Below are 72,089 nucleotides of genomic sequence, written 5' to 3'. Positions count from 1 at the left end.
CAAAAGAGAAGCCTGTCAAAATCTGAAAGACAGTCTCTGGGAAAGTAAGTGGCGCCCTCCAGAAGAGGAGCCCGTATAAATCCCAAGCGTTATTGTGGTGCCAGGAAAGGTTGCCAGGTCAACAACAGAAAGGCTGAACAATGGAAAACAACACATTTATCAGAGTCCTAGTTAGGTCACTCTGGGTCCCAGAGATAGTTCTGAAAACAGCATAAACAGAAGCCGGCAGTCGGTGGAACGCAGGCTGCCTGGAGGCCAGCAGTGCTTCACTGTCTCCGTGACATCAGGAGCGTTCTACTCTGCAAGTTCTGCTCCTTGCTGTGTTTTTAATCTCTGTCTCTGATGCATCTCTGGCTTCAGTCTGAGTCCTCCCATCCACTTATAATTGACAGCGATGGCCACGAAGTGCCACCAGGTCCTCAATATAGCCTCCCTACCCTACAGATGAGCTTGACATGGGAGCCAAGTGCGTTTGATCTGGATTCTGTGTGTTTGGCACATTTGCCTCACATGACACACTGCCGGTTTCTCCCCAGTAGAGAGCCTCAGAGATGATAACAATCTGCTGAGAGACAGTTTATCTGTGCTGCACAGACCAACAGAAGCTTTGTCAATTTCCCTGGGATGGTTTAATCAGATGTCTTTGAATATGTGAGCGAGAATCAAGCCCGCTTAATAAACACGTCTTGCTTAAAAACTCTTTGTAATAGCCCAATATTTATTTCCCTTTCTTCTCTTCACTTTTTTTTTAATGCCTTTGAAAAGCCACCATTTGAAGCTCATGATGTCTGAACTTTCCTTGCTCTGCGTGCATGCACAGATGAGAAGAAAAGCCAGCTCTTGTGATCCCCTCTCTTCCTTTTGGCGTGAGAGATAAGGCTCGGCAGAATGCTGTTCACGGTCCTGAAATTTAAGAAGATATGCAACCCAGAAGCGCCCGGTGCTAGGCTTTTAGGAATGCTCTTATATTATTTATATGAAGAGACAAAGATACAAAAAAAACTCCTCTTTAGATGGTGGAAAAATAGGACGCATCAACACTGTGAACAAACTCGTCAGCCACCACAAGAGCACGAAAGCAAAGCAGACGTGAGATTTTTCTAAGGGATGAAACTTTCTGGGCACTGGATATTTTGAGACCCAGAAAATAATAATTTCTATGGTTTGCTTTTGTCCGATTTGAAAAACTGTAACTCCACCTCCTTTAAAAAGAAGGTTACTGTTTTAAGAGTCATGGATTGCTTACAGCTTCCCCCCCACCCACAAAAATAATGAACATTACCCTTCAAAACTTCTAGCATCCTCGTTATTCACACTCACATCCAAAGACACACATCATCCATCTAGAAGACTCGATGACAGGCGTATGGCCACCACACAGCGAGCGGCCAGGTGTTTGTGGAGGTCACTACACAAATATTTCTTGCACAGACAAGCACTGTCAGTCAAGAGTGTGGGCTAGTGGTCCACCCACCTTGAAGGAATCTGAGCTAGCACCTGCAGCCTCAGCCCACTGACTAATTCCTCTGCACTCAGGCCCCTCCTCTGCAGACTGAGACCCCTCCCAGGGCATTGGGGAGGAGTACATGAAACACTGGGTGTAAACTCCAGGAAAATACACCATTCTGAATACAGACTGCACATGCTTGTGGGATTTTTGCCTTTAACATCCTTCCAGGTCAAAATGATTCCCAAGTCTCTAACATCTGGCCTGAAATGATTTCTAAACAGACTGGCTCACATGATCTGAATAACTTCCTTTGCCACTGTCAGTTCCTCTTGGATTTACAATGCCTTCTGACACATTTTTGCATCAATTCACAAATCACATTCTAAAACAATATTCCCTGGGAAGTGACAAATTTACGAGACACTGTCCTAGGCCAAAATGACTCAAGCCAATCACTTGAACTTAATCGACCTCCGAGCATCTTTATAAGGCCACACCTTTGCTTACATGTGCATCTTTGCTCTGTAAAATTGAAACTGGAAATCACCCAACTAAGTAGGAATGAGCTATGATAAGTCCTCCCTTCGTCTGTCCTGGCCAATTTAAAAATAGGAGCGCTTTTGCCTAAAACAGTGGAACCCTGGGGCCTGAGGAGGCACTCGGTATCTCAACACCAGGCCTCACTCATCCCACAGAGACCCTGAAATCTGACGCCACTGCCCAGCATCCCTTACACTAGAAGTGCCTTGGGACATGATGAGACATAGCTGAGGTCACCAGGGGATCTGTGACAATTAATCGTGTGTGTCGACTTGGCGGAGCTAAGGGATGCTCTGATAGCTGGCAGAACAGTATTTCTGGGTGTGTCTGTGAGGACTTCTGTGGAGGAGATTAGCATTTCAATCAGTTGACTGAGTAAAGAAGGTCACCCTCGCCAATGTTGATGGGCATCAATCCATCCATTGAGCCCAAATAGAACAAAATGGCAGGGGAAGGGTGAATTCACTCTCCTGGGACGTCCATCCTCTTCTGCCCTCAGACAGTGGAGCTCCTGGTTCTCCAGCCTCTCAACTCAGACTGAACTACACCACTGGCTGCCTGGCTCTCCAGTTTGCAGATGGCAGATTGTGGGACTTCTCAGTCTCCATAACCGCATGAGCCAACTCCTATAATAAGGCTCCTCTGATATGTATCTATATCCATTCATCTAGCTATCTATATATCTATCCATCTATCTATTCATCTGTGTCTCTACCTATCTATCTATCCTGTTGGTTCTGTTTCTCTGGAGCCCTGACTAATTCAGGATTCTAGGAAATTTTTCTTTTCTGACAGTAGTCAGTTTGGGGCATTAGCCCTCCCACTTCTGCCTTGAGCACGGATGGGCAGCCTGGAGTGTGTTGGCATATGGCAGCCGCAAAGCCCCAAGAAAATCACTAAGTTGGGAGAGGCAAGGGATAGGAGGTCTTCCTTAGAGCCAGCATGGCACAGTCCTGTCTCCATACGGCATCCTCCACACTTCCTGTAACACATGCCATTGCTGAAGTTTCTGCAGGTATTTTTTTACCTACAGCCGAATGCACTCCTAATTCGAGCAGCCACAGGCAGTTATTCAGGACACGAGCCACCATGGGACAGCCGATTCTCCTTCTCGTCTTATACGGCCAGATTGACTAGGAAAGATTTGCATCAGTGGACACTCACTTCCTTGCTCTTTATTTGCAAACCGTGAAGTCCAGTCTCGGGGTAGTTTGAATTCTGGTTGTTAATGATTTTTATAAACATGGAGACTGACCTAATGACTGGAAATGCCTAATTTAGGATCACATCCCGTCACCCTGACAAGAAAGGGAATTGGCAACTAAGACCAAGATATTTTTCCTTCCCTACACCTGCGATTACAAAACAGGGCAGAGAAGACCAGGGAAAGGATGGAGAATGAAGGGACAGGTGTCCTGCAGACCAGGCAGAGGGAGCCACCGGGCTAGCAGCAACACAACCCAGAAGGAGCCACAGGCCTGGGATGGATGGGTAGAAAGGGAGGGAAAATACAGACTGGGCAGTAGAACACGTCCCACCACCCCGGAGAGCAAAGCTGGCCAGGACTAAGGGGAACCAGAAAGAGAGGGCGTGTCCTCCTTCAGGGCTTCAGTAGCATCCCCACTGGGCTAGGAGCCCCTTACAGTGATGACTGAGCTTGCAAACATTCTCAACCACGGCAGGGGCGCAAGGGCAAGTCCGAACGTTCCAGCCCCTTCACTGCCTCCTACAGCTGCCTGCAGACTCTAGTCTTTTTGCTGGAGAAAACACAGCTCTTAGTGAGGAACATAGAGCAGAGAGAAGGGCTTCCTTAGAGTCCCTCAGACCACGAACATGCCGTTCTCAATAGTCAATGTGTGGTGAGGAATTCCGAAACGGGCAGAATGATAGTTCACCAAGGATGGGAAATGTATGTCAGCGGTGTATCTCTCCATTATCTTCTGTGGCTCCCTTTAAACTCAGAAAAATGTTCCACACTTTAGTCCAATCAATAATGACAAAAACAGAGAACTAAAACTCTGGAGAAGAAATAAATATTAGCCGTTAGTAATATGTGGGCATTCATGTCGTAATTTCTTCATGGAAAGACATTTATGATACATAAGTAATAAAGAAAAATGTTAACCATTTTAGAGAAAAAATGATCATATTTCAATAAAATCCAAGATCCTGATGCATAAGTTATGGTTATACAAAGTCTAGAGAATCATGTCCATTGAAAGTGTTAATTTAATAAATTGTATTTTCTAATATATGTTTTTCTAAACAAAGAACGAAGTCATAACTAATCCTCTTTCCTCTGAGTGAGAAGGTTAACCACCCAGCCATGAGGTAAAATTCTGAGAGGCAGGAAAGGCGGGAAGTAACTTAGTCATTCTGAGGTGAATGGAGTGACGGGGATCCAGATAATGAGCGAGGTCTTCATCCTGCTGACACTGTTGCTGAAATTATCTGTGGCTTGTTTACAGGGATGGACCAGTGTGGAGAAATTGTTCTTATTTAAAAGTCAGGATAGAGGGGAAAATAATCAGGCTAGAAGTCACCCGTTCTGTGTTTCACTGCTTGTTGTATGCTGTCACTCATGTAAATATGGCAATTCTCTTACTGATTTCAGAAGTCAAGTAAGACTCCATTCATCTGGAAGTCACTAATTTGGCTCCTTTCAAAGCTACACTGAGTTTTGCCTCTCTTAGCAAGAACTTTGTTTTATACAGAGTCTAAGTGAATGATGAAATTACATCAAAGTTCAGGTTTAAATAATTGAAGAGGAAAAACCTTACAAGTATCATCAAGTATTACAGAGGGATTCATTCATACAGAGGCTGTGACATCCTTATCCAAATCAGTCTCATAGACTTATCAAAGCAGATCCCTGCATTCCTCCTTTACTGGTGGAAGCTTCCTTTAAGTCATCACATACACTCGAAAATAATAAACCAGTTCAATAAATAAATACAGTTTACTAGCTCGTCTTCCCTCACGTTACTTCAGACTAATAAAATCCTGCAGTGTGAGTTGTTTGAGAAGAAAATCATTTTCTGCACTCCATATTAACAGCCTTTATGGGATGCCCATGTGCTAGCGCTGTGGAAAGAACGTGGAGCTGGTGTCCCCAGATGGTAATTAGAGACTGCTCTGTTGAGTGAAGAACTTAACTGTTTGTTTGTCAGCAACATGAGAATAACAATGAAAATAGCTGTCTTCTTACCTAAATTAGCTGTTTTTAAGGATCAAATGAAATGTGTGAGAAAGCACATTTTAATTACGGTAGAAGATACCAATGCTGGTCCCTCTGGATCTGGAGCTCGGTCCATCCCAGCCTCGAGCACGTTGGAGAAGCTCTCAAGACGCCAGGCAGGGATGGCTCTTCAGGAAACTGGAAAGAGTTGCTAACATCGCTCCCTTCCTGTGCTTCCTCACCAACCCAGCTTTGCTTTCCTAAAGAACAGGAGGAAGTTGGATTTCCTTGAAGAGGTGGAGAAGAAGCACCGAGTCTAGCTAGTCTAGCTGCTGATGTTCTGAGCTGAAAGCACGTTCTCCTGAAAAAGATGAGCTCGGGCAGACAGGTTGCACTGCCTCTCCTCGCTTCCCCTCCCATGGTTTGTGTGTCAGCCCTGCTGACATAACAAGGTCACCTGGTTGCTTGGAAGTTTGGTGACAAGGCCAACCTATTGGTTAAGGTGGCAGGTAATGGAGCCCTAGTGACCCAGGCATAAACCTGGGACATGCACGTGCAGGTGCACAGCCTTGGGCGTTTACTTACTGATCCAAAGTCATCATGAGGCTTCTTGCTGCCTCTCTACCTCTTGTCAAGCCCTTTCCCTCTCATTCTCAGGGCTCTGGAAGTTTCCTAAGGCCACGCTCCTTCCCCATGGCCCTCATCCCTTCTTTCAACAGTCTGCCCATTGAGAACTTACTATTGACTTCACTGTAGGAAGAGACAGTGAGCAAACAGGCATGCTGCCTACCCTCCCGGCTCAGTGGTCTTTGGGCATGCGGTCCCCTGCCTGGTTGGTAAACGCCCATCCTTCATATCTTAGTTCAAACATCATTTGCCCAAGGAAGCCTTCCATGGCTGTTTGCTGGGACAGACTCCCTCACCTCCACTTCTCGTGATTCATCCATTTCATGAATTGATTCACGTCAGCCTCCAAAGTAGACCCCAGGCTCCAGGACATATTTTAGGTATCTAAGAACAGTGTGGTGTGTGGGGGTGGTAGGGTGCCGTAATACTTGTGGAATTATTGAAGCCTAGAATGTACGGATTCTGTCTTCCCCAAGTGCACAGTCTCCTCTGAAATGGGTAACTTACACTCATCTGTTGCTATTAATTAACGAAGGTATTCTTTTTTAACAAAAGTAAGGATATCCATGTTTGCATTTCAAACAATCTTAGTGTCACAAGAGTTTCTTGGTGCCCTTGAGAGAGACTTTTGGGAACAGCCAGGCCATTTGCTCTTCCTTTGTTTTTGTTATTTTATTAGCATTCAATTTTTGAGTTAGCAAATACAAAAACATCATTCCTTAAATTCTTAGATTTAAGTTATCTTATTTTATATATAAATGTAGTAAGTTTTAGCAGTTACTATTACGGGGGATTTCAAAAATCAATTCATTAAATGCTTTTAAATATTTCAAACTGTGTTTATGAATTTAATTTACTATGGTTTCCTCATACTCACTTCAATGGTCTCGCTTATAAACAAAAACTTCCCATATATGTAACAACTCAAGTAAATGTAATAAACTGAATTTATAAATATAGTGAATCTCAAGTTCTCTTAAACCTTCCAGTCCTGTACACAAATGTTACTAAATTATCTGATGCCTTTCCATTTAAAATAACAAGTCTAAATTTAACTAAGCAATTACATATTTTAATTCAGAATCTTGAGTCTAATCTCTTAGATACTCATGTGTCAAATTCTCCTAAATATTACAATTACTTAAAACACTCAATATAAACAGGCTGTGCCTAACAACCAAAAAGTGTGGATGCTCTGGGTCTGACTTATTTTACGCTCTCTAGTCTTCATTCGAAGCCTTCCCAAGGTTAAAGACACATGCCCATTAAGAAAGAAATCACAACAGCCCATGCATGTCCGGGGTCCCTCAGACAGCAGAGGCAGGAAGGGAACCCCAGGACGCTGGCACAGTGAGATTTTTATCTCTAACCATCATAGGAGCCTTCTTTTTTGTTTTTAATTTTTGTTATGCCAAAAGGAACTCAGATTGGGTGATTTCCCAGCCTCTTCCTTTTGGTTCGATTGCTTCTGGCCTAATTCTTCTAAAACCCGTTTCAACATTCCCGCCTGGTCTTGGTGTCTGAAATCCTGTGACCATCTCCTGTCAATGCAAGAGTGTGCTGGGCTCATCTAACCTGGTTTAGTCTGACTTTGAAGAATCTGGCCACCAGTCACCCCCTTAGGTCTCCTTAATGACAGAAACGTGATGAGTTAACGAGTTTTTCTTCTTTTGGAGCCCTGGGTTGACTTCACCCTCAGCTGCCTCTTCCTGGTAATTCCCAGAATGAAAAGGAAAGCTGGGCTGAGCATTTCCCCTCTGCATTCCCAAATGATTTCTCCACTGGGAGTTAATTAATTTCAAAAGAGAAAACATTCTTTCTTCATTTACAAAAGAATTCACGAGAGCCAAACGCTGGATAACCCTGCCACTAATCTCTAGGGGCCCCCAAGTACTCAGTGACTTTCACAAGTTCCCTGGAGTGACCTTGGTTTAAATGTTGTGAACATAACACATAATTCTCCGAAAGCCTACACCGGTTTTAAAATGTATCATGTTGGTATTTTGAAAACATATCTGGCTGTATGCCTTCTAACATCCCCCTCAATCTGAAAGGAGTAACTCCTGTTCTGACTAGTAAAAGAAAATTAAAATTAACAAAATTTAACTGAGGGTTTAGATGTCCCAAATTAAAAGTTTTATCCTGCTGCCATGTAGCCAAGTGACACTTAATTTCTTTGGGCCTCAGTTTCCTCATCTGTAAAAAGATGGGACTGAGGGACCTCTAAGGTTCTTTCCTTCTGAAAAATCACAAGTTGATGAGTTGACCAGAGGGAACACAAAGAACCCAGTGCCGGTTATTTTTTATCAGGACCATTGCAAGTGGAAGGCCGAAGAGGTTGGAATTTTCTCTTCCAAATCATTTCCTTTACTGTAGCAATATTTTCATAAACGGACCTGAACTTCCCGAGATAAGAAAAAAACGCGAACTTTCAGATGAGCAAAATGGAATATTGCAAGGGAAATATGCTGTGAAAGTTACGCTGAGATTGTTATCCTGATGGAAATTTGGTCAAGTTCTCCTTATCCTTGGGAAGCCACTTAAGGTCAGACAAGAACATGAAGAGGAGGATTTTTAAAAAAGATGCACTACTTCGTTTCCTAGGCTTGCTTACATAGCCAAAGGCTTAAGAGGTTTAAGAGTAATCCTTGCGTTATCCTGGTCCCACAATGCGCATTCCAATAAGACCCATTCTTCATGGGGTCATGAGAAAGGAAACTTGGTTTCTTGGTAACAATTGAAAATACGTGTGTCTATGCTCTAAGCATGTTCTAAGCACTTTACAGACAATATATCATAATTCTTACATCATTGTTCCCATATGGAAGACAAGGAAACTGAGTCCAGAGGTAAAGTCTCTTGCCCAGACACGAGGCTGGTAACTGATGGATTCAGGATTTGAACCTAAGCACTCAGAGGAAAGCCCACCTTCGTAAACAACATGCTCTGCTGTCTGCCTTCCTCTCAGGGAAGGTTCGTGAGCCTCTACTGGAGCATTCTTCAAAACGATCCTTTTACATCACACTGTCTCCCTTTTCACAAAATGCAAGTGATTTCTTGAAAGTGTGTGCTATTTATAATATCATGAGAACAGTTTAATTCTAGGAAGCCATCTACATTTCTGTTACAAAGATTCTGTTTCACCCTGGGCTTATTTGGAGAAAAATGCTTCAAATTTTTGACCAGCTATCTAGAGCAAAAGAGGAAAGGGGACGCGTGGAAGGGAGGTTCACAAAATGAACAAATAAAGAAATAGCCTCTAACATATCAACCAGCAGTAAATAAACTAGGAGAAAAAAATATAAATAAAATAAAATTCTTAAACGTCATTAACGGAAAGTGCTCCTTCATCTGATCCTACCATCAGAGAAAGCTTCCGAAGGCCTATCCCCAAATTTCCCAGACTCAATTCTTGGTCAAAGGTCCATACCTTTCCCTTACCATTGAGGGTGGGAAGGCTATATTTGGAGGAAAAACAGTGGGTTCACATGTGAAGTAAGAAAGAAAAGATGTCTGCATGACATCACACCCACTCTCCCCAGGGAACTCTCTGAGACAGCTTTGGAAGAACAGGTTGGTGTGTGGTGGGTGGACACATGGCCCTCAGTTCAGTGTTTAGGGCTCTGTGACTCTGTGGACAGCACCATCTCTCACAGCTGTCACCGAATTAAGCTGTTTCTATTTTGATTTATAATACAAGACTCTGACCTCATGTTGTTAGGAAAAAATAAGAGCAAAATAGCTTTAAAATATTTTTTTTAAAGCTGATTTAAAGTGATTGACCATCCCAGTACTTTTCACTCAGAAATTGTGAATATTTTCTGATTTTCCAAGGAAGGTCTATTTGTTTTTTTAAGATGGGGAGAAGAGAGTTTGCATAATGCCCATGGCTTCCATTCTGCAAACCTGGCTTTCTCAAAATTTACATAATCATCTTATACTACCCAAGGGTCTGGGGAAATATCAAAGGAGTGGGCTAAGGTGTCCCTAACTGTCCTAATTTGCAATCGTCTTGGATGTTCCCACTATGCATTGCCTCCCTTTCCATACCCCACTACTCACCACTTCCCTGACCATAGACACTTGTGAGAATTGGGAACATACCTGTTAGTACTTCCTCAGCAGATGAGAATTGTGCAAATAAGACAGGCAACAGTGTAGACACACTGGATCATGAGCCAGCTGGAGGCCAGGCTCATGGTGACCACGCTGTACTGGGTACCATCATAAACATATAATAAGGGTTCCAACAACTTATTTTTTTCCACTACATTTTAACTCTTATTCTATTCTGGGTAGAAACCGTATTTCCCAGAAGGAACTCAATGAGGCATTCTTTGACAACCAGGCAGGGCATTTTTACTAGCTTCAGCTAAGCTGTCAGTATCCAAAACATTACTGTGTGCTGTGGAAAAAAAATAACCCAACTCACAGTCCCCCAGTAGTGCTGAAGAAGGGAGAAAGAGCAGATTTTTAGGAGAAATTTTATCTTGCTTGACAACAAAATCATCCAGTAGAGCAATGGGACACCACTCTGGAGCAAGAGCTATAGATTCATCAGGGTGAATGTCTTCTGAAGACAGACAGTGCACAGACGAGCTCCTCGAAAGAATATGAGGACTTGAAATCTACCGACGAAGAGAGAAGCTCCATGCTTAGGGCTGTAGGGAATGGGTGAGGCCAGTGGAGCAAACAATATAAGCTATGCCCATGATACTAGGGGAGTGGGGCCCCTCGTAAAAATGGGGAAATATCACGGGATTTCCCAAAATCCTGACCCCTTCCAGCCCCCACACAGTTTCTGTGCAACCACCACTAGGATGCCCATGGAATAAAGCACTTGACAATAGGCGTGATGGTCAGGGAGTAAATCTTATCTTAATCTTTTCTTGCGGCAACATAGAATAGTGGTTCTCAAAACAGACTGCATGTCTGTATCTATCAAACTTGAACATGTGTGTGTGTGCGTGTGTTCACGTGAGCCGAAACCCCACAACATGCCCATTAAAACAGAACTCCAGGGCGGGACCTGCCATCTGTATCCGTGGAGCTCCACAGACAATTCTGATGCAGGGCTAGGATCAAGACCCCATGCTCCAAACAGCCTTGGAGAGGCAGCCACATGCATGGGAGAGTGGGAAGATGTCTGGCGGTCTAAACGGACAGGAACACAACCACATAAGGGATTAGGAATCCATATGAAGGGTAGGGGAACCTGTGGCATAAACTGGGAAACCAAGAACAAGTGGCAGGTGCTACAGCCTCCCACCACGCTCCTGATGGCTCTGCAGAGGCCAAACCCCACTCCCCGCACGGGTGAGGGCTTGCTTGTGCGTTTCCACTGCCGCGTGTGGATGACTCGGGACTGAATCACGGTCCAAACAAGAAACCCAGAGCTGTGTCAGCTTCTAGTAGACTGTTGAACCGTGCATTTCATGAACAACCACAAAAACATTATCTACCTCCTAAGCAGCCTCCTTTTGTCACAGTACATAAGGGGTGTTATTCTTTTTTTTTAAAGAGGGGAAAATTAAAGGGTGAATTTTAGGTAAGAAGGAGTTTGACCTGGTAGTTAGGAAAGAAAAACAGTTTGGAAGCCTGAAGCTAAATGTGATCTCTGCCAAGATTTCCCGACTCCTGGCTCTCTGAGCTGCAGAATCAGTTCTTGAGTGTGTTCAGAGCATCCTCTTGTGGGAGCTGCGGGTATCGCCTAAGGAAACGTTCAAAACCGGCTTGAGGGTGGCACCGCTCGTCCTGAGCCAGTGCGAGTTGGAACGGGAAGGGAGCCTAGGGCTGGCAAACGGGTTAGCAAAAGAGCGCCGTGAAACAAAGAACCATCTGCTTAGTTGTCCTCAATTAGGCAATTTTGCAAGAAGATTGAGCAAATTATCAATTTGACACTGCAATTACCAAAAATAACCGAATTCTGTCTTCTCTTCTTCCTACCTCAAATCGTTTTAATTTACGAGGGGAAGGAAAGGAGACATTAAAAACTTTTAATTATCAGGACTCTGCTGATTTGTTTGTTCACTGAGAAACTGCAGAACATTGAAACTCAAGATGCAGCACAGGTCGAAACTCCAGCATCTCAAACGGCCCCCTAAATTTGCAAGTTTCTCAGATTAACTTTAATCATCTCCACACTTAAGATTTAAATGCATAGCTGTACGCATTTTCCTTTCCTCCTCGACCCAGGCCACGTGTAGGAATTCAGCCCCAGGAAGCTGAGGTCTCCATAAGAGCGTTTCTGTAAATGGAACATTACTACTATTGCTCTCTTTGCACGTTTTAGAAATTCTACTGCCCCAAGGAAGAGCCCTTGGCTACAAAATCTCACTGGTTCCTTTCAAATTGTTTGATTCTCTGACGTCCTGATGAAGCGAATCATACAATTTAATCCAGGATTCGGGATGCCCCATGGATCCCAAACACAAGGTTTAAAGAACTCCCTCATAGAATCTTAACCCATTTGTGGAAGACATCAGACCAGTGTCTTAGGTGTTACTTAAAATAATTATTGTGCACGTATGTGACACCAGTAGGCCAAGCATTTAGTGTGGATTATCACACGTTACCTTCACTGCAATACAAGCATATTCTACCAGTATCCCTGCTTCGCAGACAACACAGAGGTGAGAACAGTGGAGCATCTCTCCCAAGCGGTCAAGAGGCGCTGACGGATGTAGGCCTGTCTTATTCCACACCCTGCGGTCCTCTGCAATTGTAACCTGCCTCTTCAGAGTGTTCTCAAGGTCACAGTGCTAGCAAACGAGAGAACCACACTTTGAACCTGGATTTGTCTGACTCAAAAGGCTACACTTTTAGGGCCGGCCCCGTGGCTCGGCGGTTAAGTGCATGTGTTCCGCTGCTGGCGGCCTGGGTTCGGATCCCGGGCACACACCGACGCACGGCTTCTCCGGCCATGCTGCGGCCGCGTCCCACATACAGCAACTAGAAGGATGTGCAGCTATGACATACAACAATCTGCTGGGGCTTTGGGGGGAAAAGTAAATAAATAAATAAAATCTTTAAAAAAAAAAAAAAGGCTACACTTTTAGCCAGTGTACTCTACTAGCATACCCTGTGGATTTACTGCACATTCTAGCCACCTGTAGATGCCTCTGTTTTACCCAAGGTTCCTGTGACAGTGAAATGGGAGAGAACAACCCATGAAGTCCTCCACTTTGCTGGTAAACTACAAGCATAAGGAAACATGCGCCCAGGCAGCTTCAATGGCGGAAAGTCAGTCGGGCTATTTCTTGAAATAGAGGAAGCACTGCTGGAGTGTTTGTAAAGCTGCACTTAGCTGTGCTATAGGCTGGCCACACGCATGGCTTTGCTTGGAAGTGAAATTGAATCCCTAAGAGTTCCTCACATGGGTTCCTTCCCGCACTGCCCTCATCTTGAAACTGCAGTGTTACCGGCATTCTGGCTCACAGCTTTGATTAAAAGTAGGGTTTTCAGAGGCAAGTCTTCAATTTTCCCTTGTGTTATTCTGTTCCTGCAGTAATTTGCACGGTCTGTGTTTAAAGTCTTTTCTAATTGAACAGGTGCAAGAAACAAAAGTGGCCAGTGTCTGTATTCACACTCACTGTCACAGCAGAGCCATCGGTTATAAACCGTGGTTGAGTTATAGTTATTCCACCTAATTCTGTGTGTGTGTGGGGGGTGTGTGTGTGTGTGTGTGTGTGTGTGTAAAGCCCATGGGGCCCTGGGAGAAGTCATTGTAAGGATGGGGAAAGAAAGGCCTCTGGAGGAGATACTGTGGTTCTTGCCCTAAAGGTACATGAGAACTCAAGAGATCATGTGAAAAACCAAGAATATACGACCACGCACATGCCTTGAGTTTCTGGATAATAAAATAGTATTTTCTAAGGCTAGAAATATGACTCCCATGTACAAATAAAATAAATGTATGTCAAAGAATGTATTTAATGCATTAATAAATGAACAAACAATAAGATATTAAGACTGGTTCAACAGAAAACGTGAATAGCAGAGATGTACGTAGGCAGTCAGAACGCTGAATGGATTTTCCTATAGATAGAAAATGGCTACATGTCCTATACGCCAATAAAAAATAATGCTGTGGTTATACTTTCTATAGAAAGGAAATCATTTGTCTCTCCACCAGAGGAAATTCATTTGCATTGCTACAGACAAAAATCGTTTACATCACTATCAGTTTTCTGCATTCACTTCTCTTCTTGCAGATCTCTAAAATAGCCTAGTCCATAGAAAATTAATGAAAAGAGTGCCCCCCACAGAAGGGAATACCCTGGAGGGCCCACCCAGCTCTCCGATGAAAGGGCCCCAGCCCACTCCTTCGCCTGCACCCAAGTCTTGGAGGGTATTTCTACAGGAGCAGATATATAGTAGTCATGGACAGAACATCTAAACTACCAAATTCGAGAGTGCAGCTTTCGAGTGAGAGAGTGGGATCACCTGGAATTCAAGACTGTGGCCACCTCAACCTTGAATTTGCAAATTGGAGTTATTAATAAATTCCTATAGAGCAAGTCCCTGGAGGAAAGCATCCAGGCTATAACAACAAAAAAGAATTAGGCAGTGGCTTGGGGAATACAGCATTAAATCAAACATTTGCCTAACAGGAGGGAACCAAGTGCACACCTATTTCCCGGGAGTGAGGAGTTGGGGGACAGGTAGCATTTTTCAGGTATGCGGACTCCAAGGGGCAAACAAAAGCAGGAGCAGCCAGGCTGTGAATACTCACGTCTGATCAGAGCTGATGAGCGCTGAATATGTCTACAAGCCCTTGGACCTGCAAAGTTCTCTGAGGAGGCAGAACAGAAATTTTACTCAGTCACCATGAGGCATTTATCTCAGGTTCGAATCAGCCACCCCCTAGAATTCACATCTAGAAACATAGAGTCAAGGGAAAACATTTCCTCTCTGGACAACTTAAACCCATACGCCCCAAATCTGACTCAGCCACAGATTTCTGGGAATGCTGCTGCCGAGAGCAGGGTCGCTCCTTACACATCCATCCAACATTTAAACGATGATGAAAATGAGGTTCTAAGAAACTGCCTAGCGCCTAGCTCGGCGAAAAATACTTTTTCAGGCAATTACCTGGGCACCTCTTCTTGTTCAAGCATTATTTGGTCCTGATTAGAAAAATAGAGCATGCTCCTTGCAGAAAAAGAGACAGAGAGACAGACAGAGAGAAGGAGGGAGGGAGCGAAGGAGAGAGGGATGAAAGAAAGGAGGGAAGGGAGGGTAAAGGAAGGAAGGAAGGAGGGAGGGAGGAAGCAGGGAGGGAGGGAGGAAGGAAGGAGAAAGGAAGGAAGGAAGGGAGAGATTTCTTTTCTGTCTCCCATGATTCCCAGAGTCCAGCGAGAGAAACCGCTAATAGTTAGGTGTGGGCACCTCTTTAGTTCAGTTTTGCTGAAAGAAACGATGCTCCAAATTAGGAATGTTCATCACACCTGAATTAACGCTAAGATTTCCATCAAATCAAAATCATTTTGCAAGACTGGAATTGTTTCCGCAACGCCTGAAGCTCCAAAATGGAGGCATGGCAGTGAATAAAAACCAGGATATAAAACGCACCGCTGGCAGAACATTGCAGCACTTCAAACTGGGGGCCTGGAGGGGGGTGGGAGGAAATAATCACACACGGACTTGATCTCAAAGATTTTCTACAGGTTGGCTATTCTCAACTGTTTGTTGCTTGGACAGGTGAGTACAGTGTGTGCCGTGCAGTTTTGGGGCAGGAGAGGGAGAGCAGAGGGAGGAGGAGAGAGGACGCTCACAGACCAGCCGCCCAAACCAGGCCAAAGTGCTTCCACCCGCCCACTGGAAGCACAGAGTTAAATTTAAATCACGAGCCCGATGCACTTTCCAAGTGTCTTTAAAACGGCTGAAGCCTAAAGCAATTATGTTGGGGAGACTAACCAGAAGTTTTTTTTTTTTTTTGTGAGGAAGATCAGCCCTGAGCTGACATCCGTTGCCAATCCTCCTCTTTTTTGCTGAGGAAGATGGGCCCTGGGCTAACAGCCGGGCCCATCTTTCTCTACCTTGCATGGCACGCCACCACAGCATGGCTTGACAAGCGGTGCGTCGGTGCACGCCCGGGATCCGAACCTGCGAACCCTGGGCCTCCGAAGTGAAGCGCACGCACTTAACCACTACACCACCGGGCCGGCCCAACCGGGACTTTTTAAGGGCACTCCCGCCTGCCCACTTGGGGAGGTCTTCTCCAGAAAGTGTCCTCCAGATGCGTTTTCAGGGCACTGAACACAGATGGATGGCACTGTAGCTCTGCAGAGGCCGTGCTGAAGGGAGGCCCCAGCCATTCTCAGAGGCAGTCTTCAGCAGTGTAGGGGTCAGAAGGGGTATTCACCAGCATAAATGGGCAGCTGAGCCCGGTTTTCTGGACCCTGCCCTCTTTTTCAGTCCTGAGAGCTTTCTGACCAAAGAGTAGCCTCATGCTTTTGGCCTCCTTGAAATACGAACTACTTCCTAGAGCATCCAGTTTTAAGGGAATCCGTGGAATGCGAGTGAGGAGTGTGTTGGTACATTTCATATGTATTTTGTATATAAGTAAATCTTTTATCTGTCTCTCTCTATATATATATAATATGCATTAGTAGAAATGCACATTTTTAAAATAGGTTAAAGGGATGCTAGATAGAGGGTAAATTTCTCAAAGTTGATAAGCTGTTAAAAAGAATCTTGACTAGACGGGATAAAATGCCTTCCCGTGGAGCATAAATGGAGGTGTCTCAAATCAGCCCATGAAAACCCCCCCTGCTCTGTGTGCTGCCTCCTCAAGGGCTCGGGCTCCATGACTGAGGGCTGCCTGATTATACCGATGCTGCAGGAAGTGGGGAGCAGGAGCCTCCAGCCCAGGAAACAGAAACTAACTGCTCACACCTTTGTGAAACAATGGAAAATTATACTTTCTTGTCCAACAAATTTAGAAAGAAAAAGAAAGAATTCAAATTTTTAAAAGTGAATAAGATGAAAAGAGGTTAATGTGCATTGGAGATAGGAAATAGTAGCTATCTGAAATATTGGAGATAAAAATATTGGATGATCAATTGGAGGAATCTTATTTAACTGTCTTTGACTGTTATTACATTCTTACCCCTTTTCAAGTCATATTTTTCCACTTGTAATCACTAATTTGAAATGAACTGGTATTGACATTGATATAAAAAGAGGAAGAAAACTCCAGAAGTGTATATTGGCTTGTCATTTGCAAAATGCTTTACTGCAGGTGCCATATACCAATGTATGTTTCTGGATGCACCAGATGAATACACAGAATGCATTTGTAAAATTTTTTGTTAAAAAAAAAAAAAGAAAGAAAGAAAGGAAAGGAGAGAGGGATGGAGGAAGGAAAGAAGAAAGGGAGGAAGGAAGAAAGGAAGGAAGGAAGGGAATTTCTGAATACAGAAGAATCTTGCCTGTATTTGAAGAGGGTATAATACATATCTTCATCAAAGCTATGCTATTTCATCTATTTCAGATTGTGTGGGTTCATAGGGAGCCGCAAACTGCGTCCTTAAAACACGTAACCGGAAAGAGCATTAGAATGCGCCTCCCCCGTTCCATTCTTTCTACATTTCCTTTCACTCTTAGGGAACTTGCAAATATCACAACTCAATGAATGACGTTCTGTCAAGTATATCCCTATGTTTCACCTCATTTATATCGGTGTCTACATTCCCTGCTGTATTCCTGTATTTTTATGCTGATTCTGAAAACCGGGTAGGCATGTGGGTACCTTCCACAGTGGATGCTTATCAACATTAATTAATCAGCATTAATTAATTAATCAACACATTGGCCCACATCTCCAACATCTGACGGACTATCTCCCTGAGTCCCTCAACTAGAGATGCCCAAGCTCGTCATCCAGAATGCATCTTTTTCTGTACCCCCACCCCTACTCCCAGCTTTGTTTCTCTCGTGGGCTTCGTCTTCTTCTCAACCGTCCTCACTTGAAAACTACGTGAGCATCCAAGATGGCCCCAATGACCCTCCCACCTCCTAGAGCTCACCCCTGAGGAGCCCCCACACTGCACCATTGCTGGTCTGTGAGTGACAGTGTGTTCTTTCCATCATTGGAAATTGGAAGTGACTCCCTTCCTGGGTGTTCTCACTCATGTGCTCTTTGGTTCTCTCTCTCTCTCTCTCTGTCCCTATCTCTGTATCTATCTCTCTCTGTCTGTATCTCTCTGTCTCTGTGTCTCTCTCTCTGTCTCTCTCTATACCTCCCTGTCTCTGTGTTTCTCTGTCTGTCTCCCTCTATACCTCTCTGTCTCTCTCAGTCTCTTTCTTTCTCTGTTTCAACATCTCCCTCTTCCTCTCTCTCTCTCAGATCACTCACTATGCAGGAAGTCACGTTTTGGGCAGCCCTGTGGAGAGGCCCACATGATGAGGGTCTGAGGCCTCCAGCCCGCAGTCCAAGGGTGAGCTTGGAAGTGGGTCTTTCAGCCCCAGCTAAGGCTTCAGACTCTACAACCCCAGCCAGCAGCTTTCCCACAACCTCCTGAGAGACCAGAGTCAGAATCACCTGCTGACTCGCTCCCTGATCCTCCAAAACAGTGTGAGACAATAAGTGTTTGCTGCATCACACCACTGAATTTGGGGGTCATTTGTTATGCAGCAGTGGTAGTAATCCAGTGAGACAGTCCCATGCTGAAGCTCCGAAATGTTCTCCTCAGCTGTCTCCCATGCTCTCCGTTCACACTGTGGCTGCCCCTCTGGTTCACCACTGCATCCCCTTTCCAGGTAGCCTCCTGGATCCCACCTCCTTCTCCTGCAGCTCAGTCCTGGGCACTGGGGCCACATCAATGACCTTTGCACAGCCTTTCAGACTTTGTATTCTTTCTCCGAAAATCTTACTCGTTCCTCACCAAATTAAATCTAGATCCATCTTCCAGCTTTTTTTATCCATGACCTTTCTACTCTTCCTATAAAACGGTTATGGTTTTTAATTAGTAATAATTAATAATAAAGACCTTTTAAGTAAAGACAACCATTAACATTTGTCATTTACAAAACTGATCTCATATATGCCAGTTCTTTTTGCCCTTTAATTCAACCCAGCATCAAAGACGTTATCTAAAATGTGGAAGATCATCAAGCAGAACCTGACGTATTAAATGGAAGAATTTCTGTTGTCAGTAACACAAATACAAGACAGCTAGTTTAAAAAGGAGTTGGGGTGTGTTTGTGAATCTGTACTTCTGTTTCTCTCCTCATCTCTCTGCCCCCTTGTCCTGTATATATTGATCTAATCACCAAACAGGTGTGCTCCGGAAGATGGGAAGATGGTTGCTGGAGGGCCCAAGCCTACTCTGTAAGGAAGTGAGCATCGAGGCCTCCCAGCGTCCACACAGCAAATGTCCATGGGAATTCAGGTTGCCCTTCCTCGGGGAAAGTCTCTGTGTACAAGGCCATGGGGATCCTGGATTGTGCCGCTGGGTCATCGAGCTCACCACGGTGCTGAGGGATGGTGGGTGACCATGAAGGAAAGACTGACCAGCACCTAAGGAAGTGTGACAGAGGGTCCCCAGAGGAGAGAGAACACCTCTGAGGAGAAACAGGACAAGGGGCTGGGCAAGCAAGACTCATGGTGGGTTACCTCACCAGGGGGAGGGCATTTGACCCAAATCCTAGACCCTTTTCTCTGTCCTACTCTGTCTCACATGTCACCTAACCCACTCTGTTGCCTTTCAACACTTTAGTTTCTCATTTGATTGTCCCTCACTCATGGATTTTCCTCAGATCATCTCTCCTTGTGTTCAAATTCCATTCATCTCTCAAGTTTGCCCCCTTTGTCTTTAATTCTACTCTCACCACCTTGACACTCATTGATCTTGTTTTCCTCTTATATTCTGTAGTGTCAGTAAGTTTTTTTTATTAAGGCAGAAATGGACACTGGAAAGAGAAAATGTAGAAAAGGTGAGAAGCAGAACTTATTTTTTTAATGTCATTTTGTAGGGGACAAAGAACCTAGCAAAGCACACTTTGGTGTTAGAATTATGTTTCTGCATCTGACAAGGAAGAGGCCAAGATATGGGGGTTTAGGAAGAGCAGGTTGGTGGAGCCAGGTCAGAGATGGGGTTTTCATGGGCAGAGCTAAAACTGTACATCCCCAGTCATTAAAGAAAGTGCTGGAGAAATACTCCTGGGTGTGGGCAGGTTGCACTTGCTATTCTGAGTGCAGCAATACAATTGAGGCTACCAAAGCTTTTCCTATTGCAAGCATCTCCTCTGCTTCTTTGGGACCAAGAAGTAGGTCAGACAAAATGTTTCATGAGCCTCTACTATGCACAGGCACTGGTCCACAGGCTGAAGATGTTCCCGGCTGGATCATGGAAAACCACTACTAACATGACTGTAAGAATTTTACCAAAAAAATTTTTTAAATAATATTTCACACTTAGAAGAAAATGACTATCCACCCTGATTTATTCTCCCAAAAGTTGTTTTTAAGGAGGCACAGAAGCAGAGTAATCATGCATTGCACAAGTCAAGCCCCATCTTGACGAATCATCTCCTACTTTGGTACCACCCACCTGAAATGACACCGTGATGGATGTATTTTTAAGAGCTCCTGTCTTTTCTCGATCTTTTAAATGTAAATATTCCTGGGAGGAACAATAAATTCGGGTAATGTGCTCTTTCAGATCTTTCAGATCATAGTCTACAAAGTTTAGGCAAATGACCGGTGGGAGCCCTGGTGGCTTTCAGGCTAACGGACCAAAGTGTAGGGAGGCAGAGCCCCAAAGGAGAGTGGAGCTTAAAACAGAGGAACGTTTCTACCTTCAGGGTCTCCCTGCAGCTCACACCTTCACAAACCGACTGAGTTAGGAGCACTGGACAGCCCGAGGCAGACGTCAGCATAGCTCCAAGAGATGGTCGTCCGCGGCATTGATCTTCAGCCCATCAGCACCCCAGCTGGCCCCTTAGAATACACAGGGTTCTTGCTTGCCCTCCCCACATCAACCCCCACTCTGTCTCCAGGCTGATGGTCTAATTCTGCACCTAGACGTCAGTAGACTGGCCAGCAAAGCTGTGTTGCCTCACACTGCATCCCTGCCCCTCACCTGTCTCAGAAAACGACTCCAGTTGGACTCGTCCCTTCCCCGATGATAGCTCTTGCTACTCTGTTTTCTAGTTAAACCAAGAGGCACCTGCTATAAATATGAAGCCACATTTATTAAAATTCAATACTGGCATCTGAGAATCAGATTCCTTAGAATCTGAAATTTGCACTCTGGCCAACCACTGCTCTACTGGTTGAGTAAATCTTAGGGATTTATTGTTAACTGAAAATTACCCTACAAAAATAGAAACAGTCTGAAGGATTTTGAGAAGGTGTGGACTCAGCTGCAATCTTCCCTCCCAAGGCCATTGGTTAACAACGGCTGCAGCCGCGTGGAAAGAAAGAATCAGTAAAGAGAATGTCAGACAAACAGTCAAGATATTTGTACATTTCTCCCAGAAATCCTAAATGATTTACAAGATCCAGCTAATAATTCATTAAAATGGATTATGTTGAGTACTTCATAACCTATTACACCACTCTCCTATCTGTCTAAATCCATCCCTTTGTAATAAATTTTTAATACTTGGGTCACTTTTTTCTGATTGTTTTTGGTATCTTACTCTCTATGTAAAGAGTAAATTGCGTATTAGCAAGGATTTGATTGGTATAGCTGACACCGAGTCTGTCTATGTTCCTTGACTATTTACTTTCAATAGTGCAATTTAAGTCTTTTACTTCTTTTTCACCTCAATTCAACAAAAGATTCAACATTACTTTGACCAAAGCTTGCTGACTGGTGCTATGGGGGAAATGAGAGTGAATAAAATACTGCTCCTGCCTTCAGACGGCTTAGAATACGGTAGGTATTAAGACAACCCAGGATCAGCCCGTGGCGTTACGGTTAGGTGTGCGCACTTCGCTGCTGGTGGCCGGGTTCAGATCCCAGGCACGCACGGACACACCACTTGTCAGGCCATGCTGAGGCGGCATCCCACATAAAGTGGAGGAAGATGGGCACAGATGTTAGCCCAGGGCCAGTCTTCCTCAGCAAAAAGAGGAGGATTGGCACGGATGTTAGCTCATGTGTGATCTTCCTCACAAAAAAAAAAAAAAAGACAAGCCGTAGAGGGTCAGCTCAGAATGGAATCCTTGCTCTGTCGCTTGCTGACTACAAGACCTTGAGCAAATGAGCCCCATCAGCATGAGGTTCTCCATCAATGAAATGGAAGTAATCATAAGAAAATGTGGTATATATATACAATGGAATACTACTCAGCCATAAAAAAAGACAAAATAGTCCCATTTGCAACAACATGGATGGGCCTGGAGCGTATTATGTTAAGTGAAATAAGCCAGAAAGAGAAAGAAAAACACTGTATGATCTCACTCGTATGTGGAATATAAACCAACACATGGACAGAGAAAACTGGACTGCGGTTACCAGGGGCAGTGAGAGTGGGGGGAGGGGGGTGGGGGGAGGGGGGTGGGGGTGGGCACAAGGGGTGAAGGGAGTCATATATATGGTGATGGACAAACAAAAATGTACAACCCAAAATTTCACAATGTTAGAAACCATTAAAACATCAATAAAAAAAAAATGGAAGTAATCATAGTAACCTTGGCAGATTGTGGTGAGCAGACACAATATGCGTAAATAAGCTTTTAATTCACACTCCCCATGGAAGATATTATGGTTTATCCCACTGAGAGCTGGGATTTATCCACATTCCTCACAAGGTCTCTTGGAAACTGGATTTTATTTGGACGGTGGACTTCCTCCACGTTTCTGTTTTTACAGATCTCTCTTCCCACTTATCTCAGGGTTCCTCCCCTTCCTCCAATCCGTATTAACTAACTATGGCAGCCACATCTGTTACCTGAATTCCCCTAAATCCACTCAGACCACGCATTGAGTCTAGAAGATTGGACAAATGATAATGTCAGAGAGGAAGAAATAGGACGTCCCTGTTCCTAAAGGGACCTCAGCCCCCATACTGGACAAGATCACAGGTCCCCTCTCTCCGCCCATTTCCCACCACCAGTGTGACGGTTCATGTTTATGCAATCCAGTAGTCCTCTCTTTGTACCACTTCTTCTTCCCAACCACACCCTCAGTGCTGTAGTTCTACAACCAGAAGGAGACCCAAGGAGATTTGTTAAACTAAAATTGCTCTTGAACATAGGAGAAGAATCTGCTTCCTTGTTTTTGAGCTGAGTTCTCACCCCTGCTAAACTATAAGGAAGGACATGACAAATACTGTTGGCTGAGAGAAGACTATTCTCCAGCCTGTCATGGGATGGAGATGAAGTGACAGGACCTGGGGAAGATTGTGGAGTCAGTGATGTTTGAGTTGTTCTTTGGAGAATATGTGAAAATTAGATAGACAAATCTTGGAAAAATGATATTTCTAGCAAGAGAACAATGTGACCAAAGACACGGTGTTAGAACAACACGGGTGTTTGGAGAAGAATAAATAATCTGATATGAATGAAGTATTAGGGGTCGTGAGCGAGAAATGGTATAAAGTAATGAGATAAGGATGGAAAAGTACAATTAGGGTCCCAGATAAGAGGGATTGGAACATCCTCATAAGCACTCAGACTATTCTGTAGGCAGTGCAAAGTTTTGAGCTCTGAAATGGAGTTCTCCTAAGGGGTTCATGCTTTCAGTTGAGGATTGATTTGGATAATCTCTAAGATTCTTTGATTCTAAGATCGGATCTGTGCATTTAGACATCAGTTCTGAGCATTACGAGGGAATGATTGCAAGGATTTGAGACTGGAATGAGGAGAACTCTCAGGTGGCCACCTGGAGGGTTAAGCAGGGTAATAAGAACCTGAACTAAAAGGAATGCAGTGTGAACATGAAGGGGGAAGAGATTCTGGGAACATTTTGAAATGAGGATGTACAGAAATGAGCAACTGATTAGAAGTGATAGGTGGAGAAAAAGGAAAAAATGTGATTCCAAGGTTTGAAACATTATTTCTTAAGTTGTGGTCTCATAACTTCCTGCATCAATATGACCTAAGATTCTTTTTATTTTTATTTTGTGTGTGTGTGCGTGAGGAAGATAGCCCTGAGCTAACATCCGTTGCCAATCCTCCTCTTTTTGCTGAGGAAGACTGGCCCTGGGCTAATATCCATGCCCATCTTCCTCTACTTTACATGAGACGCCGCCACAGCATGGCTTGACAAGCGGTGCGTCGGTCCGCACCCGCGATCTCAACCTGCGAACCCTGGGCAGTAGAAGCAGAGCCCACGAACTTAACCGCTACGCCACTGGGCCAACCCCCCTAAGATTCTTTTTAAAATAATAAATTCCGAAGCCTCACTATAGGCCATCAGAATCTCCATGGAGTAAATTTGGGGAAAGGAATAGAAGAGATCAGTTCAGTTTTTATATATGTAAAATTTCATTGCCTGAATGACATCAACTACATGACGGTATCAGGCAGACGTTCATTTTTTTGCATATGAATATTTAATTGTTCCAGCACCATTTATTGTGCTTCCTCTAATGCAAGGCCTTTGAACCTTTATCAAAAATCAATTGCATATATGTGTGAGTCTATTACTGGACTCTCTAGTATGTTCCATTGATCCATTTTTTTATCATAATGTCAATACCACACTTAATAAAAGTCCTCCAAACTTATTCTTCTTTTTCAAAGTTATCTTAGTTCTCCCAGGTCCTCTAAATTTCCAGATAAATTTTAGGATCAGTTTGTCAATTTCTACAAGAAAAAAGGGCCTAGTGAGATTTTGATTAGGATTGCATTAAGTCTATAGATCAATAAGGTAGAAATGACATCTTAACAACATTGGATCTTCTGATTCATGAACACAATATACTGCTCCATTTATTTAGTTCTTGTTTAATTTCTCTCAGCAATGTTTCACAGTTTTCAGTGCACAAATCTGGCACATCTTTTGTCAAATTTATCCTTAAGTATTTTACTTTTTGATGCTGCTGTAAATGCTGCTGCTTTTTAAATTTCAATTTCCAATTATCAGCTGCAAGTGTACAGAAATGCAATTAATTTCTGTGTATTGATCTCATATCATGCAACCTTGCCAAACTCACTTATTAGTGAATAATTATTATTACTATTATTAGTTCTAGTAGCTTTTTGTAGATTTCAAAGGATTTTCTACGTAGATGATCATGTCATCTGCAGATGTGCTGAGAAAACATTTGTCGAATGAATGAATGAATGGTTCTGTCGTTCCAACCAAAGCTAGAAACTCGAGTTTGAAAGAATAAAAATAAATAACATTTCCAAAGTAGACCATGTAGTATGAACAAGGAAGGCAAAGGGAAAGAAGAGGAGTTGAAGGCTGAATGTTAGCACAGGACAAATCTGTGGGGGTTCCAGAAACACGGGATTTCCCAACATTTTTCTTCTACTTCCAGGGGGTTGTTTCTTTCTTTGCTTCTGCGCCTGAGGAAGTGTGGCTCCTTCCAGCTCTCTGTAAGGCCATACTTCTATGTACTGACAGAAACAGGCGGTGCACCGTAACACGCCATTAACCAGCGACGTGCTTTTGGACTTTGCGAGGAACTGCGGAGGAAATAAACTAGAAACGACAATCTCCGTGGAAAAATTCAAGAAAATGAGAATATATGTGAGGAAAAAAATTGATGTTTGAAGACCCTATTCCAACAGGTTTATGGCTCTGTGTGTGAGAAAAATACAGCTAGGATCTAAAAATTCATCAGGACTCTCCACGCGTTCTTGTTATATTTCTGTGTGCATGTGCCTCTGCGTGTGTGTGTGTGTGTGTGTGTGTGTGTATTAGTTCAATGGACATCCACCCAAGAAAACTCTATTGTTGGAACGATGTTGTTCTTGTTGCAGGTATTTTTAAAGGTGTCAGAAGCAGCAACAGCATTGCTTATAGAGAAATATTGAGCAGAAGTAGAATCAAATGCACAATTCAGCCCCCTGGAGTCTCTGAGCCACAGGATAGAAAGAATTGTCTGTGTATTAGCACAGATGGCCAAGCCCCAGACACTCCAAGAGGCTCCCTTCGGTACGTCAGCCTATAAACTCAAGTTTTTTCCCCAGATTTGTCTGTGTTTCTCTTGTGAAAGAAAATGACCCTGTAGCTAAAACGCAGACTTCACGGTGCAAGAAAAACAACACTTGGAGCCTTAGCCGGAAGCAAGGCAGGCGCAGGCGATGGCATGGTGTCCAGAGGGGACCAGCCGCGAGATCCAGCGAGCGGCCCTGCGTGCTACCGCCAACGACATATGTTTGCAAAGTAATGAACACTGGGCTCATTTAGAATAAATTTGCATCCATCAAAGTCAAACAGCGAGCAAATGTTGTGTTGTGTGTAAACGGCCCTTAGGATGCCAGGGGAGCTTGAACTCATTCCCATTCAACTTCCAAGTTCTCGTGGAGGAGAAAATGCAGACAACACGAAAGGCTGAGCTGGAAGCCACGTATGCCTGTGATGCCTGGAGCAGTCTTGTGATTTATGCAGAGTCTTGTTTCTGAGAGTGGTTTTGGACGGTGGGGGAGACCAAGAGGTGGAAGGGGGAGTAGTAGTGAGAGGGACAAGCCCTCCTTGGCAGGAAAAACAGGTGTGCTGTGGGGAATACCTAGACTGGCTCTCGGCTTTGCCATTGCTTATGTAGAGCAAGTACCTTCACTTCTATGAGTCTGTTTCCTCTTCCATAAATGGAAGGTTCCATTAGATGAGCTTTGAGCCACCTGCAGCTGCATAGCTCTGTGGCTCCTGGGCACAGCATCAATGAGAATGAACCATCTCATTTTAATAAGTTATAGATGACCAGCCTTACCGCCTGAATCAGCCAGGGTCCCTCCAGAACACCTTATCTCATTCCAAGGGGTCAATGAAGGGATTGTCTAGAGAAGAGTGGGCAGAAAACTGAGACTGACCAACCACAGGAAAGAGAAGTGGAATTCCCCCTTTTCCAATTGCTAGGCGGCATCCTCTAGGCTCCATCCGTGGCGTCTCCCGAGTCTGCTCTGAGGGGTTGCTGGGCGGTGGATCTCCCTGCCCAGGCTAGGCCCTCAGATCCTGCAGCCTTCCCCGGTCTGAGTGTCCCCTCCCTCTTAGCTGTTGTTTTTCTGCTATCAAAGCATCATAGCCTCCACTGGCCTTCCCTCCCCTCGCCCTAAAGTAACAGATGCAGCCATTCTAAGCATGGACAGGACAGACCCTAGAACTGTGTGTACTCAAGACTGTCAAGGCTGTAAGGAAGATTGGGAGTGATCACTGAGGAAATGGCATGAACTTACGTGACGTGGACTGTGTGACACCATCTGTGATGAGTTGAATTGTGTCCCCAAAATTCACATGTTGAAGCCCCACCCCACCCCCAGTAGCTCACAATGTGACTGTATTTGGAGACAAGGCCTTTAAAGAAGTAATTAATTTAAAATGAAGACCTAATCTTTGACTGGAGTCCTTGTAAGAAGAGGAGATCAGGACACAGACACACACAGAAGGATGACCATGTGAGGAAACAGGGAGGAGATGGCCATCTACACACCAAGGAGGGAGGTCTCAGGAGGAGTCAGCCCTGCCCACACCTTGATCTCAGACTTCCAGCCTCCAGAACTAGGAGAGAATAATGTTGAAGTCCCCAGCATGTGGTGCTTTGTTATGGCGGCCTGAGCTGACTGGTGCACCATCTTTGGATGCTCAGAAACTCCACTCACAGCCTTTCATTTTTCCTGGTCATCCTCTGGATGACCCAGATGTGATGGCATGTTACAGAGGGCTGCTGCCCTCAGGAGCTGGCTGTCTCAGAGAGACCTGCATGTCTCCGAGTAGACACTCAGGGACAAATGAAGAGAGGGGGAACCCTAAAGCTCTGCATGCACAGACCGTTGTACTTGACCTCATGAACAGTAACTCGCTTTGAGCTTATCTTTCATGCTATTGTGTGAAGTATTTATGTCTGGGGTGTTATAGACCCAGGCCCAGGTTATACGCCTCTTCCAGGGATGGTGTGTGACTGCTGGCATTTAGGGTCACCTCCCCACCCCACACACAGTCCTCATGCTCTCCCATCCCAGCAGCAAGCCTTTCCTCTCCCAGCTTAGGGCCCCAATCCCGTCGTCCTTCATCACATCTCCCTGGGGATTTTTCCCTTCCTATTACAGTTACTGTGGTCTCAACATTTGTGTCCCCCAAATTCACATGTTGAAGCCTAACCCTCAATGTTTTGGTTTTAGGAGGCGGGGCCTTTGGGAGGTGATGAGGTCATGAGGGTGGAGCCCCCAAGAATGGATTAGTGCCCTTATAAAAGAGACCCCAGAGAGCTCCCTCGTCCCCTCCACCATGGGAGCACACAGCGAGGAGACGCTGTCTATGAACCAGGAAGCCAGACCTCACCAGACACTGAATCTGCCAACACCTTTACCCTAGACTTCCAGCCTCCAGAGCTGTGGGCAATAAATGTCTGTTGTTTAAGCCCCCCAGTCAGTGGTGTTCTGTTATAGCAGCATGAATGGACCAGGATAACCATCCATACATTTTAACGTAGGTACTGCTTAATTTGTCTGTGGAGTACGTATTTTCCCCACTAGAATCTAAGCCCCATGAAAGCAGGAACCGTGACTAACTAGTCACCAGTATGCCCGGCACCTAGCTTGATGCCCACCATGTAGTAGACGTGCAATAATTATGTGCCAAATGAATACATGAGTAAATGAAAACTATATTAAAAAGCTTGATAGTCCAAATGTCTAAGTTAAACTTATCAACTTGCTGATGCTCCTTCTCCCAAATAAAGAAAGAAAGCCCTTGATGAAATATTTCTGGAAGACAGCTTTCGGTTGGGGCTTCTGCCTCAGATTCTGAAAACATCTGCCTTCTCCTTCCTTCACTCCATGGTTCAGAGCTCAGACTTCATTTCCATACCCACAATTAGTAAGATTCATATTCCAGAAGAAAGCTAAATTGCTCGTTTGTGTTAAGGCGGCACTTGGGACCCATCAGCTCACTGAGAGAAAGCAAAGCTATCTTTTGTCTTTTAAAAATGGGCCCTCAGTTGCCGTCTATGGAATAATCTTAAGCCTTCGGGACCCGAGCCTCAGCATCTTGTTTAAAAACACAAAATTTTTACAAAAGTCATCTTTCTCAACTAGATATATAGAAATATGATGCCATTTTAACATTGAAATTTTAGGATAAAAAATAGAGAAAAATTATATATATATATTTATATAACTGAGTTTCTGCCCAATTGCGTTTGTGCATCCAATAATTTGGCTTTGCATAAGCTCCCATACATTGTTTATTTTTTGTAACTTCCATTTTGAAGACTTTGAAGTGCCAAATATGACAAAGGTCAAAGAAAGTAAAAATTCATAGCGTTATCTGTCTTCTCTTCCCAAATTGCAAATGATTCCCAAGGAAATTTTACTAAAAGTCTTCAGTATTCACCCGTTTTGCTTTCTCTTCAAGCATTTCTCACCTTTAATATTCCTTTCAATTGCAAAACTCAACACAGCTCTTCTGAGATAGCTAATTTGTCTATCCAGTAAGGGGAGATCTTACTACTTTGTCTACCCAGTAAGTAGGGATCCTTTCTCTGCTGAAAATAATTTCCTTTTCCATACTGTGAAGCTAATGTGATTGCTGCTTTTTCTGAATTAGCAAAAACTGAATTCTAATCTTAGAAATTATGTATATCAGGATGCAATTCAAATTAACAAAAGAAAGAAAGAAAAGAGGGAAGGAAAGAGAGAAAGAAAACACCCCCCAAAGTCCTGAAGTGCAGCTGCTGAATTTATAGCAAATGCAGTTACACATGTTCGCTATCTGAGACGAGACTCTAGCTCTGCTGTTGGAATCAGACAACAACCGACTGTTGGTCCTGTATGTTTTTAACAGCAAGTTATAAAGCCATTTGTGCAGCAACAGAACCAGCACGTTCTGCCTGGGGGGCCGGCACGCCTCATCAGCCGAGACTCAGCCCAGCGGGAGGTGATATCCAGGGAGGAAGGTCTGATGGGAGGGAGGACAGGCAAGAGGAACAGAGCAGAGGAGGGTCACTGCTTGTGGTCCTTCTGGGACCAGCTGGCTGTTATGACCACCTACCAATCTAACATGTCCAGAGACACGGATTAAAATTGGCTAAAACTCTCAAATCAGATCAAGGTAGCAGGCAGATGGGTAATTCTACATGGATACCAGTGCAGGGAGGAATTTAAATTCCCTCACAACACACACACACATGGACACACACACACACACACACACACACCTCATCAGATTGCCTATAATGACACCTTGGAAGTACATTTGCCTAAAAGTGATTACGACCAAACCACAGAGACTGAAGCGGTTGGCAATCACAGCCAAGCAGGACGGGCGTCATTTTGCATCAATTGGCATGAGAATCTTTTATATAACGTGAATCACTGTCTAATTGTGAGTCTGATTGCACCTACCATTGTCAGTACGCTCAGGGCTTTCCCAGCCATTGGGGAAGCCAGGAAATGAAATTTCACAGAACCAAGCTTTTGTCCATCAGGAAAGGAAGAGAGAATTGCCCTGCATGAAACCAAAGCGACCTCCTCGATAAAGAGTAGTAAGTCCCAAGGGTTTAGCACACAGCATTAAGTCACTGATATGAGAGGGGAAGAAAGCCACCAGAAAAGCGTCTTAACCACCCATGGATACAGAATCTCCCTAGAAACTGCCACCTGCCATATGATATGGCATAACGGGGAAAACTCAGGCATTCGCCCCCGGCAGACCTGGGTCTGTCACCTCCTATCTTGTAAATCTGAGCAGGTTTCCATTTTATCTCCTTGATATCAAGAGAGTCAGGATTAAATGAGATCCTATAACCTATCTAAAACAAAGCATGGATGATTGATCCTCAACAAAGGTTAATTACAATCGTTTTCCTTTGTGAAGATTAAGTCCACTTGTGAATAAGACTAGAGGATAAGAAAACAGATTCTCAGAATATCTTTTAGTTGAGCAAACTCCAGTCTCCTTGGCCTTCCTCCTTCCCACCTCCTCTACCATTTGGGACACCTGCTACTTCCAGCATTTTGACCTCTGCCAAGCTCAGCCACGTCAAGGGCAAAGGAGGTGACTATTGCTGGGCTCTGATTTGAGATGGGAAAGGCGCGTTTGGTCTTCATTTTGGTCTGTAACAGAGGAGTATCTTTCAGGCACTATGACGTTTCTATAAATTAGTCATTATCTTTAGAAAACCACTAAAAGGCAAGCAAATTTGCTGGAAGGAGAAGCAATATAAAAAATGACCTTGCCAGCACTTCTTATCACAAGAGTGTGCTGATGGGAGCCTGGGTCCTGGGCTGGGAGGAAGGTCAGCAGCCATTCTTAATGGTTCCCACTGTGTCCTGCACCCCAAGACCCCACACGGGTGGAGAACTGCAGGGGGTGGTATGAGACCCCTGGGTGCCTAGACAAGGGCATGTTTCCATGAGGTTGTGATAATTCTGTGTCCATGCAGGTTCTCAGTCGTAACAAACGTACCGTCTAGTGGGGGATGTTGATAGTGGAAGAGGCTGTGCGTGTGGGGTGAGGGGGTAAATGGGAAATCTCTGTACCTTCCTTCTCAATTTTGCTGTGAACTTAAAACTGCTCTAAAAAATAGTTTATAAAAAATGTTTAATTAATCTAGCTGTATCTTTTGGCTTAATTGTTGGGGAAAGGGAGCTAAAGAATGATGAGTTAGCCCCATCTAGTCTAAGTAAAACCAAATTCTTCCTCTTTCTTATCACTGCTTAACAAGCATTTGAGCACTCTGTTGGACTTTATTCCTTAACACTAAAGAATGGAATCAATGGAAGACTTACATTGTTTTTAAGTCTGCCAGAAGCAGAGGGTTTTTGTTTTAAATCTGGAAACCTCAGTGAACAGAGCTGTCTTCATTCAGACCCAGAAAGAAGGTTATTGTTTTTGCTTTTTCTCCTGTCAGGCCCACATGGGCATTGTGTTTTTCACAGGAAGTAAGAGAAAAGTGGGAGGACGAAGCAGGCCCTGCATTGGAGACAACGGCTCCCCTGCAAGAAGTGGGGGAACAAGTGACAGTGACCCCACAACCTGATCAACACCAGCTCCCCTGAGCTCTGGTCCCACCACAACCATCGCCCCACTTCTCACTCGAACACACCTTTCTCTAATCAAAACTTAGAGCAGATACAACATAACCCTGAGCCAAACATTTATTCACGCTAATTCACGTTTCTTCTCTCGATGCTGACACGACCAACCATTGCAAGTATCTTGGGGTAGTGCTGGTGGTAGTTTAGTCCCAGTAATAGCAGCCATCGTGGTAAGTAATGTGTACTGTGTACTTACTAGGGTCAGTCCCTGTGAAGCTCTGAATGCTCACAATTACCTGTGTATTTGCTACTATTAATAATAATAATTGTTAGATAATAGATGACGTATAAAGAAGTCATGCAACTTAACCAACTTAACCAACACTTAGCAAGTAGTGAAATCAACACTCAAACTCCAACCTAACTTGAGTCAAGACCCTGAACCACTGGACCCCATTCTCCTTCCAGACTCACTGAAAGAGAAGCTGGATTACTGTTCAGATTCCTAGCTAACCATCTGGGATGACTTGGGCAGGATTTGTAGACCTTAAGATCAAGCACACATCCTAAGCTTGCAATTTCATAGAAACATACTAAACAGCAGAATGATGCACTGTGATACGTGTTGGCTTAAGAGCTCGCGCATTAGCTATGTTAGTATACCTGCAGTCAGCTCGGGCTGCTATAACAAAATGCCGCAGTCTGGGCAGCTTAAACAACAAGAATTTACAGTCTCACAGTTCTGGAGGCTGGAAGTCTAAAATCAGGGTCCCGCAGGGCTGGTTTCTGGTGAGGGCTCTCTTCCTAGTTTCCAGACAGCCGCCTTCTGCCTGTGTCCTCACATGGTGAGAAACCACTCTGGTGTCTCTCCTTATATGGACATTAACCCTATCAGATCAGGGCCCACCCTTCTGATGTCATTTAACCTTAATGACTTCCTTGAACACCCCATCTCCCAATACAGCCACACTGGGTGTTAGGCTTCAACATAGGGATTTGGGGTAGACACAAACATTCAATCCGTAACAGCATATTACCAGCATAATCTTGGCAGGCAGTTTAATGCCTTTACCATTCATCAGAGGTGCCACTGTGTCATCTGCCTGCCTCACAGGGTTTCCATGATGATCAAATGAAATTTATATGAAGATGTTTTGCCAACTATTAGAGACTTACAAACACCCACTAAAAAAGAATGAAAGAAAAATGTCAGCTAGATACACAACACAAGGTGTGCACACCACACTGGACAGGATCATTTATTAGTCGACATCTTTCCGCGCTTCTCCTTTAGAAGAAAAAAGCCAACAGCTACAGAAGAGAAATCATATTTTTTAAAATCCAGGGTAACAGCATGAATCCTCCCTGGTCAATTTCCCACATTTCCTTCAGACAATGAAGAATGAGGCCAGACTCTCATTAAAATTCTAACAATGACAACAAAGTTCACTGGGTTAAGGGCGGCCTGAATCATTTCAGAAGGAGTCTCAGGACGTAGACAGAGATAAGAGGGAGCTCCCGTCTAATGAGGACACACGCTAATCCCCGGGTCTCCTGCCTCAGCATCTGCTGAGACCTGGTTACACTCAACACATCAGTGTTACTGTGCTCGGTAGGCATCGTGCTAAAGAAAAAATCACCAGAAAGTACTTTTTAATAAAGTCCATGTGAACAAACATAACCTTTTCTTTTTGGCCTTGGGCTGTTTCTCAAATGTCTGCTTATCCATCCTAAGGGTTCCTTCCATGGCCGTCTTTATTTGTGCATTTAGGATATATCAGGCCTGACTCTCACTCGCGGGGTCCATGTTCCCCCCTGCAGAAAAGAGTTAATAGATCTCAGGAGAGCAAGGAAACTATCATCCTAAACTAGATTTCAGGACCTCAGGATGAGGGTCTCTTTCAATCAGCCCAGCAAAGCGGAATGGACAGTGTAAAGTCAGCAGGAATCTCGTGCTGTGCGTATCGTCTGACCCTTAAACTCAAGCAACGTGCCTGCGTTATATCTTCCTCCTCCAGAAAGCTCAGAGAAAAGGTGTGATTATTGCTGTTGTTACTAACACAGAACACGGGTTTTCTCTACAAGAATGTTACTGAACTAAGATCCTGAAAATAGTCGTGTCCCGCTCACCTTCATATTTTTCAGATGTAATATTTTTCGCTAGAAAGCTAAAGAGTTTACGTTATATTTTTTTTCTATTCATGGTAATTTAATTGTATTAAAAAGAAAGAAGCTGAGTCCCCTGTGGAAGCTCTTCACTCCACACAGAAGATACTGCACTGAAGGTGTTCACAACAGAGGACACATGCCCTGCATCCTGGACGTTGCAAAAGGACCGCGGTCTTGGGCCTCCATTTCACTCGGGTTCTCAGCTCAGGGTGAGCGAGGGACATCCTCACAAAGTGGAATGGGAGAGAGCCCCCCGAAGGAGCTAGTGCTTCTAAACCGGATCATTCGACAGGATGTTCATCGTCCAGAACGCCTCCCCTCAGGCGTTGAAGGTGAAGAAGACCTTCGAGGAATTATGGCATGCCCTCTGTGTTGGTTTAATTCCCACCTCTCTGCCACTATGTGGACGTCTCCCCGACTTGTTTGACAGAGTTTAGAATAAATGTGTTAACCTTAAAAACCAAGAGAGCCTCCGGGAAGATTTTTGACACTGACTTGACTTCTTTCTCCTCTCCCCCCAGAAGTTTGTTATCCTTGGAGTGAGGGGTCACCCTGCACACCTCACCACACGGCTGTGCACTTGGCGAGTGCCTTCCCATAGGTCACTCTTGAGCGTGCAGACCCGGGAGGTGCCCCTGCCAAGTCCTGAGAGGGGGAAGCATCTGTCAAAGGAAATCACAAAGTTACTGCTGGGACGTTCACCCGTGACTTCACACAGCCAAAGCTGTTTAAGGTAAAGAAACTGGGAAAGGGAGGAGGGAGAGATTTAACCCATTTACCACCCCAGATAGACAGTTTCCTAATTTTTCAAACTTCCCAAATGTTCAAAATATTTCAAAATGGGTATTTCAATTCATCAAGCCAATTGGCTATCTCGAGGGTCTGTTTCCACGTCAGATGAGCCAGATTTCTGACTCTCTCACCACACGAGGGCGGCTCCTGGAAGCACAAGCTGGAGACACAGGTGCGGCACCCAAGAACGTGTTCTACACGGGGCCTGAGAACAGAGCGTGGACGGTGCCCCTCCACCCGCCCTCTGCAGCCCTGGGGCCCCCAAAACCCTCGGTCACCACGATAAATAATATTTCCGTGCAATATTTTTAAAAATCACAATCCATGCAAAAAAGTCCATGATGAACAAAAAATCAAAATTTTACATAAAGACAGGATCCGACAGTGCTGTGCTGGGCCGAACCAAAGCCTGGGGCAAAAGGACCCGCTTTTGTGTGTTTTGACGAATTTTTCATTGGTTAATTTTTTTCCAGCACGTTAAGGTAGTTGAAAAATATTGAAAATTTGAAAAGTGGGTGTATTAAATCTCACAACATTATTTTAACTTTAAGTGTTTTACTTACATTGAAAACGAAATTTATTATAATTTTACTTGCCTGACGTGAATGGAAGTAAACTTGTCAATAATGTTTTCAAAATCCACTTCTTTGTTTATCTTGTTTCCAACTGAGAGAATCACCATGTTTGGCAATTTCTCTGAACCAAGTTACAATCTTAAATTTTTTTATATTAACTTCCATTTACTAAAATATCTTTCACGGGATATCTCTGTGACTCATATTGTTAAAAAATTCTCAAGACCACTTCTAAATTTGTATCAAATTTCCCTGAGCAAAATTCACAAATGGCTTTTAGGAGATCCAGACATGGCGTTGATTTATATTAAAAATTGTTAACAACACGGGCTGCTTAAAACCAACGATTTCAGATGAAATTTGTCCAGGACGTAAGTCATCAGAACATTTCGGAGCTGAGACAGTGGCTGCTTTTTGAAAATCAGATGTATTCATGCAGGATGACTTATTTTTAGTTAAAAATTCAAAATCTGAAGACTGTTTAATTCTGCATTTCTCCATTTCAAATGTGAAATCAGGGCATTTATAATTTCCTAAATTTTGATTTAATACCCACTTTTTCCCATAATAATTGATACCTTCATCTGATGAATCATACACTTCCAATTTCTTAAATGCTGGAAGAATATTCATATCTTTTGCTAAAATTTTCAGTATGTCAAACATACTTTCGAAGTTGCTCTCTCTCATTTGTTTTCATTCACAATGCTCATTGAAAATGAGGTAAACAGAGAAGTCAATTTTGGAAACATTATTGATGACTTGGCCACCATTAAAGCCAAGAAGATAAAATTATAATAAATTCTGGTTTTGGTATAAATAAAATATTTAGGATAAAATAACTTTATGAGTTTTAACCCTTTTTTAATTTTCAATATTTTTTACTTCCATTAATGTTTTGGAGAGAAATTAACCAAAAACAATACATAACAATGTACACAGGAGTGCACATATTTCCTATCACCTTGGGCTCCAATATGGCACAGCCAGCGATTGTTAGTGATGCTCACAGGCCCTCGGTTCTGGGCTGGAAGCTTCTGTGAGCCAGGTTACTACACCAGTGCCGGGCTTTTTCTGCAGCCTGTACTCGGTGGCTCCGTTGCGAGGGTCTGTTCAGCCTTCCCTTCTTCCTCTCTCTCTCTTTCTCTCTCTCAGTCTCTCCTTTTTCCCACTGTCCTCAAATCTCAAAGCCTGAAAGAGAGGTGAGGAGGAGGGCAGTGGATACACACACTGTTTTGTTTCCTTTTTGTCCCATCTTGACTCTAAGAACACCCCCGGTCCCTGCTCTGCCGCTCCCCTGCTCTGGGGCCTGCGTGAGCCATTTAATCCTCTGTGCGCTCCTTTCCACGTCGTGAAAATAATAAAATCTGCCCCATAGGGTTGCTGTGAGGGTGAAATGAGCACACGCACATGCACTTAAAACAGTTCTTAGCACATGGCGAATGGTCCGTAAATGTTATTACTACAAGTCTAAGTAAAATTGTAGGCAGGGAGCTTTTCTCTGCCTTAGCCTACCTGTGAGCCCCACACGTGTGTCAGGGTTGAGATGTGACGTCACCTTCTCGTCAGATGTGACGAGCCAGCTGGATGCCGCTTCATGGGTGCTGCCAGAAGACAGGAGACACTGGGGTCAGAGGCAAAGGGCCTCATTCTGGCAGAAGTGAGCAGCAGGCATCAGCTCCTCCGGCCCCTGAGTCCCATGGGGGTGATGCAGAAGGGCCCGGTGGATGCTGCATACACAGAGGGTCTGCATCACAGCCGGAGAACGCGAGCAGGGGCATCCGCTCCTTTTATAGCAAGCAGGGAGCTGTTTTCTGTGGGGAAGGAGGAGTCGTTACCCCGTCTCTCAAGGTGACCAGCTGCCTGAACAACCCTGACAAATGGCCTGGACGAAAGAGCGGTCAGGGCCCTGAAGTCCTTGCATGCCCAGCAAGGTGTGTGTGAGCACAAGAGGCCCGAGAGGTCTGCCTGCCCGCACCGGTCACTTCCTTTCTGTTCCACCCCTGCTGGCCTCTACTGTCCCCAGGCACCAAGGGCTCTCACATAATGTAAGATTCTCTCAGTGATGAATGCAGCTTATCCTAATCCAGCTCTCCCTACAATGTTGCAGACTTAATGTATCATCCCTCCTGGATATAAGTAATGTACTTTTCACAACCTAAGGAACGAAGCTCTAATAGTGTAATTTTATGTCCCATGACCCCCAAGTGAAGGAGAATGTTTCCTGGGCTGTTCCTCAAATCCAATTCTATATTCTAAATAGTGAAGGGGAAAGGCGCTCAGTGACCTGGGGAGGCCTTGCTGTGGTGAGGGCTGGAAAGAGCATTAGTTGAAGTGGTTGTGCTATTCCCTATGGCCGCCATAACAAAACACCAAAACTTGTGGCTTAAAACGCCAGGCATTGATCTTCTCACAGTTCTGGAGGCCACAAGTCCTAAACCCAGGTGTCGCAGGGTCGGTTCCTGCTGGAAGCTGCAGGAAGGTCCTTCCTTGCCTCTCTCCCAGCTTCTGGTGGCTCCGGGAGTCCCTTGGCTGCTTGCAGATACCTCACCACATCTCCACCTCCGTCTTCCCGTGGCTTCTCTTCTGTGTCTCTGTGTCTCCTTTTCTGTTTCTTTCAAGGGAGCCTGTCACTAGATTTAGGGCCCCTCTAATCCGAGACAATCTCATTTTGAGATCCTTACATTAATATATCTGCAAAGGCCCTTGTTCCAAATAAGGTCGCATTCAGAGCTTCCAAATGGATGTGCCTTCTGGGGGACGCCATTCATCCCGCTGCAGCCGATGCCACGTTTGGGAGCCTGGGTGAGGGCGTCCACCCCGACGTGAGCCAGCAGAGGAGCCTCACTCTCCCATCCCCGTCAGTGAGCTGTGGAGGGACTCCACAAATGGGGGGCCAGGGGCACAGCCATGGACAGCACCCCCCGCTGGCTGTCAGCTGCCACTCAGAGCCAGCGGTGAGGACTCTGCAACGCAAACCACCGAGTGGGTACACCATGGCAGCCCCTCCCTCAGCTGTCTCCGGCGGAGCGCGGTTGCCCTCGGGTCTCTGCCCAGACAGGCCCCGTTACTCCTGGGGTCGCCCAACAGCATCAGGGAGAGAGACTGTGTAGTCAGCAGACACCCAAATGTAGACATTAGTACAGAGTCAGCATGAGAAGATTCTGTAAGGTGACTACGCGGAATGAACGCTCAGTTCATTTTAGGGGTGAAGTTATTTTGTTGTTGTGGCTTTCAAAGTGGCCACAGGGCACCTGGCTCTCCCGCCCGGCCCCCACCCTGCTGTCTGCTCCTTAGGTACCCTGGGAGGTGCAGGGGACAGCCGCCAGCCGCTGTCGGATTTGTGGTCCTGTGGGCTCTCTCCTCTTGAGCACAGATTCTCGATGGTCCGCGGCAGCGAGCCAGGTGTTCAGCATGTCCCAGGCAGTGCCCTTCTCGTCCCAAATCAGCCAGCAGCTGGGGACCGCTGAGGCCCCTACTGTCCAGCCGGCAGCTAAGGGTGCACCCCTGTGGCCCATTCAGCTCCTCTGCCTCAGCAAGGTGTCCTCACCTCCATTACTCTCTCTTTCAACGGGAACATCTGGTTCTGAATCTCAGGCCGGCGCGGGGGGAAGCCCTCACCCCACAGAGTAAGCGATTGTGCCCGTGGTCCAGAGAGGATGCCTGTGGGTGGGAAAAAATCGCTAAGCTTCTCGTTTGCCACGATCGCGAACGCGTACAGCACAGGATACGAGCCTCCAAGAGCGCTCAGGAAAACTCCGTGCTGGAAACAGTTTAAGTGATGCTTGAAAGCCTGAATGTGCAATGTGCGCGTTCACAGCCTCCCATCCGAGTTGGGAAGTAAATAGAAATGTCCACTCTGGGAAAAATCAGTGTTATTTTAGACGGTGGTGTTTCTTCCTTCTGGGTGAATTTGGCACAATCCACCAAATGTTAAATTATCCACCAAGAGTAGAAATTAAGCCAGTCTGACAACTCCACAAATTCTTAAGGACAAATCATGTCTGCGACCTGATGATACTGCTTAGTGACATGCAGTCCCTCCCCATTATAAATAAAAAGCATCCTGCCACCTCCTCACCCTCACACTACGATATCTGGGAAATCTCGGGGCACAGGGGGCCACAGCCGCCCCTCAGCCGTCCCAGATCACTAACTATCTGAGACCAGGTGTGTGGGGCTCCAGGTGGGCCACAAGGGACGCCGTGCATGTGGCCCTGACACTGGGCATTTCAGTCGGACAGAAGGTCACAGACAGAAAGAGCCTAATAACACTGCAAGGCAGTGTTCGTAGAACCTGGATTAAGAGCAAAGTTAATAAATTGGACAGGGTGGGGTTAAGAGCACAGACTAGGAAGTCAGCCTGTCTATGGGCTGGGCGACCCCTGGCAAGGCCATAACTGCTTGGCGCCTCGATTTCCTCCTCTGGGAAATGGAGCTGCTCCCAACAGTGCCCATGGACAGGTCTGTTATGGGGACTAGATAGGTGAACATGCCTGTGTGCGTGGAGTGCTGCTGACCCAGAGTAAGCGCCACATGGATATTTGCTATTTTTCTTACAGGAGCTCTGAGGAACAGTCACCAAAGGCATCGTGCATCAACTTGTGTCCCCAAAAACGCTCCATTCAAGCCCTAACTCTCGGTACCTATGAAGGTGACCTTATTTGGAAATAGAGTCTTTGCAGGTGTAATCAACTCAGATGAGGTCGTACTGGAGTGAGGTGGGCCCTGAATCCAACATGACCGGTGCCCTTATCAGGGGAACTCTGGGCAAAGACACGCACATGGGGGAGAAGGTCATGTGACAGACTCAGAAATGAGAGTGATGTGTCCACAAGCTAAGGAACACCACAGTTGTCACACCACTGTGAGCTGGGAGAGAGGCCAGAACAGACCCTCCCCTGGAGCCTCCGGAAGGAACCAACCCCGCCGACACCTTGATTTAGGACTTCTGGCCTCCAGAACTGTGAGAGAATACATTTCTGTTGTTCTAAGCCGCCCAGTTGGTGCTAATTTGTTACGGCAGCCCCAGGACGCTAATGAAAAAGGGCAGAAAGCAGTTAGTAAAGCTTGTTGGAGAAAGCAGGATCTGAATGAAATTGAAGGAGGGAAGGCGATCATAGACCAGAGCACTGGATTTAGAGGTGACAGAGGTTTGGAATGGCCACTAGACCCATTTGACTGAAGGTCATTGCTGCATGGATTTATGTAGTTAGTGAACTGGGTTAAACTAGATTGCAGAAGACAGCGCTGTGTGTGTGTGTGTGCACGCACTCGTGCATGTATGCCGCACACATATATAAGGCCATTGATAGCACATTCCCCACTAGGTTATATGCTACTTGAGGCAGGCGTATACTGCACATTTCCTTGTAATTTCAACAACTAGCACAGTGCTGTCCACCAGTTTGGCTGCAGACAGGAGGCAGGTAGGGAAAGGAGGAGACAGCAATCGAAGAGTCCGATGTTACCTGGTTGTGGTCAAGAAGCCCTTGAAGACAGGTGAGATGTGGGAGGGCATGTGGCTGCTGTGCCAGCTACCATGATAGGCACAGGGGACACAGCAGTAACAAGAATGACATGGTGCCCTGCCTCAGAGAGGACAGAATTGCCCTAGCTTGCCAGTGGTGTTTTAATTTAAGAAAGAATATACTAGTTTAGGTAAACTACTCCATAATCTAGTAGTTTAGGTGTGAACTGGTGTTGTGGACTGCATGTTGGTGTCCCCCAAATTCAAACATTGAAACCTAACCCCCAATGTGATGGTGTTAGGAGGTGGGGTCTTTGGGAGGTGATGAGGTCGTGAGCGTGGAGCCCCCATGATGGGATTAGCTCCCTTATAGAGAGACTCCAGAGAGCCCCCTCGCCCCCTCCACCATGTGAGGACACAGAGAGAAGACATCATCTAAGAACCAGGAAGCGGGTCCTCACCAGACGTGGAATCTGCTGGTGCCCTGATCTTGGACTTCCAGCCTCCAGGACTGTGCGAAATAAACATATGTTGTTTGTAATCCACGCAGTCTGGGTATTCTGTGATAGCAGCCTGAACCGACTGAGACAAAAGGCCTCAGAAAGGGGTAGATTCTAGAGCTCATATGAGAAAATGATGAGAAGGAGAGAGAGAAACTAAAAAAGCCTTAAAGGCCAATTCATGCACCGCCTATGACATATTCCTGCTAAAATGCTGGTTGTGAATACACCCAAGCTCCTTAAAAAGCCCCGTCCAGCAGAACTTTCTGCAGTGAGGGAAATGGACCATATCTCTGCTCTCCAATGGAGCAGTCACTAGAAACATAAGGCTATTAAGCTCTTGAAATGTGGCTGGTGTGAGTGAAGAACTGAATTCTTAATTTTATCTAACTTTAGTTGAGGGTCTTAACTGATTAGGTGAGGCCCACTCACGTTAGGGAGAACCGTCCGTTTTACTCAAAGTCCACTGATTTAAATGTTAACCTCATCCAGAAACACCCTCACAGGCATACCCAGGATCATGGTTGACCAAATATCTGGGCACCATGGCCCAGCCAAGTTGACACATAAAATTAACCATCATGTGGGGCATTCTCTAAGTCAGTAGCAGGGAGAAAAAGGCAGAGGGAGGGAGGGAAGGCAATGCTCCAGGATGAGAGAGCCCTTGTCAATAATGTTCATATCCTGATCCAAAGAAAGAAACTGCAGATGTACTGCTGAGCCCATTGGGACTGGGCATTAGATACCAAGACACGTCCTTATTTGTGCCAGGTATGATAAGGGCATTGTGAGAGAAAGTCCATACTGTTTAAAGATGTGCAGCAAACGAGGGTTGAAATGACCTTTCATGAGAATTGGATTAAAATAATTCCATAAGAAAAAAACAGATAAATGAACTAAATGTACCAAACTCCAGATGTCTGTTGAGATTTGGTGATGGTCTATGAGGATGCATGATACTCCTCTCTCTGCTTTGGGTCTATTTGAAAATTTACACAATACGTTTTCCGAAAGTAATTTGAAGAAGTGTGATGCAGACACTCTGTGGTAGAGGATACCACACTGAGCATAAATCTATTTTCGAAACTAGCGTTATCTTATGAATATCTTCATGGATTCGCTCAGTGGTTTTTTTCCTTCTCTAATTCATGACTGAAAATAGCTAGACTGCTTTCTATCTCTTACCACATAAAAGCCATCGGATTTGGAATTATGTTAATAGAGTTTACCCAAGTTGGAGGGAGCACATTCGCAAATTCCCACTGTGAGTGTATTTCTAAATATTAGCAAAACATTAGGTGGCAACAGAACACATGTGGAGGGTTTTGCAAGTGTGTTGATGGTAGGCTTATGCACAACTGGCCAGTTTGGCTTAAAGAGATTCCAGGGATATTTTAATCTTAATTTGTATTTTATTCAGAACTCCAAGAAAAATGGCCATCGCATGTAAATCCTGGAACATTTCATCGTTTCCCTGAATGCACCATTATTTTGACAATCTTAAAGGGAAAGCAGCAATTCTACGATTTCACGTGGAGCCGTGAACATAGCAGATACTTCGTGTAAGAACACACGTGAAATGTTTAATGTTTCTAAATGGCGTGTGCGCAAACAAGGCTGGCAGTTAGGGACCCACGCATTTGCCACAAACTCCTAATTTATTTATGCAGATTTTTAAATGTTTTCTAATGGTCTAAAAGAAAAAAAAAGATTTTCTTTCTTTAAAATTAAAGGCTTTCCTAAGTAATAAATTTTCGCTTTAGTACTCAGTAGGGTTTCTCTTGAAGAGAAATGAAACAGTTTTGTTTTTTTATCTTACTGAAAGGAAGACGTCCCAGGCTGTCTGCAAGTAATAATTAAAGCAGTAAAAACCCCAGAATGGAAAAAAAATACATGTCCCTGTGTTCCAGAGAAAGCCAAATTTCACAGAGTAGGGGGTTATCTAGATGTGATTTGCTCGGCCAGATGTTTAGGCTCTATCTGCATTTGGAAGAAAAATGAAAATTCTAGCCCAAAGCTGTCCAAACAACGACATGAGACATGTTGTTATGACTGTGGAGGTGACACAGAAAGACCCTGGGGACAGAAGGTCTTTGTCCCACTCTGCCAGGCTGAGGGCTATTCTTCTGTCTGTAGCCACATGGAGCCTGCAACACATGGGGAGTAATAAACACAAAAAGATACAAATTGTTACAATGTTGCTGCAATCAAGATCTCAGAGCTGAGCATTCAAGACGTCTTGCAAATCCATGCAAATATTCAATGCAAAACGGGCTCCACTTCGCCAGCCAGCCGCCCTGCAATTGCAGGACTTAACATGTCATTCAGTATGTGGCAAGGATCTGAGGACAGAACTACCAGGGGTTTATTTGTTAGCAGAAATTAATTCCAACCCACCAAAAAGTAGATACTCAGGTATAACTTCTAGTGAATTCCTCACTACTTAAAACGGTCAGAAGTCCATTCTTTTAGCAGGTAAAGCACACTCCTAAACCAAGTAGATTTGTAATTCATGGAGTCATTTGAAGAAACTTTAACAACCAGAGTTAGAAAATGAAATTGGAGAGAATAAAGTCTTTCTCTTTTGAACAAATTCCTCCAACGTGATGGATTTTCAAAACTTTGATCGTTTTTCATTAAGCCAATTTTCGTAACAGGCAAACCATATTTAATGCCCAACTGCAAATGTTGAATTATCATGAAATATTTATACATAATTGGTAGCCTCTGGCAGTGAACAAAATGCACTTCACTTGCTTTCCTGAAGCCTATGAAAGGAGGGAGTAATGCAAACAGGCCACACCGTGATGGCCATCCTTGCCACTTAAGTCACGGAAACTAGAATTCTCTTCCAGAGTAAGAGTCGGATGTCGGCTTCGAGGAGGCCTGTCCACCCAATAGACGCAGAGGTGCCAGAGCATTAGACCAAACAGCAGATGCAGAGTAACGTGGCTTTTGAAGCAAACCCACGATGTGCTGATGGTTTTCCCAAACCACACCTGTCATGCAATGTGCTATCCTTTTAAAAATACCACAATGCCAAACACAGGTCGTTCAAACCTGCATGGGACATTAAAATTAAACATGAATCATTGGGCACGTTAAATGGATTGCATCTCATAATCATCAAACTAGCAATGAAGCATTCCCGTAAGTGACCTGGGTGGGTCATACAGAGAGTTATTAAACATAATGACAGTACACATTAGAAATAAAAGCCGTCGGAACACGTGTTGGTTTGCAGTCATTGGAGACAGGACGAAGAACTCCCCAGCTCCTGCCCTTTCTTGAGCAAGAGCCAGTCCACTTGGGACGCGAGCTGATCAGAGCCCAGGGCAGGACAGGATGCAGAAATGGGATGCGGGCTGCAAATCACAGTGGTGCTCATCTCCCGTTCCATAAACTTCTAGTAAATAAAAATAAAATGTAAAGTCCTACTCACACTTTTATGGACTCTTAAGAGCTTTCTTTTTTATGGTTTTGCTTCCATTGGTGTGTGTGTGAGAGAAAGAGAGACTGAGTGTGTGAGACGAAGATTAATAGCTCTCGGGAAGATCAAGGCCCTGCTATTAGCCCGCCTCCGCGGGTAGTCCCACATCACTCATCTAAAACACCTTCTAATAGCCTGATTGAATGGGAGGGTGATTTTTATGATGTGAGTTCAATGGAAATTAGGGTGATTTTTGAAACTCTAACATATGGCTCTACTGATTACTTTTCCCAACAAATTTTTCATGTGGTCATAATCTAAATTTAAATAAGAGTCCACAGGGGAAAGCGAGGGTATGAATACCCTATGCCCTCAGGCCTCCTTGGAGGACAACAAAAACCAAATTTCCTGAAGTCAAAGGAGAATCTGAGGTAAGTAGAAAATTAATGGTCACGCAAAAACTCCTCCGGAAAAAATTCCCTTCAAGTGTCTCTCCTAACAATAGTTTTCAACCAGAATTGACAAAAGAGAGTAGAGATTATTTTGATAAAGCTGGAGCCAGATATGCAGCATAACTTCCTGAAAGAAGCTTTGCAAACAATCAGTGCAAACACCAACACAAAATGGGCTTCGGTGGAGGCCAGGTACCTTCCAGAACATCTCTCCTGATAAAAGGTATATGATAAAACTTCACTTAATAACCTATCTCTTCTGTCTCAGTTTAAAAATATCTTTTTTAAAATTATAAAAGAAGAATAGATCCACTACAGAAAATTTTGAAAATGAGAAAAAGAATAAAAGAAAAGATAATAATCATTCAAAATCCCCAGACCCAGAGATAATAGCTGTTAATAGCTATGATCGTTTTGGTAATTTCTAGTCCTTTTTTTAAAAAAAAAATGTGTACTCATGACCTAACATACTTGAGTTTGTGCTGCTCATAAATTTAGCGTGCTTCTTTTTGCCTAATTTCATGTGCTCCACATTTTCCAGTGTTACGAAAGACTCTTCATAAAACCCTTTGTAAAACCCTAAAAGCGTGTGACTATCCACAGTGTATTCCATCTATATTGGTACCAGGTTCTAATGAACACATATTTAATGTTTCTTCCCCTCCACCAAATGCTACAGATTAGCTAATATCAGAACACACACGGATTAAAGAATTTGTGTACCATTTGCTAATATCAGAGACAACATAGGAGCTGTCGATTAGATGCCAAAATATTGGAACTTATGGAAATTTTCAGTGCCTTTTGAGGATGGTGGGGCCAGACACCAGAAATTAAGTCTTTGCTAGCTATTTGGGAAGATTTGATCACTTTAACACAGCACATCTGCCAGGATTTTAGTAAGTCACCTGTGACACGTGGCGTTGTGTCTGCAAAATGAGGTAGGCCTTCTGCGAAAAAGGGCAAGAGAAATCTCCATGAGTGTTAGGATCCCCAAGCTTCTCTGGAGTGAGAACCTGATTCTGAGCAATGACGTGCATTATACAGACTGGGGGTTGTTGGCGTGGGGAGGGACCGGGAACAGTAGCCAGGAGCCAGAGGGAGCCGCTGGTTGTCCAGAAGCGTGAACAGGACTCCCTGTCTTCATCCGTGACTGGGGTTTTCTGCTGGCCTCACGGGGCTGCTGTGGGCAGGTAAAGGCTCAGTGTAGAGCTGACCACAGAGGGATGCTCAGGAGATTACTGCTGCTCTTGTTACAGCTGCCAATAACATGCCCTAGTATAGGATACCACACAGTACACTGTGGTTATTATAGTAACATAAATATAGTTATTATAGTAGTATAGTTATTAATACAACATAGCTACTAATAACATACTATAACACATGGTATACTATATTATTACATTAGCAATGTTTTTTGTCAATGCTGTTGTGTAAAATGGCATCTATGTTCTAAAGACTTGATCATACCTGTTTGTTTTCATATATGTACATGTGTGTTTGTGTGTACATGTATATAGAGATGTGTGTGCCTACGTGTATATATGTATGCATACAACAGATTCCTTAGGAAAAAAACTAGTTTTGAAAGAACGTGGAAGTATTTTTTACCTCAAGAGAAGAGACAACTTGGGAAACGTAATTATGGGTTTCGTTTTCACGTTGACCCTAAGTTGGCTATATGTCCATTTGGGGACAGTAAACACAGGAAACCACTCAGAGTAGAGTGGAGTGTTTTAATCCTAAGTGGTCTGAGGATAAAAGATGGTAAGTGGCATTTTGGAGAAAGGTACAAATCAGGAGCAGGGAGACACCGGAAGAGAATCCAAGGAAGTTAATTTTATTAGCAGAAAAGAAAGCAGCTGAGATGGAGAAGTGGGGTCACCCTGGGAAGGACCATGTGGCCCTGGCCGGAGTCCAGGCTGCAACCTGATGCCTCTCATCATCTCCTTCAGTCCGAACCTTGACCTCTTCCTCTCTGAAGGAAGAGATAAGCGCTTCCTCCACGTCTGCTCCTGGAGCCTGAACTAAGGGGATACAAACCACTGCACGCCTGACACAGTGGGGAGCCGGCATGTTAACTATTACTTGAAATCAGTATTATACACAGAGGAAATTACAGGAGGAGTAAATGGAGTCCAAGTAAGTTAAAGGAGTGATTTTATTAGGGAAAAACAAAAGCAGCTGGACATAAGAAGACAGGTAAACCATCCAGATAGCACAGCAATGGGAACACACTGTCTCACGCCTTGGACGGAGAGCTGGTCTGCAGGAAGGAAACCGTCTCCGTTCATTGTCTGCAAGTGAGTTTTTAAGCCTCCAGTGAAAGAAAAATAAAACACCGCTTTCGCTGGTGCTTTATAATAAGTCTAAACCTGCGCTAATTGCCTATCACCACTACAAATAGTATGTGTTTTTTGGGAGCTTTTCAAAGGCCCTGGAGATAAATCAGAGCTTTTAATTCCTTTGAAGACAGACTGAGAAAAAAAGCAGTGGGGCAGGGTGCCCCTAGGACAACAGGATCGTCTTGACCACTCTGTGAAAGGTGTGATTGTGTAAGAGGACATAACCAAAAGCCACCTAGAAACAGTCTTCCATACGATAAAAATGTGAATTGTTAGTGTACTGTTTTCCTTCTAGTCTAAAGGCCAGGAAAGCCTCACTGATAAAAATGGCACTTTGGGAGGGTCACCGGATGTAACAGGGACACGGTTCCCAGCATGACTGGGAGATGAAGTTGGCTTTCTGAGCAGCTCCAAATGCCAGATGTGGCTTGGTGACACTTTTTTTCCTAGAAAGTAGAGTTTAATATGATATCAAATTACACTACTCACAGCACTGTGCTCCTCAAAATCATTTCTTAAATCCCACCAACGAACTAACAAAAATCGCAGCTGTAACAGGGAAAGTTCCATCAAAACATATTTGCTACGCAGGGCACCGCTAACTTCTTCAAAGAATGGCTGTGTGCAAATAAAACGTTTAGAAATCAAAATGCAGAGGTCTCCTTCATGTGCTGATAATAGTTATCCTAGCAAAGTCACTGTGACTGGATTATCTTAAGGTTTCAAGAAAAATGTCAAACTGAGATATAAAATTTAGGATAAAAATCGATAGCAAATTATTAAGGGTTGAACAGGTGGAGCACAGAGCATTTTTAGTGCAGTGAAACTCCCCTGTATGATACTGTAATGGTGAACACATGTCATTACACATTTGTCCAAACCCATAGAATGTACAACACCCAGAGTGAGCCCAAATGTGAACTACGGACTCTGGGAGATGATGACATGTCTGTGTGGGTTCATCGATTGTAACAAATGTACCATTTGGTGGGGGATGTTGATAACAGTGGAGGCTGTACATGTGTGGGGCAGGGGGTATATGGGAATCTCTGTTCTTGACTTTTGATTTTGCTCTGAACCTAAAGCTGCTCCAAAAAATAAAGTCTAGGGGTCACCCGGTGGCGCAAGCGGTTCAATGAGCGCACTCCGCTGTGGTAGCCAGGGGTTAGCCAGTTCAGATCCCCGGCACGCACCAACGCACTGTTGGGCAAGCCATGCTGTGGCGGCGTCCCACATAAAGTGGAGGAAGACGGGCATGGATGTTAGCCCAGGGCCAGTCTTCCTCAGCAAAAAAAAAAAAAAAAAAAAGTGGAGGATTGGCAGATGTTAGCACAGGGTTGATCTTCTTCCTCACAAAAAAATAAAGTCTACTTAAAAATCTATAGCAAATTATTAATCAATGCTATTAAATTTCCTTCAGAATCAAAAGGGGACATACTTTTTCCAGTGCGGCTGTGGCTTTCCTTAAGTTCACAGGTCTTGAGTTTGCTCCTGAGAAGGGAAATGGGTGTGCTAATCTCTGCAGTCAGGAGAGAGTTTAAGAAGATGAGAAGACGGAGGCAGAGGGAGTCTGAGATTCTTCCCCAGATGGCACATCTAACTAGCGCCAGAGCAATGACCAGACCTCCCGCCCCCTCGCACCTCCAGAAGGGCATCCCAGTTGTCACATGGACCCCTGTCGCAGTCCTGGCCTGATCTTTCCCACTCTTTCCTCTGTCAAGCCTCCCACGAGCAAATGCTTGACAGTCAGAAGACACTCTGGGGTAAAGGGACCACACGTGATCAATCAAGCACCCACAATCTGGACACCAGCCTAGACCTGCATTGGAATCTTTTGCTCTTCCTGGAGCATTGGATTATATTATCAGAATTTGCCAAACCCATACATTTGTGGGAACCAGGGAGAGAAGTATTCTTGGTATATTTATTTACCAGGCTCTTCTGCCAATTCCCTCTCATTCATTCCTTGATTAACAATGTCGGGGCCGGCCCCGTGGCTTAGCAGTTAAGTGCTCGCGCTCCGCTACTGGTGGCCCGGGTTTGGATCCCAGGCGAGCACCGATGCACCGCTTCTCCAGCCATGCTGAGGCCGCGTCCCACATACAGCAACTAGAAGGATGTACAACTATGACATACAACTATCTACTGGGGCTTTGGGGGAAAAAAAGGAGGAGGATTGGCAATAGATGCTAGCACAGAGCCGGTCTTCCTCAGCAAAGAGAGGAGGATTAGCACGGATGTTAGCTCAGGGCTGATCTTCCTCACAAAAAAAAAAAAAAAAAAACAATGTTGATGTTTTCCTGAAAAAATAGGACAGAAAGCCAACCAGCGTTTGGGATCTTAATTATTTATCAATGGAAATCAAAAAGTAAGGTAATATTGCATCCCACTATTTCATTTACCACATGGTTTTTCCAATATTGTTGCATAAATCTTCACAACCAACCTATCCCAAGGGTATTATTATTATCATCCCCATTTTATATATGAGGAAACTGAGGCTCAGAAAGGCTGAGTAACAAGGCAAGGTCATTCTAGATGGAGGGAGAGAGGCTTTTGGTTCAAATTCCATGGCCTCACCAGCACCCTGGGCCACTCTCTTTTATTCTAGCAGCTCCAACCATTTGAGGACAAGAATTATCTGGTTTTTTAGATCCCAAGAGCGTCCCACAACTAAAGAACTGTGAGGCAGCAGGAGCACTCTGATATCTGGGTCATCTCCACAGCCAGTGTGGGTCCAGCCAACAATACAACAACCAGGGTTTAACAGGCCCCAGGGCTAACGGACCACATCAGAGCCAGCGTAATACGGATCTGGTCTAAGAACGTAGGTTTTGCACACCCCCACGGCAGAAAAAGAAAAATTATTTCATTATTTACTATGGAAATACTGGAGTCATGTAAAAATCAATAGGAACTCGGTAGGAGGCAGTGAATTTGTTTAAATAGAATTGAGGATCCACTGCATGCATGGAAATAAAAGACTTCCCAGCAAAATGATTTATAAACAAAAGACGAGTAACGACCGTGCATTATAAATGATGCCTTTCCTGCTTTGTGTATCGTAAAATGCTTCCTAGCATCTTACCAAATACAGCATGGCGGGGATGTAATAAAGAAGAGATGAGCATGATTAGCCTCAGAGGGTCACAGGGGTGTGCAGAACTGCTGAAAAGCCACCGGCCTCCTGGCCTCATAGTGATCTGTGATCCTTAATAAACTGAAAACAACTTGGCAATAAGCCTAATTAAAATGTAATACATGTAGCAGGGACAAAATTAGTATAATACCATCTATCACCACTGATTTCATCATATTGAGAATGGGGGGGGGATATTTTCTGACATGAGGATGGATTTTTATGAACCGCACACATTTTCTGACATTTTAAGAGGAGAGAAAAATGTGCTGTGATATTCTTCAGCCTGCAATGCAATGTATTTATTTAAGGAGTAAATGGCTGATTTTTCAGCGAGATGGATCTGAATGAGCGGAGGTCAGAACAAGTGGGCCATAAATATGAAAAGCAGCCGGGTGTCCGTAATCGGAGCCCCCAACCCACGCTGTGTGAGCCGGGTGGTGAAATCAGAAGGGGAAATCTTGCAAATAGAATCCAGAGCCCTGCTTTGTCCCCGTTTGATGGATTTACTGATAATTCACATTAAGACTCAGCCTTTCCAAGAAAGCAGAGAAGGAGAAAGGTTTCACTTGTCACATTTCAGCAAAGACAAATTATTCAGAGGTCACAAAACTGACAGAAATGGCAAATGAGAAAGGGTGCCCAATGAATTATGGAGTGGACCTCTTTTAAAGACCTCTTAAGTGACTGTGTTCTCAATATATTTTCCTCCATTCATTTGTTTTACTTTTAAAAATACTAGAACAAATGACACTGAATTTTCTGAATGTGCAAAATTAGTTGGGAGAGTTCTGTCCACTAGAAACACAGCCCAAACCACAGTGGGAATTTTCAATTTTCTACAGCACTTTAAAACATTAAAAGAAACAGATGAAAGTAATTTTAGTAATATATTTTATGTAACCCAATACATCTAAAATATTATTTTAATATGTAATTGATACAAATAATATTAATGAGATAATTACATTCTTTTTGTCATACCAAGTCGCTTAATCCAGTGTGTATCTTCCACTAACAGCTCATCCCAAATTGGAAGGGGCACATTTCAAGTGCTCTGTGGTCCCACGTGGCCAGTGGCTGCCATATTGGACAACACAGCATTAGACTATCTTGTTTCACTAGGTCTTAGAAATAAGATGCTCTAAATGGAATTTTATTATAAAATATATTTTATGCTACAACATTACTTTCTTGGCAATTAAGGAGGTGAAAATATATCAGTTTCGTGGGATGAGGGCATTATGTTAAGTCAAATACCAGTATGTTTAAAAAGGCATTCCTTATTCCTAAATGTCTATAGGTGATCTCCTGTGGGTCAACAAGAATCATAGTTCTCCTCATTTAGGAGTTTACAGGATGTAGGAGGAAGAGTTGAAGGATTATTGGTTCAATAATTCCAACCTGCTTTTAACAAGACAGAGAGATTTAAAAATACCTGAAATTAATAACAATAACAATAACAATAACAGCAAACACTGCATACTCCCTACACGCCAGGTGCCGTGGTTGTATAATCTCCAAAACCGTATGAAATATGAGCACTACTATTAACTCTATTTTAAAGTTTAAGGGAAAAAAAAACAATTATAACGTGGAGGAATAAATATCTCTCTTCAGGTGGAAAAGCCAGGAACAGTCTCTAGCCCCCAGCTCCCTCCCCACTTCATCAGGATTGTGCTGGAAGGAGGTCACCGTGCATCAGTGATGTCCGGAACCTTCTGGCGGCCACATGGAAGTTACTCCTCCACCCGAAGTTTCAGAGGGTCCTGCATTCGAGAGCTGAGATTCCAGGGCAGCTTGTGCTTCCTCAAGACGGCAGAGGCAAGCGCTCTCCTGGAAGAATAAAGCCTACGAGAAAAATGGAAAGGGAACATAACCTCCAAGAATTACTTTCAACCAACTTGCTAAGTGTGCTTCATGGTGCTCGAGAGCCGGAACCAGACGCTGCGGTTTTAAACCGTGATGTGTGTCCACGACAGTGAGCGCACCCTCAGTCTCTCGTCCAATGAATGCAGAGGGCAGGAATTTTGTGAACTTTTAAGAAGATTGCCAAGAAAAAGGGAAGACGACGCATGGGAGAGAGATAAGGATCCAGAGAGGGAAAGAAAAAAAAGGAGAGAAAATAAGGGGAAAAGCAGAAAAGGACATTGTCAGAGAAGCACTGGGATTTGCTTTTGCTTTTTTGTCTTCTCGCTCAAGACTGGAGAGACCTTATTTAGCTCAGTCAAGTGCTTCCCTCTAGTGTCTGAAATGCAGAATGCAGACACCGTGCTCTCAAAAAAATTAACACACCTCTTAGGTTCAGTCCGATTGCAGCCCCAGAACCCACCCAACTTTGAGACCATTTTAACTATAATCAAGAAACAACTCACAGGAAAAAAATAATTATCCAATTGGCTTGCACCCTTACCAATTCTGGATTATTCTCCTTTTTTTTTCAAAGTAATAGAAATCCCAGTGCTCTAGAAAAGACAGGGGAGGAAACTGAATCTTCACAAATCTAATCAACTCTGCCTGACCGTAGTGCAATGACGTATTTCTATAACTTTTCTGAGAAATTTCAGCACAAGTACTGGCTCCGATGTTTATGTGGTCAGTTGGTTATTTTGATGATGTTTTATTTTTTACGGTGTTAGCAGTGATGCTCACTTCTCATCTGGAGCCATCCTTGATAAACCTTAGTCGTCACTGTCTACGAAATAATTAAAAGTAAAGGTTCAACTTGAAACGTTGAATGTGACAAGGTGACACAGAAAACATTAAACCACTTCAGGCTTTTCTGTGCTTCAAAGTGGGCATTGTTTTTACGTTTCGGAACACTCCACATTATGGAACAAAGCCATCACAAGCAGCAGCTTTGTGATAAATATCACGTACGACAAGAAAGACAAAATAAACACGTTTGCATTGCCAACTCTTACCGCTGAGGACACAGTAGGGCCAAAGGAGACTCAAGAAGCGTGGACAGGGTGGGAGGGAGCCACAGAGAGGAGCGGCTGCTTCGTGTTGATGAGCGTCCCATCCTTCTCAGGGCGGCTTCTTTCTTAACTGAAGACTCTCTGAGCCATTATTTGGCCCCAAATATTGCACGACTCCTTGAACAGACAGTGGCAGAAACGGAAGACAACTCTACACAAAATATCTGCATCTTCCAGGCATTTTACATCATTTTGTCCTGGTACTGAAGATGTTGGAAATTGTGTCATTCTCACGTGTCTACTGGGTTTGTGAAAAGTCCAAGAGAACCGGCAGAATCTCCGGGCTGATCATTTATCTTCAGAGGGAAAACTGAAATGGGGCTGAGCATCTGAGCTCTCACTATGTGCTCGGTACGCTTTCAACTCCATCCCCTATTTCCCTTTATTTGATCATCACCACAAAGTATGCGGTCCGTACTGTCAGGTCCAAGACACAAATCTGATTTGCCCAGATATTCATAGCCCAGTAGGTGACAAAGAAGATGTTTTAGGAGAAATAAAAATGTACTTTCACAAAAGCAGTCCCCTGGGGGAAGTTTTTACCTATTTTTTAAAATTGTTTTCTTGAGGTCACGTTGGTTTATAACACTGTGTAAATTTCAGGTGTACATCATTATACTTCAGCTTCTGTATAGACTGTATCGTGGTCGCCACCAATATAGTCTAGTTTTTATCCATCACCATACATACGTGCCCCTTTACCCCTTTCGCCCTCGCCCTCCCACCTTCCCCTTTGGTAGCCACCAATCTGTTCTCCTTATCTATGTGTTTGTTTGTTTATCTTCCACATATGAGTGAAATCATATGGTATTGTCTTTAGCTGACTGACTTATCTTGCTTAGCATAATACCCTCAACGTCCATCCACGTTGTTACAAATGGCACCATTTTATCTTTTTTACAGCTGAGTAGTATTCCATTATGTATATATACCACATCTTCTTTACCTATTCATCCTTTAATGGGCATTGCTTCCAAGTCTTGGCTATTTTGAGTAATGCTGCAATGAATACCGGGGTGCATGTATCTTTTCAAATTAGAGTTTGCATGTTCTTTGGATAAATACCCAGAAGTGGGATAGCTGGATCATATGGTATTTCTATTTTTAATTTTTTGAAAATCTACATACTGTTTTCCATACTGGCTGCACCTCAGGCAAGGGAAACAAAAGAAAAAATAAACAAATGGGATTACATCAAACTAAAAACTTCTGTGCAGCAAAGAAAACCATCAAGAAAATGAAGACAACCCACCAACTGGGAGAAAACATTTGCCAAATCATATATCTGATAAGGGGTTAATATCTAAAATATATAAAGAACTCATACATCTCAACAGCAAAAAAATAAGTAACCTGATCAAAAAATGGGCAGAGGATATGAACAGACGTTTTTCCAAAGAAGATATACAGATGGCCAACAGGTGCAAGAAAAGATGTTCAACGTCACTAATTATTAGGGAAATGCAAATCAAAACTACCTACTTTTGATATTGTTTTATTATTCTTATTTAAAGGAGTGTTTCCGTCCACCAGCACACTGACTCTTGTATTAATGTGGCAGCCTCGGGTGGCACACGGCCCGCACTTTAAACCTTCTCGTTGTTCTGCACTCCCAAATCCTGCAGTAACATTCATCAGACCAAGTGCTGAACAGGCTTCTCTCTGTTGAGAAGATGAATGCTGGGAACAGAATGGGAAAAAACCAAGAAAGTGTTCTTACATGTAGAAGATCGCGCCAGGGAGTTTGCAACCCTAAACAAAATGATTAGACAGATGCGCTTGATCAGACTAAGAAATGATGGAAACCTGTCTAGTCGTCCCTTGTCCTTCAACATATCCATTAGAGTGGAACCAGTGTGTGGTTAAAGAGCCAGGATTCTGTTCTCACCTGGAGCCCGAGCACCGGAGGGCCACACACAGTGCAACCAGGAAGCACAAAGAAATCAGCATGGATGCATGCAACTCCTCAGCAAGGCCATGGTATGGGTGAACCCTGTGGTCCATCTCGGCTAACAGTGAGGGCTCCTTACCCCTACGTGAAGTTAGAGGAGAGCCGACCCCGCAGACCCATCCCCTCATCGTCATCGGTGCCCATTTCCATGTCTGCCTGGACCAGCTGCACTCACAGGCACACCACAGGGCAGAGAATGGACTCAGAATCTATTTCCGTGACTCCCGCCCAGAAATTCCTGGGATGATGCTACAAGAAGGGATCTCACCCCTGAACCTCTGATCCTTTTTAGGGGATCAGCCCGTTGTCTACAAACAAAGCTCTCGCGTAGCAGGAGTTGGATTAGTAGGAGGTCAGTTGAATTTAAAAGTTAAGACTTTATTTAAAGCTGAGTATTAAACAGACAAAGAAAAATGCCGACAGTGGTTTCTTTACCTAATCTGCACAGGTGAGGGCTCTTCCTCTGTCCTTCCATAGAGCCCACAGGCCTTTGCTTTGAGCTCAGCCCCTCAGGAGCCCACCCAGGTCCTGTTCCTTCCTCAACCATGACCTCAGAGAATGTTGGATTCCCATTGCTTCTTAGACAGATAAAAACTTAAGTCATCTTTAAAGACATCTGAATGCAGGATCCATCCAGACCTCTTACATTTTCTCCAGCATTTATAGTGTCTCACACACCCCTAATTCAGCAACGGTTTCTAGTTTCTCATTTTTAAAATTCCTAACTTCCAAAGCATTCAAGCATAGCTTCATAGAAAGAACACATTTCATCCTCTCTTTCTGATCTCATGTTTCACGGGTTTACCTAATACTTAGTGAGATTATGAAATGATCTACTATTTAGTTACATTGTGAAATTATGAATTACCTAATAGTTAGTTAAAGTTTGAAATTATATCAAATTCAGAAGGCGCCGACTTGGGAACAAACCACATTCAGTAATAATACAAGCGGCTGAGGCAGATGTGGACACGGGTCTGCGGGGAGGGTGCACTTGTGTCAAGGAGCCTGTTGTTGAGGCAGAGTCTGTGGAGAGAACACCTCTGTGGTCTGTCTAGGCGCCCCAGACCCCTCCTCTCCGTTTAGTGAATCCTTTAGGGCGTAATGGGAACCTGGCTCTTAGAGTCGTTTTACCTACGATTCCCACCACCTCACACAGAGAGAATGTTCAGGAAATGGTCACTTGAATAAATAATGTGAGTAACCCTGACCGCTCTTACTGTTTAATGAACTGGACGCCAGTTAGACACTCTGTGAGGAGAGACAGAGGCTGGAGACAGGTCTGCTGTTCTCTGACGTGTCTCATGTCCACTGAATTCATCAGAGCCTCAGGGGATTCTCGAAACAGGAGAGCTGGACCTCCACTAAGACAGAGTTAGCGGTGGTGTTCTGAATGCCAGCAGGCAGAAACCATAAACTGACTGGCTCTGCCAGTTCTCCATACCAATTATTCACAGGCACACAATTCAGCGAGTTCTTGGTTGCCAGGAGGTCTCCAGGAACTGAGGATCTGTCTTCTACTGAGAACACGGTGCATTCGGCGTAAATATATTCCCAGTGTCTACACGTCGTTATAACAGAGACCATTATCAAATATTTGAGAATCCAGTTGAAAAAATAAATCAAAGACTCAGAGAGACATTTAATGATCTTTAAGTTTTTGCCCCATCATTATGTACATAACACCCTCTGTTATTTTTTAAATCAATTAGGGAATAAGGATGAGAGATTTTAATCCTAGGACTTTACTATTTATTGCTGTGTAATTTCATGGCTTCTCCTAATGTCAGGATGCAGGTCCCGAGGCGATGCTTGTATTATGGTACTTAGGTATGAAATGAAGGGATTTATTTTAACTGATTGTCTTTTCATCAGAAAAGTGTGTGTGGAGTGAAGAATTGTCCATGGGCCTCTGCACGGTCCAGCCTTGGAGGGCACGGGTCACAGGTTCCCTTCCACTCGGCCTCGGCCTGTGAACCCCCAGAGGCCAAGGAGATTGGTCTCCTGGAGATTCATCCTCACGCTCCGGCTCTCAGGCCTTTGAATGACACCACCGGCTTTCCTTCTGGGCCTCCAGGGTGCCAACGGCAGATCGTGGGACTTCTCAGCCTCCATAATCCTGAGAGCCAGTCCCTCAGCGTAATCTATATACATATACAATATATACACACTCTTGGCTCTGTTTCTCTGGAGAACCCCCAATGCACTGCCCCTTCCTCTCCTTGGTCCTGCACCCCCACACCCCCTGTTGCAGTCTGACACTTACAGAGTTCCTAGTGTTGGAAAATTGAGCCACTCTCTAAATGTCCACCTTTTGTTTTTCGCTCTGGTTTCACATCTAATATGCAATCAGATAATCTGCACTGTGCTCATCTCCCTGTAAAAATAAACGGTGTCACAACAAAAAATATGCAATCGGCAGTAACAATTAAAAATAAAATGGCCATGGTAATAAAATCTCTCTGTTATCGTTCGTTATTGCCAGGGCCTTCAATTGTGCCTGAGGTGGGAAAACAGAAAGCACGTTATTACAGGTTTCTAAAGGAATCTTTGCCAGGATGAACTTTGCTTTTTAAATACCAGCAGAGAACGGTTTAATGTGTTTAAATACTTTTGTTTGTTTGTTTGTTTGCTTGTTTTGTTTTGTTTTTTCAGGAAGATTGGCCCTGAGCTAACATCTGCTGCCAATCTTCCTCCTTTTTTCCTATTTTCTCCCCAAAGCCCCAGTACATAGCTGTATGTCATAGTTGTACATCCTTCTAGTTGCTGTATGTGGGACGCCACCTCAGCATGGCTTGAGGAGCAGTGAGTAGGTCCACGCCCAGGATCCGAACCAGGGAACCCCGCGCCGCCGAAGCAGAGCCCATGAACTTAACTGCTATGCCACTGGGCCGGCCCTATAATGTGTTTAAACACTTTTAATGTTCTTTTAAAGGGAATTGAAATATGAAAAAGAGAAGTATAGGAGGAGGAAGGTCATTTGACCTTGCTGTGTAATAAATAAACCCCCAGATGCCCTGCTGTGTGTCTTCATCCTTCAGTCTCAAGATCGATTTTTCTGGCCTGGCTTGCTGTGGGGGAATGTAAACCACTCTTGAAAACCTCGTGTTCTATGACTTCATGGTCACAGTATTGCTTTGCCTCCTGTTTTCTCTGCAGGTTCTCACTCTAATGAGATTTTGTTTTCTCTTTTGTCACACAATATTTTTCTTCTCCTCCTGTGAGCTCATCTGCACCTTCAAGGGTGAATCCCTTTGTATCAGAAGACATCTGGTTAGTTAAAGGAGTTTAGTTTATCTATTTGCAAGAAGATCCTGAGCACAATCAACTCTTCAGGTTCCTCAGTGACCGACTAACCGGGATGCAAAGGAGAGACACCTACACAGTCCCCTCAACTCTGGGTTCACCTGCTCCCATGCTTGGAGTATTTTCCTCCCAGCCCTGTTGTTTCCAGGTTATGATTTGAACATCATTGTGAAGAGGGCAAACGAATTAAAAAGTGTGCCTCTTTCTTTCTGATGAAACCATTGTTATGAACAGGCAGAAGAGAAGGGCTGACCTGGAGCTGAGGGACTGGTGATTCTCTCTGCCTCCCTCCCTCCCTCTTTCCTTCCTTCCTTCCTTTCTTCCCATCTTCCCTCCTTCTGTGGGGGATCAGAATTGGCCACCCTAAAATGTGTGTCTTTGCCTTGATTATTTTAAAGAACAAAAGACTCTGAAAGAAACTTTGAACATCCCCCTGACTGTCTAAAAGAATTTAAGACAGAAGGCCTATTCCAGGAAGGAGCTAATACCATGAGACAACTATAGTATAATATAAATGAGGTGTGATAGCCAGAAAGGCACCAGCAAGCCCATTTTTATCAAAGTTCTGTCTCTCGGGCCACATTGTCTATAGAGGGCTCAGCAAACACTTGTTTATCAAACATTTGAATTTCTATCTCCATGTGAATTGTCTTCCTCCTCTTTGAAGCCCAAACCACTACCCCCAACATCCTTTGTCCTTAGCTGAAGATGGTACTCAAGGTGGCAGCTTTGGCCGTTTTGGCAAGTTACTCAGATTTCCTCGGTTTCTCCCATGTACATGTTATTAAATTTTATTTGATCCTCTCCTGTTATTCTGTCTCATGTCAATTTAATTGTTAGACCAGCCAGAAGGACCTAGAGGGTAGAGGAATAGTTCTCCCTCCCCTACACTTCCTTCCCTCCCTCACTCTCTCCGTCCTTTCTTCAGCTTCTTTGTCTTGTTTTGTTTGTCTGAGCTCTGGATTCTGAGTCCCTTTGGCTGCAAGACACATGCTCCCCTATGTGGGGACACTGCCACATGCCAAGGGCTCTCCCATCCCCTCGCTCACAGATCTCCTCAGACCCGGAATCAGCAGAGTCCGCCGGGATCTCACACGGCTTCCCTCTTGATCATTCGATTTGTGGGCCTTTGGTCCCGGTGTCCTTCACCCCTCAGTGTCCCTGTTGAGCTTCCCCCTGTAGCAGCTCCAGTTTGCTTTCCCCTCCAGAGGCTGAGCTCTCTCCCCTACACTTGGCCACAGGCTCCCCTACACTTGGTCACGGGCACGTGGTGGCCACTTCCCCTCCCCATGAGAGCCATCCTACAGAACCCACCCTGCCATCCCGCTCCTCCTCTCAGCATTTCATGGATCTTTTATTTCATTAGCTTTTCATTCCTATTGGCCTTTTTCTTGCTTATTTAACACCAATCTTCCTCATCCACTCCCTGGGCTTCAACCACAGCCCACCGGCCAACAACTCCTGCATCTGTATTTCTACCCCAGAACTCCTTCCAAATCTGTGACTCGCCAATCCAACGTCTTAGAGTGTCTCAGGACCTTCAAACTCACCAGGTCACACCCTAAACGTCATCCCGCCCCCAAGTCAGAAAGCCACCATCACTCCTTGTTCCTCTTGCCTCTGTTCACCTCACTTCACACCTTGAACCAAACCTCCACCTGGCCGAGTATTGCCCTGTCTGGTACGGATCTCCAAGTCTGTGCTGTCTCCAGCACAGTGCCCACCCCAGGCCATGTCGGGGTGACAGAGGGCCTCCTAATGCTCCACCCAGTCCATTTCCACAGTGCAAACCTCGGGTGCAAGTGCGACGAGAATAACATCTTGAACATACTCATATGATGGTGTTTCATCCCCCAAAATCACGTTCTCCCACACACGTCCTATTCTTAAGACCAAGCCAGGAAGCTTAGAGCCCAAGGAGAAGGCAGCAGGAGACACAAGGTCTGGACTGGAAAATAGAGTGGACAGGGAATCCCCACTGAGCATCAAGGGGAAGTAGGGAACCCTTCCTGTCCTGGGAGGAGGGTGGGAGGCAGGAAGTGGCTCTCAGGGGACTTCGGGTCAAATCTTGAGGGGGCAGGGGGGAGGAGGAACCCCACCTTGGTGGAGGGGGTAACTGAGAGCACAGGGGCTTTTGTCTCAGTTCCCACTTCAAGCTCTGGAAGGAGACTCTGTTAAAGGGTTCCTGTGCCCACAGGATGCCCTAGGAGGAGGGAGACAGTCCACTGGCCCCACTCCACAGAGAAAGGGCAGAGATCTTGGCCTTGACACCAGCATCTTAGGAAAGAGCTCTAGACACCAGAGAGAAGTAAGTGCTGATGGACCATCACGCATCTGCCATGGGAAAGCTGTGGCAAGTGGAAAGGTGACCCTATATAGAGGTTGCAGAGTGAACAGACTCAGCCAGGACCTGGATGGAGGTTGTGGCCGGGACCCAGCAGGAGACACGCTGGGGAGATCATCAGAGGACGGTCCATTGGGCTATGACTGGGCCAAGGGGCAAACTCTGAGTTACACCAGCAGCTGTCTCAGGAGAAAGTGCCAGCGAGATGCTCAGCGAGTGGTGCAATGGGGACAGCTCTGTGCAGACTGGCCAGAGCCCAGAGACAGCACAGGGATTTTCATGTGGTCCTGCCTTGTACACCCATCACCATGAGACCTTGTAGACGCTATACACCCAGATGACACCTGGAGAGGAGGAGGAAGGATAAACCTTGAGGAGAAGAAGACACCTGTTGAAACACGTGTTTAAACTAGGATAAGTAAGGAGCAGCGGATTGAGAAGGGAGAGAAGAGCGTGAGATCACAGAAGGATGCACAGAACACTTCAGAGATCTTGGTAAGATTTATTTTTTAAATCAGTTGGTGGGAACATAGGAGTTTGGGGAATAGTCCTTCTTATAACTTAGGTATTTTATCTTATCTTTTTCTACCTATTTTATGTACTAAAAATAATATTGTAAAAACTCTTCGAGGAATTTTAAATATGTTATGCCGACAGAATAAAATGCAAACATGGTGACATGATTGACGAGGCCCTCCCTGACCAGGCTTTCCTGCCTCCCGTTTGCTCTTTCTCCCTCAACCACCCCTCTCCGTATCCTGAAATCAGGCCATAGGAAACTGGTTGGGGTCCTCAGATTCATCATGTTCTTCCTCAGTTCTAGGAATCTATATATTTTGATCCCTAGTTATTAATCTATTACTGTTTAACATGTTACCCTGATTCTTAGCAGGTTAAACAGCAAGCATGGATGGTCTCAGTTTCTGAGGGTGGGGAATCTGGAAGTGGCTTGACTGGTGGCTCTGGACCAGGGTCTCATGAGGTGCAATTAGGCTGTCAGCTGGGGCTGTGGTCTAATCTGAAGGCTCAGTGGGGGAGGACCCACCTCCCAGCTCACACACATGGCTATTGGCAAGTTTCCATCCCTGAACAGTTAATCAAAGCAGATCTTAGCTCCAGGCTCTCCACAGGACTCCTCAATGTGGGAAGTGGTTTTCCCCAGAATAAGTAATCTGAGCCAGAGAGAGAGAGAGAGCACAGTCAAGACAGAAGCCACAAGTCTCCATATCCTCATATTAGAGCCAACACACCACCACTTCTGCCATATTCTATTGGTCATACAGACCAACCCTCATACAGTGAGGGTGGGCACTACACAAGAGCATGAGCGTCACTCTCCACCTGGAATATTCTCCCTCCAGTCCCTGTGCCATCTTACCTGGGTAAACTCTACACATCTTTCAGGTTCCAACTTTTATACCATTTCCTGTGGGAACCTACCCATAAATGCTCCACCAGATTTACAAAGTGTCCCTTCTATGCATTCAGATGACACTCACTGCCCACACTGTGTTCGTTGTCTGTTTACTTATCTGTCCCCTGTTACAACATGAGCATCATGAGGAAAGCACTGGGTCTACCTCATTCACCATTCTATGGATAATGCATAATGGTGCACACCAGTAAACATCAAGTTCCTCTATTCTTGCAATCCTGAACTTTATACTGAACAACTAAAATCTCCTGATTTCCTGGGTCCTGTGGCCACAAGCAGCAGCAATCAACTCTCGCTGCTTAAGGGGGGGAAGACAGAGTGGGGAGCCACGGAGGTGTCACATGCTGAAGCGTGATGAGACAGCCACACAATATCTGAAATAGAGGGTCAGAGCTGAATGTATTGCTTGCTACAGTAAAGGGGGTCATTCTTCTAGAAGGTCGCAGTTTCTGAAGAGTCAAGTGTTGATCTGCTGTAGGAATTTGGGCACTGTGGGGTTCAAGGATCGCTGGCACTCAGAGTGTGTTTGCAGAAGGGCATCCACTCCTGGCTGACCAGCTGCGAGGAGCAGGGGGCTGACACAGCCTGTGGCTGCGAAAGTGTGTTCACAGAGGCAGCTGCCATTGGCCAATGGACTAAGTTTAAAACTGGTCCCGTAGCTCTGTGTTACCACTGCTACAGACCTTTCTAAGCTTATGGGAACTTTTAAACATCTAAACATATTATTAAAAAACAAGTTAAAATCCCCAAAAAGGAAGAGAGAAACCTAGGGCAGTGCTGAGGACATGAGAAGCAAGTCCTTCTGGACCTAGGTGAGCCTCCAGCAGATCTCAAATTCTGGGCCCATGGTCAGTCTCTGTCCACACATTGGCAGCATCCTGAAGGAGAGCATGAACAGAGACCCACACGCTGGGTGTGGAGACATTTAACAATTAACCTAGTTAACATACCGCACAGTAAAGGATGCTGCATTCAAATAAAGGATGAAGAATTCCAGACAAATACTTCCTAACAACAAAATAAGAAAATATATTGCAAAGCTGTTGTTTTTATGACTGAAAGTTGGCAAACTACTAAACGTGACCTATTTGTGTATGTGTATATTTAAGTGTTCTGTTAAAGAATCAGCAATGTTTGGATGAATAACAAAATACATAATTCATTAATTTTCATATTTTTTCCATAAAAATTATTTTCTTTCCATCATTTCAGCAAAATTACTAATTATGTTGTTATAATAAAACTGTTTATATAAGTTCTGTTAGAGTAATCTGAAAGATTAAAAATAAAATGTAATTACAATTGAAGTAAATGAACTTGATTGTATTTTCAGCAAAATGTAACTTCAAGCTCAAATATTTGAAAAATCTTGAAATTATTTTTCAAATGTGTTTTTTAAAAAATTTACTTTTCTAGACAACCTAACAATTGGGAGAAGATATTTGCAAACCATACATCTGATAAGGGCTTAATCTCCAAAATATATAAAGAACTCATGCATCTCAACACCAAAAAAACTAACAACCCAATTAAAAAATGGGCAAAAGACCTGAACAGACATTTCTCCAAAGAAGATATACAGATGACCAACAGACACATGAAAAGATGTTCAAAATCACTAACTATCAGGGAAATGCAAATCAAAACTACAATGAGATATCACCTCACACCCGTCAGAATGGCTATAATTAACAAGACAGGAAACAACATGTGTTGGAGAGGATGTGGAGAGAAGGGAACTCTCATACACTGCTGGTGGGAGTGCAAACTGGTGCAGCCACTATGGAAAACAGTATGGAGATTCCTCAAAAAATCAAGGATAGAACTACCATATGATCCAGCTATTCCACTGTTGGGTATTTATCCAAAGAACTTGAAAACACCAATTTGTAAAGGTACGTGCACCCCTGTGTTCATTGCAGCGTTATTCACAATAGCCAAGACTTGGAAGCAACCTAGGTTCCCATCAAGGGACAAATGGATAAAGAAGCTGTGGTATATATACACAATGGAATACTATTCAGCCATAAGAAACGATGAAATCCAGCCATTTGTGACAACATGGGTGGACATTGAGGGTATAATGCAAAGTGAAATAAGTCAGAGGGAGAAGGTCAAATACCGTATGATTTCCTTCATTAAGTAGTAGAAAATAAAAACAATAAACAAACACATAGGGACAGAGATTGGATTGGTGGTCACCAGAGGGGAAGGGGGGAGGGAGGAGGGTGAAAGGGATAATTTGGTACATGTGTGTGGTGATGCGTTGTAATTAGTATTTGGGTGGTGAACATGATGTAATCTATGCAGAAATGGAAGTATAATGATGTACACCTGAAATTTTTACGATGTTATAAACCAATGTTACTGCAATAAACAAAAAATTTTAAAAAAAATTTACTTTTCTTTTAAAACTATTAAAAGTCTTTTAAAACAAATAAAATTAAAAGGAAAATACCAATTATTATCAATGAACATAAAATTTTTAAAACAAGATTCGGCAATGCTGAATTTTTTCATTTTATTGCATTTTAAAAAGATTTAAGTAAAGAATTTTACAAAAATAAAATTATTCTCAGTTCTGGAGTTCAATGTCCACCTGGTTGCCAAAGCAGAGAATCCTTATGTCTCCCACATGGTACATTTAGAGCCACACGTCTACAAACCTCACAGTAATACAGATTGTCTGAAATTGCAAAATGTTCCTTGAGCACTGTGTGCAAATGGAACATGAGGAGAGTCAAGAAAATGGAACTTTGGCACTAATGGAAAACCATACATTTTATTGCAAGAATCAATTGTGTTCGTGCTACAGGTTAAGAAGGATTTGACAAGTTATTAATGCATCTTTTCTCTCACCTAACCATTTTTGCTGTTCACAACTGTCCATACTCTGAAACCTTGTTCATTTCCAGGATAAGCAGAGGCACAACCCAAAATCTTCCCAGCATTTGGACACAATTGCCTTTTGTCTCAAGGGCCTAGGTAGAGGTGGGCAGAAATAGAGTGGATTCTCCTAATTTGCAGTAGTTAACGTTCCGTAGAGTTGTTGCAAACACAGACTTAGTGAACATTGGACTATTACTTCTAAGGGAAATACAAGGTTAGGTTCCCTCGAGCCTCGGGTTGCAACATTTTCATGAATCAATCAATCAAAACCTTGTTTATGTATGTTTCATTTTAAAGACATCTTATCTAATACATAATGTTGTTTGCCCAGTGCTGAACTCATGGCCAACAGCATGTAACCCACCCACGCGCATCTGAGGAAGCTTATCTAGCACCCGTGATTTCTCCGAAAGACCCATCGCAGCCTCTGTGCCCTTAGGAAGAACACCAGACACACATCAGCACTACCCTTGGGGCCACTTTAAACAGCGAGTCTCCAACAAAAGCTCAAAAATGCACAAAACGTGACACTAAATAGACCATGTAAAGGACACCTGTTTACATTATGAGAGCTGGAACAACAGGGCAGAGCAATGCCTTGTTCCCCCTGAGCTGGGAACGAGCGACTCAAATTTTTCTGATCCATGAATGACCACAAAAGTGCCACGAGTATTGGTTTGGGGATTACCAATAAGTTTTAGTGAGTATGTGAATTTGCAAATACAGAAACTGTGAATAATGAGAAGAAACTGTATTTCTCTGGGAGCTGAGCTTTGTTAGTCAAGAGCCAAGCACATAAGGTTACAGGTTGTGAGGAATGTGCCAGAGCTGAGTGCCTTTGCTGAGTGATAGAAACGTCCATGTGCTCTGGACTGAGTGTGCGTGTGTGTGCGTATGTGTGTGCGTATGTGTGTGTATGTGTGTGTGCATGTATGCCTGTGTGCATGTGCGTGTGTGTGCATGTGAGTATGCAGGTGTGTCTGTACATGTGTGTGTGCACATGTGCATGTGTGCATGTGAGTGTATGTGTGTTCGGGACAGGGGCTCCTCATGCCTCAGCTAAGGATAGAATTGTTAAATGTTCTGTATTTCAAATTTGGGCAGAAGATGTGATTGGCTCTTTCCACATGGATTAGCTATGATCTTTGGGGCAGCAGTCCAGATACACATGGCTATTGAGGATCTCAGGTAATTCTGTGAAATGAAGCAGTAATAACTCAGACAGCCACCCAGCAGGTGTTTTCTCTCATCTCTAAGATCTTAATTACGTTTTTCCAGACCTACTGGGATGTAATGGGAAGGGAAGGTGGAAGTCAAGTGCAGGAGGTTCCAAGTTGCTCAGAAGTTGGATGCTGGAATTAAAGGTACCTGAAAACAAGAGCCAGAGAAACGCCCCACAACCTCTGCTCTTGTGATCCCATTCCCTTAATATTTAATTTATACAATGTTTTTCTCCCTTAAAAATGTAAAACCCCTCCCAGTAAGAATTCCGAATAATTCAATATTTTTTCCTCTTCTACAAATGGGATGACAAGCCCATCGTCATCGCACCTGATCCTTGTCACATCAGACCTTCCAGACAGCTCTCAGCATGCATCAGTACAAAAGGGTTGATCTGCATGATTTGGAAATATCAAGGACTAGTAAATACCATCTTATCCTCAAAAATATATATCGCTCTGTGAAATGCTAATTGATCTCATATTTGTCTCATGCTCCACATTAGATTGTCACCAAGTTCAGGAAATGCAGCTCCGGGGTTTTCCGTGGTTGGGTCCTCAGCCCCCTGCTTCCCCTGGTTTGTAATAAGCCCTCCCGCCCACGAGCAGCTCCTTCGTGTGTTTGGAAAGGGCTTGTTCCCAACCCCACACCTACCCCCCAGGAACACACAGGTGGGCACCTGCTCTGATTTCGGCTCACTGTGGGGTCCCATTCTCTGGATGGAGGGACCAGTTAGGGAAGGCCAGCTAACCCAGTAGTACCACAAACAATCACCCCTGATATCTGATGTGGAAATGCCGAGGACGAGTGTCTCCTTTAGGGAGCAAAACCTCTCTCTGCACTGTCTCTCCCACAGGTGAAGGGCGCTTCTTAAGAATGAAGAGACAGAGCAGAGCAGAACCAGGAGCCAGAGGATGGGCAGAGCTGGAAGACACGTCAGCCCCAGACCAACCGAGCCCCCGTCGGGACTGCTCCGGGCTTCCCACTTGTGGGAGCCAAAAAAATAAACAACAACGCTACAAATCTTTTATCAATCCAGCTCAAATTGCGTTTCTGTAACATTCAATAAACAGCCTGACTACACGGTAGCAAAGCCTTCACCCCTCCTCATTTCCTTCCTGGTGCATCTCTGATGGAGACAGGCTGTACTATTTTTACATAACCAATAAGTCAATTATATATATAATTAAGCGAGTGCACAACAAAATTTCTTATCGGAATGCTTTAAGATAAAATACTTATGAAGATTTCAACCTATATTATGTAGGGCAGCTAATATTATATTAAAATATTTTAAATATCTTTACATATATAATTAGCTTCCTTACTCTAAATGCTAAGTACACAGCCTAAGGAACAGAGTATGTGTAATGTTTTATTTCAAAAACTATGTGATTTCAAGTCATTAAGAAAATGCCTAAACTTATGATTAACACGTGTTTTCTTAAAGAGAGTATCGGTTTTTTTTTTAGAATTCCACCACCAAAATGGCTAACCTTAAATATGTCTTGATATATATGTCTGAGAGAGAGGAAGGGAGACAGACAAAGAGAGACAGAGAGAGAGAAATGCATCTCTGTATAGAGGATATGTGTTTTAATAGTTTTCATTACGAGGGACATATTTGTCACAAGGAAAACATAACATGTACTGAATAATAATATCAAATATAAAAATGAGGCTCCCAATATTTTTAAACTAGCCCATCCATGTGCAAGCCAGACAAAACAAATCTCTGAAGAGAATCCCTCTTCACTTTCCTGTGGGCTGAAGGAATGAGGTTGGGTACCCCTTCCACTGGCCCGCTGATTTCCCAGAAGAAATCAGAAGCAACCTATGGAGTGTCATCTCATTCTAGAAATTACATTTAAGAAAACGCTCAGGTTTATTTGGGACCACTCATCTTCCCCCCGGCAGGGCTAGCTGTTTCAACATAAGCTTGTCCACACCTTCTGAAACCTGTGTGGCCTGGGATTCAGAAGCTTGTCTTGTGGGATCAGAGAGGATTATCTCATGTGTCAGCAGGTGTGCTGAGAGAACAGCAGGGACCGCCCACAAACGCCGCGTGTGAATGGGAGGCTGTCCGGTTCCGTTGCTCTCCCCGCTGCAGGATGGTTGAAAGCGCACTGGAGTATAATGTCCAGCGCACAGACAGGTCTGTCACTGTGCCCAGACAGGTCTTCCACTCCTGAAGCACGTGACAATCCCCCGAAGCTCTCGAGTCCATTCTGACGGACTCGCCATTTTATCATTCGCCAAAGATACGCTCCTTTTTATGTTGTGAATTTTATTTTTTAAATCTCTTGAGTGGTTTTATCCTATCTTCTCTGCTCCCTTAAAATAAAAATAGTGGTACGGAATATTCCTCTGGAAGCTTACGTTTTTATACGCTTATAAGTTAAATGTTGTCCTATTTTCTGGTTTGACTCAAAGACATGAAGCAGTTAGCACAATGCATACACTTTCCTCGTTGCTGACCTATCCTGTAAATTCAGTGACGTGAAAGAGCTAATTATATACATTATGCAAAAAAATTAAAGGCCCTGGGGCTGGCCCCGTGGAGTAGCAGTTAAGTTCACGCATTCTGCTTCTGAGGCCCAGGGTTCGAGGGCTCTGATCCTGGGCGTGGACCTATTCACCCTCATCAAGCCATGCTGAGGTGGTGTCCCACAGAAGAGCTACAACTCTATGACTATGATACACAACTATGCACTGGGGCTTTGGGGAGAAAAGAAAAAAAGAGGAGGATTTTCAACAGATGTTAGCGCAGGGCCAATCTTCCTCAAAAAATAAATAAATAAAGGCGAGTATTTGAAGGAAATGGCAGAAAGACGTGGTATTGAACCAGAACTCATTGTTACACATGCTGCCCCCTGTTGAGTTTCTCTTCCTGCACAGGTAACATACCCTGGGCTTCCTAATACAAAAGCCCCGTTAGCTCACTTTCTGAGTCTCGTCAGTGGTCCGTGTGTTTGTCATTCTAAAGTGACTGCATCGCCGCACTGCCCCCTGAGAGGAATGTGGGATGGCCAGGTCTACATGGTGGGAGGCTTCATTTTTGCAATTAATTTTGTCATCAGGCTTTTTTCCCAAAAGAAGTGAGTGCCACCTGTTTTGAGACTGTTGAGTCCGGCACCGTCTCCCCCCCCCACCCCCCACAGGTGCCTTAGGAACCTCAGCAGCCGAGGTAGTGGTATGAAGGGTGGTGCGCTCACTTTAACGCTCAGATTACAATAGTTCTACAGTCTTCTTAAGTCGTTGCGTTAGCCGCTGACATTGAGATCCTAGAGGTTTCACGTTTTAAAAATCCTAATTTCTCTTGAAAACTGGAAGTGGTAAGGCTTCATTCTCTCAGGACGGCAAACTGCTAGATGACAAAATGCGACGTCTTCAAATTTTCGGAGGCGTCATCCCTGTGTGACCAGAACGAGGACACGTGCACTCCGGCCTGCCCCACCTCTCCCTGCATTTACAGCCAGGCCCCGCAGTGCCCCCGCCCCACGCTGCAGGGTGAAGGTGACCTCAGAGCCCCTCCAGCCCTAACCATCTGCAATTCCATAAATGAGGAGCTGACGTGTCTGGAAGAAGCTTTTGCTGTGCGGTTGGAAAAATAGACATTTCACTGATTTAATTTCAATTAAACTTTTTTAAAATGAAAAAGCCAAAACATGAAAGTAATGAAAACTTAACTTGGCCTTAGGTTGTTTTCGAAGCTCTTCAAAGTTTTAAAGTCTTAAAAACAGAAGGAAATTCTGACACAGGCTGCAACATGGATGAACCTTGAGGACCTGATGCTCACTGAAATAAGCCAGTCACAAAAGGACCAGTCCTGTATGATTCCACTCATAGTAGGTCCCTAGAATCGTCAGATTCACAGAGACAGAAAGTAGAAGGGTGGGCGTCAGGGGCTGGGGGAGGGCCAGTGGGAAGTTAGCGTTTAATGGCTTCAGAGTTTCAGTTTGGGAATATGAGAAAGTTCTGGAGATGGGTGGTGGTGACAGTTGCACAACAACATGAATGTATTTACTGCCACTGAACCATACACCTAAAAATGGTTAAAATGGTAAATTTGATGTTATGTATATATTTCCACAATAAAAAAAAGCCTGTTTGAAAATTACACACACACACACACCACATTTTAGCTACAGAAACAGTATTTCCAAAATTCCCAAAGAGAGTTCCACGTGAATTGACTGCCAGTTGAGGACTGGCCGCAGATTCTCCATGAACTCCGCAGAGGGGGGCCAGTCCCGACCCTGACAAGCCCTGCCCAGTCCTTTTCCATCAATAAGGGAACGAAGCAACTACTACTCACAGATGCATCATTTGACAAACAGAAACTCAGCTGAGAAGCTGTTCTGAGGAAGTGTCCAAAGACCGCTCCTCTGGCTGCAGTGCTCCTTCCACCAGCTTCTCCGCGGTGACGTGGGCGACCTCGGGAAAGGCAAAGGGGGCTTAGCAGTGGGGAAGATGTGAGGCTCCACGGCCGAGGGCCGGTGTCCCTGGAGGACGGTCGGTGCAGAAGTCTGTGCAAGCCTGTCTCTGCCGCTCACATGTTCCTGATTTGTAGGCAGAAGCCAAGAAATCAAAGACGCTTATCCAAGAGGTACTTGTTGTACTTAAATGTCCTGCTGGTTCCTACAGCAGTTTTCAAAGTGGTCTTTGGTGCCATCCCCCTCCCTCTCATGGCAGAGACCTTCCACGCCACCCCAGGCAAGGCTTAGCATCCGAGCCCCACGTTGCCCACCGTGAAAACCCACCCTTTCCGTGTCCTGTCTATTGGACGACCTCGTTCTCTATCACGTGCAAATGATGGGTCAGGGAATGAAGCCCTGCTATTAAATCAGGAAGCTGATCTGCCACACCTAATAAGATGACTCACTTAATGTCACAAAGCACTGTCACACTGCCCACAGTGGAGTCCAGACGTGGTCGTGACACGTGGGAGCAGAGGGGCTTCACGTGGCTTTGAGCAGGAGCCCCCAGCCCACCCTTCCTAGGAGGAGGGGGTGTCCTGATAACAGCTCTTCCCAAACGCAGTCCAATAGCGTAGTCCCCCTGCATCTCGTATCCTCCAAAAAGAAACCCAAATCTGAAATCTTGGCACCATTGCCATTAAAACTAGTGTTTCTGAGTGCAAAGAGAGGGAAAAATTGCCTTTAAGCCAAGTCCGGCCAAATTTACC

The sequence above is a fragment of the Ceratotherium simum genome, chromosome 32 (genome assembly GCF_057802395.1).
Source record: "Ceratotherium simum simum isolate JZ-2026a chromosome 32, ASM5780239v1, whole genome shotgun sequence".
Taxonomy (NCBI): domain Eukaryota; kingdom Metazoa; phylum Chordata; class Mammalia; order Perissodactyla; family Rhinocerotidae; genus Ceratotherium; species Ceratotherium simum.
This window is presented reverse-complemented; position numbering follows the sequence as displayed.